The 72,089-nt window shown below is 46.7% G+C and overlaps 1 protein-coding gene across 1 annotated transcript; it reads right to left on the bottom strand.

The window, feature by feature from the left end:
- Positions 1-41,558: 41,558 nt before the first annotated feature.
- Positions 41,559-46,439, bottom strand: LOC123063395 (probable glycerol-3-phosphate dehydrogenase [NAD(+)] 1, cytosolic). The gene is made up of 6 exons (XM_044487158.1): positions 46,153-46,439; positions 45,203-46,020; positions 43,919-44,140; positions 43,096-43,343; positions 42,704-42,843; positions 41,559-42,010 (listed from the first exon to the last, which is right to left on the bottom strand). The coding sequence occupies exons 2-6, from the start codon at positions 45,837-45,839 to the stop codon at positions 41,887-41,889; spliced, it is 1,371 nt and encodes a 456-aa protein (XP_044343093.1). The 5' UTR covers positions 45,840-46,020; positions 46,153-46,439; the 3' UTR covers positions 41,559-41,886.
- Between the last annotated feature and the right edge of the window lie 25,650 nt (positions 46,440-72,089).

Below are 72,089 nucleotides of genomic sequence, written 5' to 3'. Positions count from 1 at the left end.
ATATATATTATCTTTATAACTATTGGTTCATTTATTGTTTATGAAAATTATGCCGACCAACGTGACATAGATTTTATTTATGTAGGATGTATGTGAATCAGAAATGCCAACCGACCCTATTGTCGAGAGGTTAAATTTAGTTGAAGAAGAAAACAATTTGTTGAAGGAAAAAAATTGAGGAGGAGAAGATGATATTGGAGTTGCATGTTGCGGATGTCATCGATGATCACAAGATCAAGATGGATGCAATGCGCTTGAAGATTAGAAAGATTAGAAAATATGCCATTCATACCGAGGCTTGGTATCATTATGCCGTTGGATCAATTGTTACCTTGGTTGCGATTATGATTGCATTTGTTTTCGCATTGAAATGTTTTACATAGTTTCAATGTATGGTTTAATTAATTAGATGCTCTGGAGAGCTATATGTTGTTAGATGAGAACTATGTATGCACTTTGGTTTTAATGTGATGATGAACTTCTATTAATTTGGACACTTAATTATATATAATGCACGCAAATGAACCGGCAATGGATGTACGGTGACAGACACACCCGCGAGTACATTAAGGGTGTGCATGAGTTTCTCGATGCGGCTGAGGCAAACAAGCAGAATGGTTTTATGTGTTGTCCATGCACTGAATGTGGGAATATGAGGTCTTACTCTAACCGGAAAATCCTTCACTCCCACCTGCTTTACAAGGGTTTCATGCCACACTATAATGTTTGGACGAGGCACGGAGAAATAGGGGTTATGATGGAAGACGGCAAAGAAGAAGAGTACGATGACAACTATGTGCCCCCTGAATACGGTGATGCTGCAACGGGGGGAGCTGGTGAAGATCAAGAGGAACCAGACGATGTGCCCAATGATGCTGCAACGGGTGAAGCTGCTGAAGATCAAGAGGAACCAGACGATGTGCCCGATGATGATGATCTCCGCCGGGTCATTGTCGATGCAAGGACGCAATGCGAAAGTCAAAAGGAGAAGCTGAAGTTCGATCACATGTTAGAGGATCACAAAAAAGGGTTATACCCCAATTGCGAAGATGGCAACACAAAGCTCGGTACCATACTGGAATTGCTGCAGTGGAAGGCAGAGAATGTTGTGGCTGACAAAAGATTTGAGAAGCTACTGAAAATATTGAAGAAGAAGCTTCCAAAGGATAACGAATTGCCCGACAGTACATACGCAACAAAGAAGGTCGTATGCCCTCTAGGATTGGAGGTGGAGAAGATACATGCATGCCCTAATGACTGCATCCTCTACCGCGGTGCATACAAGGATCTGAACGCATGCCCGGTATGCGGTGCATTGCGGTATAAGATCAGACGAGATGACCCTGGTGATGTTGACGGCGAGCCCCCCAGGAAGAGGGTTCCTGCGAAGGTGATGTGGTATGCTCCTATAATACCACGGTTGAAACGTCTGTTCAGAAACGAAGAGCATGCCAAGTTGATGCGATGGCACAGTGAGAACCGAAAGAAAGATGGGAAGTTGATAGCACCCGCTGACGGGTCGCAGTGGAGAAAAATCGAGAGAAAGTACTGGGATGAGTTTGCAAAGGACCCAAGGAATATATGGTTTGCTTTAAGCGCGGATGGCATTAATCCTTTCGGGGAGCAGAGCACCAATCACAACACCTAGCCCGTGACTCTATGTATGTATAACCTTCCTCCTTGGATGTGCATGAAGCGGAAGTTCATTATGATGCCAGTTCTATCCAAGGCCCTAAGCAACCCGGCAACGAAATTGATGTGTACCTAAGGCCATTAGTTGAAGAATTTTTACAGTTGTGGAATGGAAACGGTGTACGTACGTGGGATGAGCACAGACAGGAGGAATTTAACCTTAAGGCGTTGCTGTTCGTGACCATCAACGATTGGCCGTCTCTCAGTAACCTTTCAAGACAGACAAACAAAGGATACCACGCATGCACGCACTGTTTAGATGACACTGAAAGTATATACCTGGACAAATGCAGGAAGAATGTGTACCTGGGCCATCATCGATTTCTTCCGACCAACCATCAATGTCGAAAGAAAGGCAAGCATTTCAAAGGCGAGGCAGATCACCGGAAGAAGCCCGCCATGCGCACCGGTGATCACGTGCTTGCTATGGTCAATGATTTACACTACGTAATATTTGGAAAGGGTCCCGGTGGACTAGCTGTTCCGAATGACGCTGAGGGACACGCACCCATGTGGAAGAAGAAATCTATATTTTGGGACCTACCCTACTGGAAAGACCTAGAGGTCCGCTCCTCCATCGACGTGATGCACGTGACGAAGAACCTTTGCATGAACCTGCTAGGTTTCTTGGGCGTGTATGGGAAGACAAAATATACACCTGAGGCACGGGAGGACCTGCTACGTTTGCAGGAAAAAGATGGCATGCCTCCGAAGCAGTATAAAGGTCCTGCCAGCTACGCTCTTACGAAAGAAGAGAAAGAAATCTTCTTTGAATGCCTGCTCAGTATGAAGGTCACGACTGGCTTCTCGTCGAATATAAAGGGAATAATAAATATGCCATAGAAAAAGTTTCAGAACCTAAAGTCTCATGACTGCCACGTGATTATGACGCAACTGCTTCCGGTTGCATTGAGGGGGCTTCTACCGGAAAACGTCCAATTTGCCATTGTGAATCTATGTGCATTCCTCAATGCAATCTCTCAGAAGGTGATCGATCCAGAAATCGTACCAAGGCTAAGGAGTGATGTGGCGCAATGTCTTGTCAGTTTCGAGCTGGTGTTCCCACCATCCTTCTTCAATATCATGACGCACGTCCTAGTTCATCTAGTTGACGAGATTGTCATCCTGGGGCCCGTATTTCTACACAATATGTTCCCCTTTGAGAGGTTCATGGGAGTTCTAAAGAAATATGTCCGTAACCGTGCTAGGCCAGAAGGAAGCATCTCCATAGGCCATCAAACAGAGGATGTTATTGGGTTTTGTGTTGACTTCATTCCTGGTGTCGGTGTCAAAACCGGCGGATCTCGGGTAGGGGGTCCCGAACTGTGCGTCTAGGCCGGATGGTAACAGGAGGCAGGGAACATGATGTTTTACCCAGGTTCGGGCCCTCTTGATGGAGGTAAAACCCTACGTCCTGCTTGATTAATATTGATGATATGGGTAGTACAAGAGTAGATCTACCACGAGATCAAGGAGGCTAAACCCTAGAAGCTAGCCTATGGTATGATTGTTGTATATAGAGTTGATTGCCTACGGACTACAACCCTCCGGTTTATATAGACACCGGATAGGGTTAGGGTTACATAGAGTCGGTTACAATGGTAGGAGATCTTGAATATCCGCATCCCCAAGCTTGCCTTCCACGCCAAGGAAAGTCCCATCCGGACACGGGACGAAGTCTTCAATCTTGTATCTTCATAGTCCAGGAGTCCGGCTGAAGGTATAGTCCGGCTACCCGAACACCCCCTAATCCAGGACTTCCTCAGTAGCCCCTGAACCAGGCTTCAATGACGACGAGTCCGGCACGCAAATTGTCTTCGGCATTGCAAGGTGGGTTCCTCCTCCAAGTCCTTCATAGAAGATTGTAAACACCAAGAGTAGTGTCCGGTTCTGCAAAATAAGCTTCCACATATTGCCGTAGAGAGAATAATATTAACACAAATCAAATCTGCTGACGTATTCCGCAGTGCGTCATCACACTACAGCCAAGTCCTTTACTCGAATCGATTTAACCTTTCCACCTCAGCGTGTTTTGCGAGGAAGTTTCCTTGGCACGTCTTGTCAAAGCAGAGATCGTGTGCCTCCCTTTTACGGGATTCTCATCAATACGGATGTGGGTAACCCAATCGTGCCCGTTAGCATGTTTTCTTAATTAAAGGCGAGTCCCAAACGGTTACGGGGAGGGCTCCTGGTATTCAACCTCTTATAAAGAGACCAGGGCCTTACTCCTTTTCTCCAATCTCAAAACGAGTTCGCCCGTCGCCTCGAGTTCCAACACCCTAGGCTCCAGATTCCAGGCGCTTCAGACCTTCGACAATGTCCGGTTCTGACCTTCAAGGCCAATGGATGCCCTCCTCCGTCACGGAGGAGGACGTGCTAAATTTGAGAGAGGCTAAGTTCTTGACCGCCGAAATTTCGCACAGGTTGCCTGCTCAAAGGCAGGCTATCCCCAGTCCCCAGCCCGGTGAGAGCGTAGTGTTCGTGTCTCACTTCCTTCGGGGGTTAGGCTTCCCGATGGATCCCTTTGTGAGGGGACTGCTATTTTATTACGGGCTGGAATTTCATGACTTAGCTCCGGAGTCCATCCTCCATATCTCCTCCTTTATCGTTGTATGTGAAGCATTCCTTCATGTTACCCCTCACTTCGGATTATGGCTCAAGACTTTCAAAGTGGAGCCGAAGATGATCAACGGACGGCATGCAGAGTGCGGAGGCGCTGTTATAAGCAAAAATGCTGATGCTCCATGGCCCGAGGGCTCTTTTCATGAGGAGCTAGGCTTGTGGCAACGAGAGTGGTTTTATATCACCACTCCCCGGAGCACCAAGTGGGCGGAGCTTCCTGCCTTTCGCTCGGGTCCCCCACCACGGGTAGCGTCATGGGTTAACAGAGGGTTAGATTGGGTTTTGCCCAAAGACGTGCCCTTGCTATAGGGCCGCATTAAGGATCTCTTGGAAGGAGACCTAAGCCTGGTCAAGGTGGCGCAGGTCATGCTGATTCGCTGAATATTGCCCGACAAATGTCGCTCCCTTCGCCTGTGGGAGTTTAATCTAGAGGGACCGCAAGCTCTCCAGAATTTCATGGGCGCAACGCCCGCGGAGATGTATAAATTGTTCTTCGGATCACAAGAGATGTGTTCGGATTTAACCGAGGACGCAGGCCTAAGCTGCAATCGCCCGGATACTCAAGTAAGCAACCTTGTGCCCGGACCTTCTATCCGTACAGTTGTCATAAACTTGCCCCTAAAAGAGCCGTCCTTTTAAACAAGAGTGGATAGCGAAGGCAAAGCTGATCAGGTGTTCGGCTCCCCTTCCCGAAACCAGGCCGGATCCCGTGCTGGTCAGGATGCTAGAGATAATGCCTTTGGAGGGAAGCAAGGGGGAGGACAAGGAAACTATGGCCTCCTCGAAGGAGGCTGCTCCGAAGGGAGGAACCGACAATTCCTCTCCTAAGGGGAAGAAGAGAGCCGCCTCTGATGACCCGGCAACCATGGCCTCGAAGCGGGGGGGAAAATCCTTGTCAGAGGGTCCGACACCGGGGAGTTCCTCGGCCGGATTACGCCCTCAAGGGGATCAGCCCTCCAGCGAGCCGTAAGTAGAGAAAGATTTTCCTTTTGAGGGATGAGGGAAATCCTTGATTTATATCTGAGAAGATTAACCGAATTTTTACCTTGTAGCTCGGACCTCAGCCCTTCTCAGCAGAGCTCGTCTTCGGGGGATCTCCTTCCGAAGATGATGGAGAGCGGGACGCCTCCCCCTGCCGTGCCGCCTAGCGAGGCGGGCGACCCTGAGGTGTCGTCGTGGAGGGTTTCTCCGAATCCGGCAGGGGCGGAAGATAGCTATGTGGCCCCCCGAGGTTCTCCGCGTCCGGCCTTCGAAAGAGGTCGTGGGACAAGTCCGGCACCGTCCGGTGCTCGGCCGGAGGAGCTAAAGATTCTGCTGGGACGAGCTTCTATCTCAGAGGAGCACCGTGCATTAATGGGCACGGTGATTGAAAGGATCTCATCCACAGAGAGCGGATTGCATAAGGCCGTCAAAAGTTTACTGACGGGTTTTGAGGTACATTAGATAATATACACTTTTGTCAGTTGTGCATGAATAAGATGCACCCTGTGTAGATAGTAGCCCCTGAGACGCTGCGCGTCGTCAAGAAATGACGGCACGCGGAGGATCATAATCCCAGGCCTAAGATGTCGCCTTTGAATGTAGGCGGCAGGGTGTTCGGAATCGAGCTGAGCTGATGATTTTGCCGAACTAAAGCGGCAACTGGACGTGGCAGATGCCGACATCGCGCTTGTCAGCAAGCGGCTTGATGAGGCTCAAGATATGTAATTCCTCGGGCGGCATCAGGTAAGAAGAGTTTTATGCCAGTGTCTTACGATGTGTGTGCTTGACGCAGATGGTGCGGCCGCCGTGGAGAGTCATAGGGCAGAACTTGCCCGAGCTAAAGAACAAGCCAGAGAAAGTGATGCGGCTGCCAAGAAAGCCCTTGAAGAGCTGAGAGTCGAACAGGCTGCTCATTGCCGAAGCAAGGAAGAGATGGCCGAGATGGCCGAAAAGTTAAAGAGTGCTGCAGACCGTTGCAGACTTCTTGAGAAAGAAGGCCAGGCCAAAAAGACGGACTTAGAGAAGGCCGTTGTTAATGCCAAGGACGGCGCTCTGCGATGAGAGCTGCGAAGGAGGAGCTGCGTCAGGCCGAACAGATTGCGGCTGGAAAGCCCTTTATGCTGCGAAAGAAATTTTGCGATCCGAAGTTTGCTCCGTTGGACCGGATGTGGAGTGTGGAGGATACCTATCTGGATTTGGCAGCGAGTGTTGCTGATGCGACCGAACACTTTCGAGATCAGAAAGATCACGAAGTGGAAAAGCTTTTCTGGTCACAGTTTCACAATCCAGAGCGTCCACTGGCAGTGGACGATCGTTTGGCTCAATGGGCCAAACTGAATAGGTTATCCGAACTCGCCATGAAGTACGTCATGGGTCATCTGTGGCCGGGGAGATTAGAGCCGAAGAGTTATTTCAGCTTGGTGCAGCAATTCCTTGACGTGGTGTCGCGTATTAATGCAATGAAGAGGTTAGCATGCATAGAGGGCGCAAGGATGGCTCTTGCCCGTGTCAAGACATACTGGGCAGAGATGGAGACCATCGTTGTTGCGTCTCGAGATTCGGACAAAAGCCGAGTACCCTCCGAGCACTATTTTTAGGAAGTCCTTGAAGGCGCTCGTGTAATAGAAACGCAGTGCTCGAAAGATGCTATGTTATGATAGCATATGTAATTATAAAGTAATATTTTGATAAACTATAGTGGCCTTTTTATACTTGTGCCTTCAAGTATTGGGAACACCTCCTGTGCGGCCGTTTTAAGATATATATATATATATATATATATATATATATATATATATATATATATATATATATATATATATACAAATCTGAAAGATGGAAGTCGTTGGCTTCAGCCCCCACGCACATAGTGCGGGGGTGCTCGCAGAAGACGCATTTTCACATTTAACCCAACGTTTTGGTCCTACAAAGGAGGTGATAGTGCAGCGGGCCAGGCAACCGGACTATAATGCTTTAACACTTTCACTTAGCCATAGGAGCTTGACAGTGAGACTATTTAGGTAGCCCCTTGGTGGCGACTGCGCTCGCCCGAGTTCGGGGCGCGTATGTGCCTGGCCGGGAAGCGGCCCTTTATTAAAGCGGAGGAATCTGATAGATTCCGCTAGGTCATCGAGTGGCTGACCAGTCTCACGCTACATCATGACAGTCAGTTTTCGGCTTTCTCTACTGAGGTGCTCGCCCGGCCGAACCGGGGCACAATCGCAGTAGTTCTCCTGGTGCTACCTTAGCCAATAGAGAGGAACGTAAGGTAGCCGAACTCAGGAGCCGGGCAACCCAACATTTGACCAAAGACATGATTCGGAGCTGATGCATATAACGCCAAAACTCGCGACGCCGAACACTCCCTAAGGTGTTCGGTCTTTATGAGTGCGGGCAAAACAACACTCTTTATTAAAAAAGCCCCTAGTGTCCAGGTACGTGCAAAAAATTCTGACGTGGCCACATGCCAAGACGCCAGCCTCCTCCTTGGTTATATTAGAAAAAACCAGGGGATGTGTAGCAACAAGAGACAGTAAAAAAGGTTTACGCAGGGTCTTAATCTAAAAAGAATCCTTTAGGACGGGTCCCTACTGCACGTCTGCGCCTGTGTCTCCGTTGTGCCGTATCCTGGACGGGCGCCGCACGACGTTCATCTGTAAAAGAGAGGAGCTGAGTTGAAAACGGGTCGTGCCAAACAAAAGTTTAAAATAAACAAAGTATAAAGTAAAATATATAAAATTGAGCTTTATTGTCTCTTATTGTATATGCATGGAGCCCCTAGTGGGGGGTATATGGCCACTAAGCCTGCATCAATGATGATTTTGTCCCGAACTCGTCTATCCGCGTTCGTGGTCTTTAATGACCTATTTCGAAGTTTTTTGGCCGGTGAGGCCATTTTACTGTGGGGCTGTCAAAGCGGCCGCACAGTCCTCCGCTTGGGGAGGCGCACTTTAGTGCTTCCCATTCAAAGAGATGATGCCTCGTGGACCGGGCATCTTAAGCGTGAGAGATGCATAATGCGGTATTGCGTTAAAGCGGGCGAAAGCTTCGCGTCCCAGTAGTGCTTGATAGCGACTTGAGAACGGGACGATATGGAAGGTCAACTTTTCGCGGCGGAAGTTATCGGCAGAGCCGAATATAAATTCGAGCCGGAGAAAACCCATACAATGGGTGTCCGGACCAGGTGTTACCCCTTGAAAGGAGGTTTTGCTGCGGCGGATTCTTGCTGGGTTTATCCCCATGTGATGGATTGTATCCTGATATATCAGGTTTAGTCCACTGCCGCCGTCCATAAGGACATTTGAAAACCGGAGTCCGCCAATTATTGGATCGAGTATCAAGGCAGTCCAGCCTGCATTCTTGATATTTCTAGAATAATCTAGCTGATCGAAGATGATTGGTTTTGACAACCAGTGGCGGGACCCTTTGGGGATAGGCCGTGTGGTGCGTACCTTTATGGGCGCCGCACGTTTTGTTATGTGAAGTAAGTTCACTGTTTTACTTCTTGTGGGAAGTTCTTTTGTTTCCTGGTGCTCTGCTTTTGGGGTTCGTCCTCGTCTTCGCTTGGTGTGTCGAGCCCCTTGTGTTCGGCATTGAGTCCGCCGGATTGTTTGAAAACCCAACAATCTCTGTGGGTATGGTTAGCAGGCTTCTCGGGAGTACTGTGTATCTGACATATCCTGTCCAGGATTTTATTTAAGTTGGATGGATCGTCCCTGTTATCCTGGAGGGGTGGTTTTGTCTGATTTTGTCGTGAACCTTTGAATCCGGCATTGACTGCCGTACTCTTCGGACTTTTTTCCTTAGTCCGGCGACGGTCCTTGTTGCGTCGCGGTTTTCCGTTTCCATCCCTAGTTTCGGATGTACTTGGGTCGCTGGGCTTGCACCTTGCCAACCAGTTGTCCTCTCCTGCACAAAAGCGGGTCATGAGGCTTGTTAGTGCGGCCATTGTTCTTGGCTTTTCTTGGCCGAGGTGTCTGCGAGCCATTCATCTCGGACGTTATGCCTGAAAGCTGCTAGGGCTTCGGTGTCCGGACAGTCGACTATCTGATTCTTTTTAGTGAGGAATCTATTCCAGAACTGCCGAGCTGATTCTCCGGGCTGTTGAGTTATGTGACTAAGATCGTCTGCATCCGGAGGGCGGACATAGGTCCCATGAAAATTTGCTCGGAAAGCATCCTCGAGCTCTTCCCAACTTCCAATTGTGTTTTCAGGGAGGCTTTTAAGCCAATGCCGGGCTGACCCTTTAAGCTTAAGGGGTAAATATTTTATGGCGTGGAGATCATCTCCTCTAGCCATGTGTATGTGGAGGATATAATCCTCGATCCAGACTCCAGGGTCTGTTGTTCCATCATATGCCTCTATGTTGACGGGTTTGAATCCCTCTGGAAATTCATAGTCTAGGACCTCATCGGTGAAACATAGGGGGTGTGCGGCGCCCCTGTATTTGGGTGTGCCGGATTCTGATGATGGCTTTATTGCATTGCTTACGAGAGCTTGCTTTCTTGGCCCATAAATGGACCTAACTAGGCCATGATGTGAATCCTTAGGTGGGTCGCATGCCGATTTAAGTGCGGCGCCGCTTGCCGCTTTATGGGGTCGTCTATCCGACCGTGTGGCTTCCTCATTTTTTGAATGCGAGGGCTCTAGGGCCTCTTCGTCGAATTCAGGCAGTAGCTTTCTTTTCGGATAGCTTTTAGTGCGGCGATTGTCGCCGTATTTATCTGCGGTATTGATTACTTTTCTCCATCTAATCCGAGTCCATCTTCCGCTGTTTTTAGCTTCCGCTTTTGCTTTTTTAGGCTGCGTGCAGTTGCCACGAGCCTCTCGTGGAGATTCTTCTGCTCCATAGGTTTATCCGGTCTAAGGTCGTCCGGAATGCTGTTTTCGCCGGAGGCGGGATGTTCGGTATCTCTATCCGTGTTGCCCTGTTCGGACGGTTTCTCTAAGGCCTGCTCGTCGTCTACCGCCTCGTCCTGCTCTATGGCTGAGTTTTTATTGAGGCGGGGCTTGGGTCGGCGTTTACGCCGAAGCTTTGATTGCTATTCAGGGGGTCGATCTCCCGTCCCATCCCCTTTTTCCTCGTTGTCGCTTCCTTTAGGGGTATCCACCATGTACACATCGTGAGATGAGGTGGCTGTCCAATGCCCTATGGGCGTTGGTTCGTCGGTATCTCCTGCATCGTCATCCATGCTGTTGATGTCTCCGGAGTCGAAGTTGAGCATGTCGTTTAAATTGTCGACAGTGGCTACCCAGTGGGTGGTGGGTGGGCTTTGAATTTCTTCATCGTCCGTATCCCATCCTCGCTGACCACAGTTCGGCCAGGGCTCTCCTGATAAGGAGAGAGACTTGAGAGAGTTCAGGATATCGCCAAAAGGCGAGTGCTGAAAGATGTCTGCGGCGGTGAACTCCATTATCAGCGCCCAATCGGATTCGATCGGCGGGGGCGCGGGGGGTCCGGAGCTCGGAAAGGAGTCCGGATCCTCAGAGTCACGGATCATGCAGAGTGCGGGGCTGGCGTTCGGCTCGATCGCCTTTGAGATCGAAGCCCCTGATGTGACGTCCAACCGCTCATCCTCGATTGGCGCAATAGGCTCCGAGTTAGGGGTCGGAACCGATGCGTGTGCGGCCTCCAGGACACTGTCCGGAGGCAGAGCTAGATCATGCCCCTCGAGATAGTGCGGCGCGCTTGGCCGTGGCTCGAGCCCATCGAAGATCAAGTCTCCGCGGATGTCAGCCGTGTAGTTTAAGCTTCCAAACCTGATTTGATGGCCAGGGGCGTAGCTTTCGATCTGCTCCAGGTGGCCTAGTGAATTGGCCCGCAGAGCGAAGCCGCCGAAGACGAAGATCTATCCGGGGAGAAAAGTCTCACCCTGGACGGCATCGTTGTTGATGATCAAAGGAGCCATCGGGCCTAAAGGCCACGACACAGAGGAACTCTCAATGAAAGCACCAATGTCGGTGTCAAAACTGGCGGATCTCGGGTAGGGGTCCCGAACTGTGCGTCTAGGCCAAATGGTAATAGGAGGCAGGGAACACGATGTTTTACCCAGGTTCGGGCCCTCTTGATGGAGGTAAAACCCTACGTCCTGCTTGATTAATATTGATGATATGGGTAGTACAAGAGTAGATCTACCATGAGATCAAGGAGGCTAAACCCTAGAAGCTAGCCTATGGTATGATTGTTGTATATAGAGTTGATTGCCTACGGACTACAACCCTCCGGTTTATATAGACACCGGATAGGGTTAGGGTTACATAGAGTCGGTTACAATGGTAGGAGATCTTGAATATCTGCATCGCCAAGCTTGCCTTCCATGCCAAGGAAAGTCCCATCCGGACACGGGACGAAGTCTTCAATCTTGTATCTTCATAGTCCAGGAGTCCGGCTGAAGGTATAGTCCGGCTACCCGAACACCCCCTAATCCAGGACTCCCTCACCTGGCCTTAAGAAGATAGGTCTCCCTAAATCGCGGTATGAGGGGAGACTGACTGGAAAAGGCACTCTTGGAAGAGACTCAGTAATATGCAGGGACGGATATTCTTGGTCTCAAGCAAACTACACAGTTCTAGAGAACTCTACCTTGGTGACCCCGTATGTCGATGAACACAAGAACAGTTTGCGCTCCAAACACCCGGAGCAGTGCGACGACTGGATTACATGTGAACACATCAGGACTTTCATCAGTTGGTTGGAAACACGTCTCAGAGGTGACAACACTGTTTGTGATGAGTTGTACTTGTAGTCCAGGGGACCATCTTTGACTGTATTGACTTACAAAGGATACGAGATAAATGGGAATACATTTTACACGATCGCCCAAGATCAAAAGAGCACCAACCAAAACAGCGGTGTCCGCTTTGATGCAACAACCGAGAGCGGAAAGGACACATATTATGGTTACATAGTGGACATATGGGAACTTGACTACGGACCTGATTTTAAGGTCCCTTTGTTTAAGTGAAAATGGGTCAATCTGTTAGGCAGCGGGGTACAGATAGACCCACAGTACGGAATGACAACAGTGGATCTAAAAAATCTTGGGTACACTGACGAACCGTTCGTCCTAGCCAATGATGTGGCACATGTTATCTATGTGAAGGACATGTCTACCAAACCGAGAAAAAGAAAAGATAAGGAAGCGAATACATCATACGATGAGCCAAAGCGCCACATAGTTCTTTCAGGAAAAAGGGACATCCTGGGAGTGGACGGCAAAGTGAAAATAGATGCCGAAGGGGGCTCACACCGGTTTATAAGCCCTTCCCTCTCTGCCTTGTTGAGCTCCTCTCAAAGTGAAAATAGATGCCCTAATAGAGAAAAGTTTAACCTAAATTCATAGTGAATTTCTCTGAAATTCATAGAAATACTAGGAATTTAGGTTAAATTTTCTCTATAAGCGCATCTATCCTCATTTTTTTAGTAAGTTAATCCCAAACTTGTGATTCAAACAATTTTCAAAGAATTCAAATTAAAAGCAAAAAGTTTATAATGGCACTAACAGAAAGTTTATAATTTTTTCTAAAACTAAAAGCAAAAAGAATAAAAAAATAAAGCAAAAAATAAAAGAAAATAAATAATGCAGAAAACAAAACAAAAAACTGGAAAAAATAGCAACAATAAGTATTTTGTTGTAAGTAGAAACAAAATAAAATAAATAAAGCAACAGAAAGTTTATAATTTTGCTGACCTAAAAGCAAAAGGAATTAAAAAATAAAGAAAAAAACAAAAGAAAATAAATAATCCAGAAAACAAAACAAAAAAACTGGGAAAAAATAAAAATAGCAACAATAAGTATTTTGTTGTAAGTAGAAACAAAATAAAATAAATAAAGTAACAAAGAAAACAAAAAAACAAAAAAAGTTTTTCAAATTTGAAAACTAATGGCACTGACAGAAAGTTTATAATTTTTCTAAGACTAAAAGCAAAAAGAATTAAAAAATAAAGAAAAAACAAAAGAAAATAAATAATGCAGAAAACAAAACAAAAAAACTAGAAAAAAAATTAAATATAGCAACAATAAGTATTTTGTTGTAAGTAGAAACAAAAAACAAAAAAAGTGCCACCTACTAGGCACCCACGGCCTGAGTACGACTAGAAACCCTGCCATGGGCCAGGATTCAGGCCCGCGGGAGGCCCAGTAGGCCCACAGGCACAGATTGCACGGTTAGGCCCGAAAGCCTGCTTTAGAGAGGAGCTCGAGAGGGAAGGCACACCGCACCTTATAAACAGGTGCGGCTCCCTCTCAACTAGCGAGGTGGGACTAAACATTTGGGCGCGGGGCAGCACAAGGCCTTTGGTCCCGGTTGGTGGCACCAACCGGGACTAAAGGGGGCATTGGTCACGGTTAGTGCCACGAACCGTGACCAATGCCCCTCTTTAGTCCCGGTTGGTGCCACCAACCGGAACCAAAGGCCGCCGCTTCCCGCCCTTTGGGCTGCTGAAAATTGGCCTTTGGTCCCGGTTGGTGGCACCAATCGGGACTAAATGTGGCATTAGTCCCGGTTGGTTTCACGAACTGGGACCAATGCTCTTGCTATATATACAGCACTTAGCAGTTTTTGACCAAATCACCCACTTCTCCCCCGACGCCCCTGCTCCTCCTCGTCGCCGCCCGACGCCCCTACTCCTCCTCGTCGCCATCGCCAACGACGCCGTCAGGCTTCTCGCCTTCGCCGTCGCTGCCGCCACCGACGCCGTCAGGCTGATCGCCTTCTCCGTCGCCGCCGCCCCCTATGAGCACAGCCCCTCCTGTCCCGCGCCCCCTGCGCCCCTGTCCTGCACGGCCGACGCGCCGCCGCCCTTGCCCTACACGGCTGCCGTGCGCCGCCCCTGCCCTGCGCTGGCGCCGCGCGCCGCCCAGCCGCCACTGCCCTGTCAGGCCAGCGCCGCCCCCCCCCCCCCCCCCCGCGCCCCTGCCCTGCCCTGCCCCGCCGGTGCCACCGCTGCCGCCATGCCCCTCTGCCCCGCCGGCGCCACCACTCCCGCACCCCTGCCTTTATTAGTTTAATTTTTTTTCATATATATAATGTATGTGTATGTATGTGGCTATATGTTTTTGTTCATATGTTGCAATATGTTTTTTTATTTTTATTAGTTTATTTTTTTGTTCATATGTGATGTATATGTGTATGTGGCTATAATGTATATGTGTATGTGATGTATGTGGCTAGAATTTGCTAAATATATATGTTAAAAATGTTTTTTTGTTCATAGAAAGTTTTTTGTTCATATATAGAAAGTTACAATTTTAGAAAAGTTTTATATATGCAAAAGTTACAATTTTAGAAAAAGAAGGATAGGAAAGAAGAAAATAAGAAGAGGAAAGAAAGAATAAGAGGAGAGGAAAAGAAGAGGAGAAATAAATAAGAAGAAGAAAAAAGAAGGAAAAGAAGAGGAGAAGAAGAAAGGAATAGTGGAGAAGAAGAGAAAATAGAATACTATTCCTTTCTTCTTCTCCTCTTTTTTTCTTCTTTTTTTCTTCGATCTTCTCTTCTAGCTATTCCTTTCTTCGAGGGTTCTATAGGGTCGAGGGATCGAGGGTCGAGGGTTCCAGGGTCGTCTAGGGCTCGAGGGTTCCAGGGTCGTTGAGGGTTCGAGGGGTCGAGGATCGCCGAGGGGTCGAGAGAGGTTTCCTAGTGTCAAAGTATTGTAGAAATCGATGGCTTCATCATTAGCCAGAAGTAACCAGGGCATGACGAAGTCCTCCAAAGTTATTTTGGAATGGTGTCCCGGATAGGATAATTTGCCTTTTTGTATGAATTTCAGCAAAGGCCTTCCAAATAACGATATTTGGAAGGTTCTTGCTGAACTTTGTACCAAAAAGCGAATTATCTTATCTGGGACTCCGTTCCAAAATAACTTTGGAGAGCTTCGTACCATCATGCACCTGTTACTTTCGCCTAATGATGAAGACATGGTTTTGTTGAATCCTTTGACACTAGGCAACCTCCCGACCCATCGGCGATCCTCTCGAACATGAGAGGAAGAAGAGGATAAAAAAGAAGAGGAAGAAGAAAAAAAGAGGAGAAGAAAGAATAGAGGAGTTCTTCTCCTCTATTCTTTCTTCTCCTCTTCTTTTCTTCTTCTTCCTCTTTTTTTATCGGGAACGAGGGTCGCCAAGGGTCGCCGAGCGGTAGAGGAGAAACCATAAATAGAAAGTATCATCGGTGTGAGATACATGTACCGTCGGTGTCGGACACTACATCCACGTCCCACAAGTGGCGCGGGCTTCGACGCCCACGTCACTTGCGGGACGTGGATGTAGTGTCCGACACCGACGGCCACATGTATCTCACACCCACGATACTTGCTATTTAGGGTTTCCTCTCTCGCTCGGTGACCCTCGACGACCCTCGTTCCCGATAAAAAAAAGAGGAAGAAGAAGAAAAAAAGAGGAGAAGAAAGAATAGAGGAGTTCTTACTCCTCTATTCTTTCTTCTCCTCTTTTTTTCTTCTTCCTCTTTTTTTTATCCTTGAAGCATTGTCGAGGCCACCCCAAACCCTAGAGAAGCAGCGTCGACGCCACCCCAAACCCTAGAGAAGCAGCGTCGAGGCCACTAATTAATATTAGTTCTACGTTTTTGCCACTAATATATCCATCTGTCATGTTTGAATAATAATTGCCATGTTGTCAATATTTGTAGAAACTATGGACACCGCCCGAGACGAAGTACAAGAAGAGTTGTTGGGGGACATAATCGCACAAGGAAGTGATGCCATCTGCTCGTTGTTTCTCAACGAGACCGATGGTCTAGAAGCAGCTGATTATGATGGCTCCGGTGACCTAATGCCGGTGCAAGAAGGAGACTGTGAGGACGGCTCCGGTGACCCAATGCCGGTGCAAGGAGACCGTGATGACGTCTCCAGTGACCGAACCGAGTCCGGCCAGGTATATATATTAGTTAAGCTTCTGCTGACTAGCTAATTGATGCATTCATTGTTTTGGTATGTACACATATTAATTAAGTCTTTGTTCTTTTTTCTAGCCCTTTGGATCGAGCGCAACTTCGGTAAAGAGACGAGGCCCAAAGAAAAAGTTGAGCTCGGATGAAAAGTTTGAGATCATAGCAATCGCGCCTGACGGCCAACCGGTTGAACCCCTCCGGACAAAGAGCGCATTTGTTGCTCAGTGCGGGGTTTTGGTTAGGGACAAGATCCCGATCAGCATCCAGCAATGGTTTAAGCCGGCTACAGAAGACCCTGAGGTGTCTTATGTCAATGATATGTAGAAAAATGATCTTTGGACTGAGCTAAAGTCAAATTTCACCATACCGCCAGAGGATAATCCAGAGAAGCCAGTTAAAGAGCAATTAATCAAGTCTTTTGCTCTTAAGAGGATGGCAGAACTATTCAGGAGGTGGAAGAAAGAGCTGAATAAGTTTGTCGAAAATAATGAGACACCAGAATTCAAGGGCAGATATGAGAAGATCAGAGATCACTGGCCCGCATTTGTGGCCCACAAGACATCGGAAAAGAGTAAGAAGATGTCGGCGACAAACAAGCAAAATGCTGCGAAGAAGAAGCATCACCATCGCACGGGGTCAGGTGGCTACCTCGTAGCCCGGCCTAAGTGGGCCAAGACTGAGAATGATCTGGTTGATAAAGGGATCGAACCAGAGACAATTAACTGGCCAGACCGTTGCCGGACTTGGTTCTTCGGGGCTGGCGGAACCTTGGACCCTGTAACAGGGAAGTGCATTTGGACGAACGATCAAATGGACATACCAGTCAGGAAGCTTCAGCACTATATCGAAGCAGCGCAGCAAGGGACGTTCTTTCCAGACAGAGAGAATGACGAGCTCACAATGGCCCTCGGGAATCCTGAGCACCCTCGACGGACACGAGGCACGCCAGGCTCCATTTCGTGGAAGGTTGGGTTTCCGGACGCAGGCGGTTACAAATCCCATGAGAGGAGGAAAAAAGTGCAGCAGACCCAAATGCAGGCGCTGCAAGCAAGGGTACAAGCGATAAAGGAACAAGAAGCAAATCGCAGCAAACATACTGCCGAAGCTTCCCCCGAAGCTACCCCGCCATCTCAGCGGAGAAGCAGCGTGGCTTCCATCGAGCTGCTTCAGCCGGAGCATGCCTTGACGGCTCCTGCCAGCTATCCCGTGGATGCTATCACGAAGTCTCAAAATTGCTACCTTATGACGCAATGGATGAATTTGAAGGTCAAGGCGACTGTTGGCTCTGTTTATCCTACTGAACCCGGCACAACTTTTCACTGCCGGCCGATTCCAGAAGGATATGCTAGGGTGATGGTGGATGAAATAACAGAGGGATTTGAGAACCTCCAGCTTGACCACCCTACCGGTGAAGGGGAGACTAGGCTGGGGTCTGCTCTGAAGACTCCATGCCTATGGCGGAAGGAGCTCATCAACCTTCCGAACTGGACGCCTCCTCCTCCTCCTCCTCCTCCGGCAAGTCAGGGCACTCCGCCTCCTCCACCGCCTCCTCCTCCGGCGAGTCAGGGCACTCCGCCTCCTCCACCGCCTCCTCCTCCGGCGAGTGACGATCAGGGCACTCGACCGGCTCCTTCTCCAGCGCGTGGCGGCACTCCGCCTCCTTCTCCGCCTGCGCCGACGCGCCTGAGCAGCCAGCCTCCTCCTTCTCCGCCTCGTCAGCAAGGGCGGAAGAGACCTGCTGCCGCTCCGGCTGCTCCGGCGCGTCATAGTCCTTCTCCTCCGCCTCGTAAGCAAGTAAAGAAGACAACCGCTCCGTCTGCTCGGCCGGCGTCTAGCAGTACAGCCAGAGGCAGGAGGACATACAGATTCGGTCCTTCTCTGAAGACTCCAGAGAAGTTACCATACGAGAGGACCCCGGAGGAGAACGCCGAGATCGCACGAACCGAAGTGGATGACTGGTTTCAAGGGTTGAAAGCAAAGAGACATCCACTTCCGGAGGAGAAGGTAGATCCGGTGAAAGCGAAGCGCACTCTGGCTGCCCTGACAAAACCACCCAAGTCTCCACCGAAAGGAAACTATGAGCGCATTATTGGAAAGGAATTTGCCAAAGCGGAGCGGTCGGGAAGTACTGTCAGTGATCAAAGGCTGAAAGAACGACGAGCTGGGAAACAAATTGCCCAGCTCGGCGAACAAGCGAAGCAATAGTGCCCCCGCTCAAGGTGCCTAGCCACAACATCGCTAATGATCCGAGGATGGTGCCCGGTTATAGCAATCTTGCAGATTACCTGCCCGACGATGTACATTATGAATCCATGGAGGTGCAGATACAAAGATACGAGTACGGGAAGCCTCTCGTCAAAGATGAAAGATCTCTATCAATGATGATGTGAAGATTGCATGATTGGTACTTGAAAATCTGCAGAGACTCTGGGGGGAGGAGTACTTTTTATGTGAAAGTTAAAAAGGAGCATGACCTCGTTGGAATTGAACTGTTGCCTGTTCCATTTGAGGAGTTCTATCAGTTTTTCAATCAATTGGCCCTCGATAAAACAACGGTCGCCTGCTACTGTCTGTAAGTAGTACTACTTCTGTCATTAAGTCTCTCTATATAGCTCAGCTCTTTCATTGCATGTATTTATAATCATCCTCACTATATTATGCAGATTGAAGATCGCCGAATTGAAGAAAAGACAAGTCGGTGATATTGGGTTCATTAACACATATCTCATAGATGCAACTCAGGTTAAATTTCATGCCGCAGCTACCGAGGCCAACTTGCTACGATCGTTGGTAATAAATGAAAACAAAGATATAATACTCTTTCCTTACAACTTCAAGTGAGTGTTACTGTCTTGTGCGTATTCGGTTTCCCTTATATATTAGTCAAGGTTATAGTAATGTAATTGATGAGTTATGCATGCGTGTGCAGTTTCCACTATATTCTCCTAGAGATTAAGCTTGAGCAGGGACTAGTAACCGTCTTAGACTCAAGACGAAAAGATCCCCAGGACTATGCAGACATGACTCAAATACTCGAGAAGTAAGTTAAATCGATCATTATCCACCATATCAGCAACTTTGTTCATTTCCTGATATATCAAGTAATTGTTTTCTTTGTCCGGCAGGGTTTGGAGAAAATTCACCAGAAAAGCTCCGGGACTGCCGAAGGAGCTGCAATTTAGACACCCGAAAGTAAGTACTATAGTAGCATGTTCCGCGCATCTACTAGTCATTCAAGCGCTAGTTTCATCAATACCATTTGGCATTCTTGCTTATCAGTTTGATTGACCTCTATTTCTTGTAAAGTGGTTGTGGCAGGAACAAGGAATGATTTCTGTGGATACTACGTTTGCGAGTCCATCCGCCACACGACCTGTGAGCGGGGCTACACTGACGAACAATATGAAGTACGTAAATAACAACATTCACAATTTTATTTTATTACCATCATTTGTGTTGAGTTTCATTCATTCATATATATATGTATTGACCCCCTTCTTTAAATTAGATGTTTCGGAAGCGGGATGAACTCCTAGCACCAGCTCGCATGCGAGCAATTCAAGAGGAATTGGCGGCATTCTTTCTTGACCACGTGATCGCTGAAGACGGAGAATACTATGTGGACCCTGAGTCCGTATGATTATATTTGTAAGAGATAATTATTGTATATATGTAGCCGGTAGTGTCGGATAGATATACGAGAACTTGTTGTTCGACCAATCTCTCGGAGAAGGAGAGGTGGTCGATATCACTTCTCTCTGTATGCATATATGTTCATGACGATCTTCTGTTTCCTTCGTTTGCTTACTAGCTAGCTAGCGTGTCTAGTCCTCTCTATACGTATGTATAGTACGTAGCATCGACCAAGCACGGACATAAGAGAGGACACTTCTCTCTATTAATTATAGCTAGCTAACACAATATATGAAACACCTAAATTAACCCCCCAAAACCCCCAAACCCCCCCCCCCCCTTTCAAAAAAAAAACCCCAACCACAGAAATGCTGACGCGTGGATGCCTATTGGTCCCGGTTGGTGCCACCAACCGGGACCGAAGGGTCTCCTGCCTGGGCTTCGCGCACAGGCCACGTGGAGGCCCATCTGTCCCGGTTCTGGTTTGAACGGGACTAAAGGGACAGGGCATTAGTACCGACCCTTTAGTCACGGTTCCAGAACCGGGACAAAAGGCCCTTACGAACCGGGACAACAGGCCCTTTTTCTACCAGTGTGTGAACTTGTTTCATGGCGGAATGATGAGTCCTATTTTTGTCCCTGCATGTCTTCTTCACACAATGCTATGGTGTAAAAAATGTATGCACACTAATTAGTCATTTTGTCTATGAAAATGTAAATTGCCATGCACTACATGCCGTCTAGCTAACATGAGGTAATTAACAAAAATGACTGACAAAATTATTTACAGACCGGTGTTTACAACACATCTCACAACAGAGTGATATAAGGAAATGTAAAGAAACACCCTTTTTCAATAAAATTGTATAAATTATTTTGTTTAGAATTATTATCGAGTTTAAAAAATAAGTAAATTGAATTAGCAAGTTGAAAGGAAATTCTACAGTAGTGTAATTTCAAGTCCAAATTAGATGGCTCTATCAAATATATATACACTTTTATATATCAATTATCAGTTTTGCTAAGTCTTAGTCGACTGAGACTTTGTTATGTCTCAATCGATGCTATATTTCTTAGATTTTGCATGCAGATTTGTATAATTTTTTTCTTATATACAATATCATTTGACTGAGACTTTTGGTTAATATCACTTGACCAAATTGTTCTGTTTTTAAGACGCCCGCTCAATAAGTCCAGTCTATCAAATTTTCTCTTCTGAATTGCAGGGAAAATGCCCAGCCCACAGCTAGTCTGACGCCCACTAAGCTGCCGTGCTGGCGTCCTCCACGGAAGAGAATTACGTGCACGTCAATAGGTCGTCAGGTCTCAAGTTGCATTCCCCTATTTCTCTGACGAAACTGAAGAAAAACAACAACTCCTGCACGTGCCATCCATGTCCGGTGTACTCGCCGGCGCCGGCGCTGTTGGCATGCATGTGTCCAGTCATCTTCCTGTCCCCGAGTTCTTCAGTTTACACATTCAATGAAAGTTTAAACGAACAAGGCCTTAGGGGGTGCAGGAACGCACCAGGGTTGCCGTGGCTAGCCGGGACAATGGCTCCCTCGGCGTCCTCGCCGTTGCATGTCTCCATGCCATAGATGTCTCCTGCACCTACCATCCACAGCCCCTGCCTCCATGTGCGTCCGCGATAGTTGCAATGGTCTCCTGCCGCCACTCACCTTCGCCACCCGTCGGTCCGCTCGGTCCAGCCCGGTCTGGAGCACAGCCAGTCCAGAAAACAGGATCGCCAGGCTGGTCAGTCCCGTCCGGCCCGGCGCAGTCAGTCCAAACGACGGCTTGGTCATCGACCGGAGCAGCTCAGACCATGTCCACCTTGAGTTGGATGGCGTAACCAGGCAGGAGCGCACCAGTGATCTGAATCCTAATCCAGCGAGGATGACGACCACTATGTCCAATTTGAGTACATGTCCTAGGTGATCAACCACCATCGGCGCCGTTCATCACAGAAGGCCTCTCACTCGAACTCGGCCAATCTTCCTGCAGAAAAATCAAGAGAAAGAAAACAAGAAGGAGAGGACATATAGCATCTGAGGCTTATACGGAGCGTATCCGGAGGAAGTTGGGATTTGCAGGGGCACCAAAAATGGGAATTTCTAGACGATGCACGTAGATAAGGAGACCGGGTCTGGTGCAAGGCATCGTGCTCCTAGTTTTTTAGAGAGATGTCTCCTATAGAGAAGAAGAAGCTGATCGACTGAAGAAGGAGACCGGGTCTCTCTTTTTTTTGGCGGTAGGAGACCGGATCTGGTACGGAGTTGGTGCGTAACGCATCAAGCTATTTTTTTAGAGGAAGGAAGGAAGACCCAGACAGATCAGATGAATCGAGCACTTTTTTTATAAGAAGAAAACATAGATCTACTTTTAAATCTCAACCCTCAATCTTTATGATTAACATAAAATCAACGGATAGAAAAGAGTGACTTATGGAGAACTATGAAAGGCTCCTCCGTTTACTATTAGATAAAGAATTGCTAGATGCGCTCGTCGTTGATTTCCCCCCTCCTAAGTGTGTGATGCGGCTGGGTTGTCGTTTTCTCAGTTTGTGACGTGGTTAGGGTTGGGGATCTGTGGATCTAGCATCTTCCGCTTGCGAGATAGATGACGGCGAGGCCGATGTATGAGAGGGTGATGAGGCTGATACCCCGTTGCATAGTTTCCCCCAACTAAGGTTGAGTTGCCAGGATTTACAGGCCTTTTTTGCCTGTAGGTTGTATGGTAGTTGCCAGTTTTTCAAGCCGAAACTGCTTTTTCATCCATTATCTAGGGCATCTAGATATGTTGTTGCATCCTTAGTAATGTATTTTGTTTGGTGTGCATTGGAAGGCGTTTTTTCCTGGGCTGTGCCTGGATTTTGTGTCTGAGTTTTGGCAGTATATTCAAAAAGTCATCTGGATTTGTTGTTTTAATGACAACACATGTCTCAGTTTTTGCCAATGACGATCCTGGTATGTTAACAGCAATAACACACCCCTTATATGATTGCTGTTTTTTGTTTTGTTTTTGCACACAAATTGAAGGTGATTTGCCTGGTTTTTTTGGTTTACTTGCCAGGTTTTCTATGTGATTTGTCAGTATTTGTGTGACGATATTCAGAAAGTCATCTGTATGCAATCTTTTTCTTTTAGTGTAGTAGGAACTAATGCATGGACCAAGCAAAAAGGGCATTGAAGGAGATCATCATGCAGTTAATCGTGATGCTAATCCATCGTTTGCGATTGAAGATCATCAAGAGGTGTGTAAACAATTTCTCAATTGAAACAAAATTCAATAAACAATTTCTCAATTTAGATTTTCGCTTTTTTAAGATCGATTTTTAACTTGTTTGTGTCTTCTTTTTGCAGGACCAGAGAAGCACACCCTTTATTGCGTGTCAGCGTCGGAGAAGAAAGGAGATAGCTGCCCGTGGCAAATGTCCGCTGGACATCAACAGCAATCCCAGTGTTTATGCAGATGGCGACGAAAATGTCGAGAAAGATACTGATGTGGAACAACCTCCAAAAGCAAAACGTCAAAAGACCGGATCTAACCAGGTAACACACAGTTGCACAACTTTTGATCAACACTTGCCCAAGTTGAGCTGTCAAGTTGCCTAACTATCCATGATATACACATGTATAATCTGTTGTTTTGTTTCTCCTAGGATAAGAGAAATAGGGCATCGCCTACCTTCAAGCTGAATAAACTTCTTGTAGATCTCCAAAAGGGGGTTATCATTGATAGAGAGTTTGGAGGTTTATTGGACATTGCAGTGAGCAGCATGCCCGGAGACCTCAGTCAATGGATAATGAAGCACTATGATCCGAAGAAGTCACAGATTGTTGTACCAGAAAGGGGGAAGATCCCAGTAGATGCAGCTAGTGTCCATACGATATGGGGGCTGCCTAACAAGGGGAGGAAGGTGTGCTATGAGATTCGGCCTGAAATCACAAAGGAGTTCTACAGGATCTACAATATCCAAGGCAAGAATGCGCCAACTCTCACTGCATGGTGTAAAATGATCGAAGGAATGAATGGAGCCCATGATGATGACTTCCCACGTGCTTGGTTAGCCGTTGCATTTTCTTCTTCCTTGCACCATCAACCAGTCTTAGCATTTCACCAAAGAGCTTCCCGGCTCTGATGGATGTCAATGGTATCCAAGACACAAACATTTGTCAGTTCGTGGTCGACCAACTGAAGGCTACGTTCACATCGTCCCGCGGCAAGAAATATGCTGTTTGCTACTGCGTGTTTCACCTTATAGTAAGTTGAACCAGAAGCTAGCATTTTGTAATCATTTTTTCACATGTTTTACTATATGAACGGCAACGGAATTTCTTCTTCTTCTTTTTTGCATGCAGCTCTTGTATCTGGACTCATTGGATGTTGACGAACCTATCCCTAGCTTAGTTCCAAGAGTATCAGTTTGGAATTCAGATCTTATTGCCAAAGTTTTGAAGAAGGACATGAAAAACAGAATCTGTCAAAAATAGAACAGTCTGTAGTAATGTGGATCAAACGTATACTTCTGGAACTCATAAAATTCTCAAATAAATTGCTGGACCTGAGGAATTTATCTATTAATCATCTGCAAAAAGAATTAACTAAATAGCACTCTCCGAATAAAAATGGCAGCAGTTCTCATGAGCGCTAAAGTTTCTGTTTTTTTCAGCATGATCATCAAGACTTCCTCCAAGTCTTCCCAAAGGTTATACTTGGCACAAACACTAATTAAAAGCATAAACCCACATCTAAACAGAGGCTGGATGAATTATTTATTACTAAACAGGAACAAAAAGTAAGGAACAAAAATAAAATTGGGTTGCCTCCCAACAAGCGCTATCGTTTAACGCCCCTAGCTAGGCATGATGATTTCAATGATGGTCACATAAAGGATGAGAATTGAAACATAAAGAGAGCATCATGAAGAATATGACTAGCACATTTAAGTCTAACATGCTTCCTATGCATAGGGATTTTGTGAGCAAACAACTTGTGGGAACAAGAATCAACTTGCATAGGAAGGTAAAACAAGCATAACTTCAAAATTTTAAGCACATAGAGAGGAAACTTGATACTGTTGCAATTCCTACAAGCATATATTCCTCCCTCATAATAATTTTTAGTAGAATCATGAATGAATTCAACAATATAACCAGCACCTAAAGCATTCTTTTCATGATCCACAAGCATAGAAAATTTACTACTCTCCACACAAGCAAGATTCTTCTCATGAATAATAGTGGGAGGAAACTCAACAAAATAACTATCATGTGATTGAAAATTAAGATCAAGATGACAAGTTTCATGGTTATCATTATTCTTTAAAGCATATGAGTCATCACAATAATCATCATAGATAGGAGGCATGCTTTCATCATAGTAAATTTGCTCATCAAAGCTTGGGGGCAAAAAACATCATCTTCATCAAACATAGCTTCCCCAAGCTTGTGGCTTTGCATATCATTAGCATCATGGATATTCAAGGAATTCATACTAACAACATTGCAATCATGCTCATCATTCAAATATTTAGTGCCAAACATTTTATAGATTTCTTCTTCTAGCACTTGAGCACAATTATGCTTTCCATCATACTCACGAAAGATATTAAAAAGGGGAAGCGTATGAGACAAACTTAATTCCATTTTTTTGTAATTTTCTTTTATAAACTAAACTAGTGATAAAACAAGAAACTAAAAGACTCGATTGCAAGATCTAAAGATATGCCTTCAAGCACTCACCTCCCCGGCAATGGCGCCAGAAAAGAGCTTGATGTCTACTACACAACCTTCTTCTTGTAGACGTTGTTGGGCCTCCAAGTGCAGAGGTTTGTAGGGCAGTAGCAAATTTTCCTCAAATGGATGACCTAAGGTTTATCAATCCGTAGGAGGTGTAGGATGAAGATGGTCTCTCTCAACCAACCCTGCAACCAAATAACAAAGAGTCTCTTGTGTCCCCAACACACCCAATACAATGGTGAATTTTATAGGTCCACTAGTTCGGCGAAGAGATGGTGATACAAGTGCAATATGGATAGTAGATAATAGTTTTTGTAATCTGAAAATATAAAAACAGCAAGGTAACGAATTATAAAAGAGAGCGTAAACGGTATTGCAATGATGGTAAACAGGGCCTAGGGTTCATACTTTCGGTAGTGTAAGTTCCCTCAACAATACTAACATAATTGGATCACATAACTATCCCTCAACATGCAACAAAGAGTCACTCTAAAGTCACTAATAGCGGAGAACGAACGAAGAGATTATGGTAGGGTACGAAACCACCTCAAAATTATTCTTTCCAATCAATCCGTTGGGCTATTCCTATAAGTGTCACAAACAGCCCTAGAGTTCGTATTAGAACAACACCTTAAGACACAAATCAATCAAAACCCTAATGTCACCTAGATACTCCAATGTCACCTCAAGTATCCATGGGCATGATTATACAATATGCATCACACAATCTCAGATTCATCTATTCAGCCAACACAAAGGACCTCAAAGAGTGCCCCAAAGTTCTACCGGAGAATCACGACGAAAACATGTGCCGACCCCTATGCATAGGTTCTCAATGTCACGAAACCCGCAAGTTGGTCACCAAAACATACATCAAGTGGCACGTGGTATCCCATTGTCACCACAGATATCCACGGCAAGACATACATCAAGTGTTCTCAAGTCTTTAAAGACTCAATCCGATAAGATTACTTCAAGGGGAAAACTCAATTTATTACAAGAGAGAAGAGGGGGAGGAGAAACATAAGATCCAACTATAATAGCAAAGCTCACGATACATCAAGATCGTGCCAAATCAAGAACACGAGAGAGAGAGAGATCAAACACATAGCTACTGGTACATACCCTCAGCCCCGAGGGAGAACTACTCCCTCCTCATCATGAAGAGCACTGGGATGATGAAGATCTCCACTGGAGAGGGATTGCCCCCTCCGGCAGGGTGCCGAAATGGGTCTAGATTGGTTTTCGGTGTCTACAGAGGCTTCTGGCGGCGGAACTCCCGATCTATTGTGCGTTCTGGAAGTTTTAGGTCACGTAGGTATATATGGGTGCAGGAGGTACGTCAGGGGGGCCACGAGGGCCCCACGAGATAGGGGTGCGCCCTAGGGGGGCGCCCCCCACCCTCGTTAGCACCACGTTCCTTCCTTAACGTGGGGTCCAAGTCCATCAGGTGTGTTTCCTTCCAAAAATAACTTCTCCAGTTAATTTCGTTTCGTTTCGACTCCGTCTGATATTCCTTTTCTTCAAAACACTAAAATATGCATAAAACAGCAAATCTGGGCTGGGCCTCCGGTTAATAGGTTAGTCCCAAAAATAATATAAAAGTGGATAATAAAGCCCATTATTGCCTAAAACAGTAGATAATATAGCATGGAGCAATCAAAAATTATAGATACGTTGGAGACGTATCAAGCACAAGAAAGACGAGCCGCGAGCTTGGAATGCGGAACTGCTCCGCCCCTTTTATACTTAAGCATTCAGTCTATTGGGATGTAATAAAAAGAACGTTTGTAGTTTGTTTATCAAAGACAAGAGTTTTTACAGTCTTCTAAAATGATTGACGATTGCTTACGTTTGTTTCTGAAATCCCCCAGTGGGTGGCTTAGCTGCGAATCCGTTTCACCTAAATTTAAAAAAAATCCTACCGAGTGATGAGCAAGCCTATCACTTGGTGGCTTAGCTGCGAATCCATTTCGCCTAAGTTAAAAAAAATCCTATCGAGTGATGAGCAAGCCTATCACTCGGTGGCTTAGCTGCGAATCCGTTTTGCCTAAGTTGAAAAAAATCCTACCGAGTGATGAGCAAGCCTCTCACTCGAGGGCTTAGCTGCAGTCCAGTACTCACCTAAGTTGAAAGAAATCCTACCGAGTGATGAGCAAGCCTCTCACTCGGGGGCTTAGCTGCAGTCCAGTACTCGCCTAAGTTGAAAAAAATCCTACCGAGTGATGAGCAAGCCTCTCACTCAGGGGCTTAGCTGCAGTCCAGTACTTGCCTAAGTTGAAAAAATCCTATCGAGTGATGAGCAAGCCTCTCACTCGGGGGCTTAGCTGCAGTCCAGTACTCGCCTAAGTTGAAAAAATCCTACCGAGTGATGAGCAAGCCTCTCACTCAGGGGCTTAGCTGCAGTCCAGTACTAGCCTAAGTTGAAAAAATCCTACCGAGTGATGAGCAAGCCTCTCACTCAGGGGCTTAGCTGCAGTCCAGTGCTCGCCTAAGTTTCAAAAATCCTACGGAGTGATGAGCAAGCCTCTCACTCAGGGGCTTAGTTGCAGTCAGTACTCGCCTAAGTTTCAAAAATCCTACCGAGTGATGAGCAAACCTCACACTCGGGGACTTAGCTGCAGCCCAGTGCTCGCCTAAGTTTCAAAAATCCTACCGAGTGATGAGCAAACCTCACACTCGGAGGCTTAGCTGCATTCCAGTGCTTGCCTAAGTTTCAAAAATCCTACCTAGTGACGAGCAAACCTCACACTCGGGGGCTTAGCTACAGTCCAGTGCTCGCCTAAGTTTCAAAAATCCTACCGAGTGACGAGCAAACCTCACACTCGGAGGCTTAGCTGCAGTCCAGTGCTCGCCTAAGTTTCAAAAATCCTACCGAGTGATGAGCAAACCTCACACTCGGGGGCTTAGCTGCAGTCCAGTGCTCGCCTAAGTTTCAAAAATCCTACCGAGTGATGAGAAAACCTCACACTCGGGGGCTTAGCTGCAGCCCAGTGCTCGCCTAAGTTTCAAAACTCCTATCGAGTGATGAGCACCTCACACTCGGGGGCTTAGCTGCAGTCGAGTACTCACCTAAGTTGAAAAACCATCCCTCTCCGCAAGGATGATGAGGTGCAGGTCGATTGCAAACCTCTCCTCAGAGCTGCGCCACAAGTACAATGTGCGCTCCATCCCTATCCGCAAGGATGACGAGGCGCAGGTCGATTGCAAACCTCTCCTCAGAGCTGCGCCACAAGTACAATGAGCGCTCCATCCCTATTCGCAAGGACGACGAGGTGTAGATCGACTGGGATAACTCCCTCAGAGTTGCATCTCAAAGAATATTCCGAGTGAAGAATAAGTTCCGCTCGAAGGCGAATGCAAGCACATGCAGAAGATAAACCAAGATCGGATAAAATCTCAAAAGTTTCAGGACGAAGATAAAAGTACTCGGGTGTCAGGCCCGAAGGAGTTTAACGGTTACAAAAACCACTCAGCATTCCGAGGCAAATTTAAAGCAAGTTCAAGTATCAAGTTTGTTCACTCAGCAGGAGGAGGACTCGCAGGCTCGACGAACTCATCCAAATCAATCCCGTCAGCGATCCGAGTGGCAGCAGCAATGAAAGTCTCCATGAAGGACTGGAAGTCGTGCCTTTTTATGTTGGCGACCTTGATCACCGCCAGCTTCTCTTCTCGAGCCTCTTTGCAGTGGACCCTGACCAGTGACAAAGCCCCGTCAGCACCGCATCGGGCAGAGGACTTCTTCCATTCCTGCACTCGACCAGGGACTTCATTGAGCCGAGTCATCAAAGTCTTGAGATCATTCTAAAGAGTTGCCCTTGGCCAGAGCGATGAGTCAATGCGTGAAACTTCCACCTTCAGATGGGCAAGATAACTTGTAACACTGGCGACGCGAGATTCTAGTCGAAGCACATTCATGGCAGCCTCGTCGCCGACTGGAGAAAGGATAGGGTCCATGCCCGTCTCGATCTGTCCAGTCTCCTCCTCAAAGTTTTGGCAGAATTCTGCAGAATCAAGGAGTTAATGAGTCTACTGGTCAGAACTAACTTGCAAACAGTAAAACAGTCGGGTAAAAAGGGGGTACCTTCGAGCATGAGAAAGAGTTTCTTGGCGAGAGCTTTCAGATAAGCTTCCAAATCATTCCTCCTACGAGTTATGCTTTCCAGCTGGTCGTTCAGAGCCACTTTATCTTTTTTCAGATGAGTCGCCTCTCGATTGGATTCAGTGAGAGACGACTTCAACTTGTTGATTTTCTCCTCTAGCGCTCCGACCGAAGCCAGGTTCTGGTCAGCAAGGGCAGTCTTCTCCTGAGCCTCCTTCTGCGCAGCTGCAAGGTCCAAGTCCTTCTTCTCCAGGGCCAACCTCATTTTCTCTGCAAAATACACATTTAGATCAAACAGAAGAATGAAGAGATAACTTGAAGGATGATCAAGATACGTTGGAGACGTATCAGGCATCCCCAAGCTTAATTCCTGCTCGTCCTCGAGAAGGTAAATGATAAAAAGAGAATTTTTGGTGCGGAGTGCTACTTGGCATAATTTCAATGTAAATCTTCTTAATTGTGATATGAATATTCAGATTCGAAAGATTCAAGACAAAAGTTTATATTGACATAAAAATAATAATACTTCAAGCATACTAACAAAGCAATTGTGTCTTCTCAAAATATCATGGCCAAAGAAAGTTATCCCTACAAAATCATATAGTCTGGCTATGCTCTATCTTCACCACACAAAGTATTTAAATCATGCACAACCCCGATGACAAGCCAAGCAATTGTTTCATACTCTAACTTTTTCAAAACTTTTTCAATCTTCACGTAATACATGAGCGTGAGCCATGGACATAGCACTATAGGTGGAGTAGAATGGTGGTTGTGGAGAAGACAAAAAGGAGAAGATAGTCTCACATCAACTAGGCGTATCAACGGGCTATGGAGATGCCCATCAATAGATATCAATGTGAGTGAGTAGGGATTGCCATGCAACGAATGCACTAGAGCTATAAGTATATGAAAGCTCAAAAAGAAACTAAGTAGGTGTGCATCCAACTTGCTTGCTAATGAAGACCTAGGGCAATTTGAGGAAGCCCATCATTGGAATATACAAGCCAAGTTCTATAATGAAAATTCCCACTAGTATATGAAAGTTTCATAACATGATAGACTCTCTACTATGAAGATCATGGTGCTACTTTGAAGCACAAGTGTGGTAAAAGGATAGTAACATTGTCCCTTCTCTCATTTTTTTTATTTGGGCCTTTTCTCTCTTTTTTATGGCCTCTTTTCTTTCTCTTTTTATTTGGGCTTCTTTGGCCTCTCTTTTTTATTTTTCGTCTGGAGTCTCATCCCGACTTATGGGGGAATCATAGTCTCCATCATCCTTTCCTCACTGGGACAATGATCTAATAATGATGATCATCAAACTTTTATTTTTCTTACAACTCAACAATTACAACTCGATACTTAAAACAAAATATGACTCTATATGAATGCCTCCGGCGGCATACCGGGATATGCAATATGACAATGATGAATGTGTCATGAACGGAACGGTGGAAAGTTGCATGGCAATATATCTCGGAATGTCTATGGAAATGCCATAATAGGTAGGTATGGTGGCTGTTTTGAGGAAGGTATGGTGGGTGTATGATACCGGCGAAAGGTGTGCGGTATTAGAGAGGCTAGCAAAGGTGGAAGGGTGAGAGTGTGTATAATCCATGGACTCAACATTAGTCATAAAGAACGCATATACTTATTGCAAAAATCTAGAAGTTATCAAAGCAAAGTATTACGCGCATGCTCCTAGGGGGATAGATTGGTAGGAAAAGACCATCGCTCGTCCCCGACCGCCACTCATAAGGAAGACAATCAATAAATAAATCATGCTCCGACTTCATCACATAACGGTTCACCATACGTGCATGCTACGGGAATCACAAACTTTAACACAAGTATTCTTTAAATTCACAACTACTCAACTAGCATGACTTTAATATTATCACCTCCATATCTCAAAACAATTATCATGCTTCAATCTTTTCTTAGTATTCAACACACTCAAAAGAAAGTTTCACAAATCTTGAATACCAAGCATATTATTATTAAGAAAATTACCATGCTATTAAGAGACTCTCAAAATAATTTAAGTGAAGCATGAGAGATCAATAGTTTCTTTAAAACAAATCCACCACCGTGCTCTAAAAGATCTAAGTGAAGCACATAGAGCAAAATTACATAGCTCAAAATATATAAGTGAAGCACATAGAGCAAAACTACTTAGCTCAAAAAGATATAAGTGAAGCACATAGAGCAAAACTACTTAGCTCAATAGATATAAGTGAAGCACATAGAATATTCTATCAAATTTTAATTCATGTATGGCTCCCTCAAAAGGTGTGTACAGAAAGGATGATTGTGGCGTACTAAAACACAAAGACAAAAAATAATACAAGACGCTCCAAGCAAAACACATATCATGTTGGTGAATAAAAATATAGCTCCAAGTAAATTACCGATGGAAGTGGACGAAAGAGGGGATGCCTTCCGGGGCATCCCCAAGCTTTGACTTTTTGATGTCCTTGGATTATCTTGGGGGTGCCATGGGCATCCCCAAGCTTAGGCTCTTGCCACTCCTTGTTCCATAATCCATATCAAGAATTCACCCAAAACATGAAAACTTCACAACACAAAACTTGAAGTAGAAAACTCGTGAGCTCCGTTAGCGAAAGAAAACAAAAGACCACTTCAAGGTACTGTAATGAACTCATTCTTTATTTATATTGGTGTTAAACCTACTGTATTCCAACTTCTCTATGGATTATAAATTATTTTACTAACCATAGATTCATCAAAATAAGCAAACAACACATGAAACACAGAATCTATCAAAAACAGAACAGTCTGTAGTAATCTGTAGCTAGCGCAAGATCTGGAACCCCAAAAATTCTAAAATAAATTGCTTGACATGAGGAATTTATCTATTAATCATCTGCAAAAAGAATTAACTAAATAGCACTCTTCAAATAAAAATGACAGCAGTTCTCGTGAGCGCTAAAGTTTCTGTTTTTTACAGCAAGTTCAACAAGACTTTCCCCAAGTCTTCCCAACGGTTCTACTTGGCACAAACACTAATTAAACACAAAAAACACAACCAAAACAGAGGCTAGATAATTTATTTATTACTAAACAGGATCAAAAAGCAAGGAATAAAAATAAAATTGCGTTGCCTCCCAACAAGCGCTATCGTTTAACACCCCTAGCTAGGCATAAAAGCGAGGATAGATCTAGGTATTGCCATAGTAATAAGATAGATCGGTGAAACTCATTTCATATTATCTACGTTCGGCGGCAAGTTTTCTTTGAGGCAAGCAAAAGTAATCAAAAGGGCTAAATTTAATAGGACAGAAGTCCCCAAGATCAATTTTAGGAGGTATAGGTTCCTCTTTCGGCCCTTCGTATTGTACAACCAATTCATCATTATAAGCATTCTTTTGACAGAACCTTGTGAGCCTAAACTCAAGAGAGCATCCTAGCTCATTATTTCGAATAGCCAAATCATCATTAAGTTCAGAGATTCTATCAATTAAAATATTGATTGGCACCTTTTTCTGAGGTTTTCATTAAAAGAAACATAGTCAAGAGATTGAAAGCACATAATTTCTTCTTGATTGAAGAGGATAGATTCTATGGGAGGACGACCAGCGTCCACCCTATAGTGTGCAAAGATTTCTTTGGCTTCTTTTATTATAAATCTGAATTCATGAGCCAAAAAGATAGTAGCGGCACGCTTAATAGAGGAATGCTCGATATTAGAAAATTCTAGGAAAACTTTTTGTATAGATGGGTGCATATGCATAAATTGCCTTTCAAGTTCAACCATAAGCATGGCAATAGCGTCCGCAAGACTACTAGTTCTATGGAGAATAGAACCGCCCATAGAGGGACCGGCACAAGTAAAGAAATCTTGAATAACTCATTCTCCAATAATATTACCACTACCGATTCGAAATCTTTTTGTATGGTAGGTAGGAGGTTCTTCGGCAGGATCATCAGAATTTTCCATGATATTGTTATCGCCCATATTGGCGATAAGTTCCCCAATTTCAGACATAACGACAAGCAAGCAAACTAGCACACGAGCAAACAAGAGCAAATGGAAAATAGAAGGAGGATAGAGAGAGAGAGGGCGAATAAAATAGCAAGGGTGAAGTGGGGGAGAGGAAAACGAGAGGCAAATGGCAAATAATGTAATGCGAGAGATAGGGATTGTGATGGGTACTTGGTATGTTGACTTTTTGCGTAGACTCCCCGGCAACGGCGCCAGAAATCCTTCTTGCTACCTCTTGAGCTTGCGTTGGTTTTCCCCGAAGAGGAAGGGATGATGTAGCAAAGTAGCGTAAGTATTTCCCTCAGTTTTTGAGAACCAAGGTATCAATCCTGTAGGAGGCCACGCTCAAGTCCCTCGTACCTACACAAAACGATAGCTACTCGCAACCAACGCGATTAGGGGTTGTCAATCCCTTCACTGTCACTTACGAGAGTGAGATCTGATAGATATAATATTTTTGGTATTTTTGGTATAGAGATGCAAAGTAAAAAGTAAAGGCAAAGTAAAAAAGCAAAGCAAGATTAAAGTGATGGAGATTGATATGATGAGAATAGACCCGGGGCCATAGGTTTCACTAGTGGCTTCTCTCAAGAGCATAAGTATTCAACGGTGGGTGAACAAATTACTGTTGAGCAATTGACAGAATTGAGCATAGTTATGAGAATATCTAGGCATGATCATGTATATAGGCATCACGTCCGTGACAAGTAGACCGAAACGATTCTGCATCTACTACTATTACTCCACTCATCGACCGCTATCCAGCATGCATCTAGATTATTAAGTTAAAAACAGAGTAACGCCTTAAGCAAGATGACATGATGTAGAGAGATAAATTCATGCAATATGAAATAAACCCCATCTTGTTATCCTCGATGGCAACGATGCAATACGTGCCTTGCTGCCCCTTCTGTCACTGGGAAAGGACACCGCAAGATCGAACCCAAAGCTAAGCACTTCTCCCATGGCAAGAACTACCAATCTAGTTGGCCAAACCAAACGGATAATTCGAATAGACTTGCAAAGATAACCAATCATACATAAAAGAATTCAGAGAAGATTCAAATATTATTCATAGAATGAGTTGATCATAAACCCACAATTCATCGGTCTCAACAAACACACCGCAAAAATAAGATTACATCGAATAGATCTCTACAAGAGAGGGGGAGAACTTTGTATTGAGATCCAAAAAGAGAGAAGAAGCCATCTAGCTACTAACTATGGACCCGAAGGTCTGAGGTAAACTACTCACACTTCATCGGAGAGGCTATGATGATGTAGAAGCCCTCCGTGATGACGGCCCTCTCCGACGGAGCTCCGGAACAGGCCCCAAGATGGGATCTCGTGGATACAGAAAGTTGCGGCGGTGGAATTAGGTTTTTGGCTCCTGTTATGATCATTTGGGGGTATGTAGGTATATATAGGAGGAAGGAGTGCGTCGGTGGAGCTCCGAGGGGCCCACGAGGCAGGGGGCGTGCCCCCCACCCTCGTGACCGCCTCTCTGATGCCTTGGCGTAGGGTCCAAGTCTCCTCGATCACGTTCGGTGAGAAAATCACGTTCCCGAAGGTTTCATTCCGTTTGGACTCCGTTTGATATTCCGTTTCTTCGAAACACTAAAATAGGCAAAAAAACAGCAATTCTGGGCTGGGCCTCCGGTTAATAGGTTAGTCCCAAAAGTAATATAAAAGTGGAAAATAAAGCCCAATATAGTCCAAACAGTAGATAATATCGCATGGAGTAATCAAAAATTATAGATACGTTGGAGACGTATCAATCGACACTCAGAGCATTGCAGCAAAAGTTCACTCGGCAGAAACCAAGAATGGATCAAGGCGACTGATAAGTAGTTAAGATCATCATTGTTCGGTTGATCGCAAATAAGACGCTCCCGAAGCATGGAAATTGGATCGGAAGAATTCTCAACTCCTTCCTACTCAAGCCCCGAACCATTCGGGGGCTAATGATGAAGCTATGTACCTAGGGTAGGGTCACAGGTCTGACCTAGACGCCCTCCCCAAGGTCATCACCCTAAGGCCAGAAGCATTCGAAGGGTATCATCATCCACTCGACTAAAGACATTCCACTCGGAAGAATCAATGACACTCGACCGTCACAGAAGTCACTCGACGTACAGAAGATCTAAAGTCACTCTACAAAGCAACGGTCGGGCGTTTACTCATAGACTTAATTATCATTTATAGCACTTTAATACATATGTTACCTGTAACGCTCCTCCTTTATGTACATTGAACCCCTTGTAACACGGGCTGGCGGGGGTCCTGACGCACTCTATGTAAGCCACCCCCCCTTCACTGGCACAAGGGTTCGCATCTTTTGTAAACTCACACACACATACAATCCAGTCGACCGCCTCCGGGCACACCGAGATGTAGGGCTGTTACTTCCTCCGCAAAGGGCCTGAACTCGTAAACTCATGTGTACAACTACTCCATATCTAGGATCTTGCCTCCTCATACCTACCCCCCATTCTACTGTCAGTCTTAGATCCACGACAGTTTGTCTGTCTCACATACATGCTCACAAAATTGCCAAAGTTTATTAGTTTACCAGCACCAAGTTTTTACACACGACTTGCCTGCCTTTTGTATTGCAGTTGCCTAAACAATGCATATAAGATGCCAACACCATCATTATAATGACAGGCTAAAAGCATGTAGTGATTAAGAGCATCTCAAATGTAGTAGTTAAATTGCATTATGTATGTCAACACCATCATTTTCTCACGATGAATAACTTGGACTTCTAAGGTTCTAAGACTTGCTTGCCTGTCACTTGTGCATTTCCCCAAAATAGCATGAAAGTTGTTTTGTTTACATGCAAGTAGACGAAGCATCTAGTGATTAAGAGAACCTGAAGAACAACAGATTAGATGGCTTTTTTACAGAAGTGTTTATATGTTCTTGTACACAGGGGGACTTATATGTCATGGGAGACAATCTGGCTTCAGAATACTGATGAGAAACAGCAAAATCAAGTGGAAGAAGGTGAGAGATCTGACCTCTAAAATTATAGCCCTGCTCCTTTTCTCTTGTTTTTCCCCTTCTCAGATCAGAGAAGCTTTAAGAGGAGAAGGAACTAATCGAGACGCCATTGCAGGTCATCTAAAGGTTTTCTTGCCGCCATTACAAGGGATTTGAAGGTCTAATGGATCTTGTTGGAGCGTGGGCAAGTAATTTGTGCCTTACTTGGGGGAGAAGAAGATGGCTGGGTGGGTAGGTAATGGAGGTGGAAGCAGCCGTCGGGTGCACGGTATGGGGGAGGAAGAGCACGTGAGGAGGGGTTGGTTGGGTCGGGACGACGGAACAGGAGGCTGGGGGCGAGGGAATCGGCGGGCTGTGGGCCTTACCTTTTCTGTACTAGGGGGACAGGAACTTACCTTATTTGGTTTGGCCGTCAGGAAACGCTAGGGAGCAGCCGGCTGCTCCCTAGACGCGTCCTTCTTCGATATATAAACACCCACATTCGGTTTGTTGCAATCACAAAGGGTTACATGCCCCGATAAGTCCGAAGGTCTGTGGCAGATATTACCCTTATGCCACCAAATATATTTCATGTCATATCTATTTTGCTAATTATTCTTCATGTCATTGGAAACATTGATTCACATGTCGCAGCATATATGTTGCAACGATTCCTCACGGTGACTTTGTTGTGACGAGTGGAGATTTCTTACTTTTCCTTGCATGAAAAATAATGCTAGTGCGTTGAATTATTTGGAATGCTTCGAAGTTTTTGGTATTCACTTTTTTTCTGTTTGTGATTTTTATTTTGAACTTATGTGAGATTTTTTTTGGTATGTGCTATAACGGGAGACAAAAAAATGCAAATTAAACGCACCGTACCGTTCTAGCTAGACTCCTATTTCTCTTCTCTTCTCTTCTCTTCTCTCTCTCTCTCTCTCTCTCTCTCTCTCTCTCTATACCGGCCCGTTTAACTTTCCTTTGCCTCCACTTGGAGATGGGGGAACACCTAAAAAAAAACTTGGAGATGGGGGATATATCTTCGTGGCCACGAAATGTCGATCAGAGATCCGGCCAAGATTTGCTTGCATATTCAACTACTACTACTAAATCATCTCCATCTCTCTCTCTCTCTCTCTTTCTCTCTCTCTCTCTCTCTCTCTCTCTCTAGTGCCACGCTGTCAAATTAACAGAAAGTGATTCCGTTTAAACCGTATGGAGGGTATGGTAGAATCTATCTCCCTCTCTCTGCGGCGCTGTGCTGTCAAATTAACAGCAAGTGAATCCCGGGCCGTTTAAACCGCGCGGCAGTAACTTCAAAAAAAAAAACCGCGCGGCATGCAGTCTCTCTCTTTCTCTCTCTGCAGCAGGTGAATCCCGTTTAAACCGCGCGCGAGTCTCCTCTCTCTCTCCCTCTCCTTCCGCCTAACAAACTCAATCGATCCCTGCCGCCATCGATCGTCTCCCAAGCGGACTCCCGCCCCCTTCCCTCCCGCCGCGATCGTCCACCACTCGTAGCCGCGCGCGCCACGGAACCCTACCCCGTCTCGGCATTGCACTGCGCCTTGCCGCCGCAGATCCATCGGATCCATCTACCTCTTCCTCTCCGTATAAGGGAGCCCACTCCTCCTCCCCACCCACAAGCAAAGCCCCCCACAACACAAGCAAAGCCCTAACTCTCGAGCGTAGCGTAGCGACGCCAAACCCTAGCTTCCCTCGTTCTCTCTCCCTCACTGCTGATCGATCGATCGATCAACCGATCTGGTTTCCTTCCATGGCCGGCTCTGCTGATGATGATCGCCTAGGCCAGTCGGGGCGCCGGCGCCGCGAGATCGAGGAGGGCGAGGTCGTCGACTCCGGCTACTACACCGGCTCCGACACCGACACCGACGACGAGGACGCGCGCTACTACCTCCACCCACTGCCCCTCCACGACCACCGCGACCGCCAGCGGATGGTCACCGTCGCGCGGCCCGGCCCTGTCCCTGTCGTGGAGGACGTGCACGTGGTCGGCGGCAGCGGCAGCGCCGGGTCAAGATCAACAACAAGAAGATCAAGATCAAAATCGACGACTACCCGCGCTTCGTCCCCCACATCTTCGCTCGGCTCCGACGGGACCATCAGCGACGCCGCCGCCGGCGATGCTGCTGGTGCCACTGCGTTATTCCCCGCCTGTCCCGTCTGCCACAGGCAGTTCCACAACTCCAAGGCCGTGCATGGCCACATGACGGTCCACGCGCAGGCGGTCAGCGCCGTGGACGACCCCGTTTCCGTGTCCATGGCCTATGTCGTCGCGGAGCCCAAGACCCCAGAGTCCCAGACGACCCGATGACGGTCGAGCTGGCGAGCAGCAGCAGCGCCACCGTGGAACCCAGTCAGAGTGCTGCTGGTCTTTCCATGGCCATCGTGGTGGCAGAGGCAGCAGCACCCGCCGCTGCACCCAAGCAAGTCGACATCGCCCTGACGCCTCCTGCACAGAAGCAAGATCCAGTTCCACGGCCGGCCGTACCAGCACCAGAGCCAGCCGCCTTCTACCTCCACCCGCCCGCCCCCGCACAGCAGCATGTCGCCGCCGTCTCACCACAGGCCTTCCACTGGCCACCGCACATCATCCAGCGCAAGGACCCGGCCACCCGGCATGGATTCTCGTGCAAGGAGTGCAACCAGTGGTTCGAGACGCACCAGGGGCTGGGCGGACACGTCGCCGGCCACAAGAACCGAAGGATCGCGGCGGCCGCCGCGGCAGCCATAGCAGCGGGGGTCGACCCCATGGAGCACGCCGCGGGCGGGCCTAGGCCGGAGAGGCTCCACCCCTGCAAGGTCTGCGGCGAGGTTTACACCAGCGGCGTCCGGCTAAGTGGCCACATGAGAAAGCACTACAATGACAAGTCCATCGTGCCGAGGAAGCGGACGCGCCTCCTCCTTCCCCCGGACGCCATGGAGCTCGCGATCCCCAGGTCGGCGCCTGCCATGGAAGTGCCCGTTGTGGCGGCGCAGCTCCCGCAGGCGCCGGTAGTGCCGGCGGGCTGCCTGAGGCTCTTCGGCGTGACCATCATGCAGCAGGCGAAGGAGGAGGAGCTCCAGCCCCCCGTCGACGACAAGCAGTGATCGACGATGATACGACAGTACCACACGCAGTTTGATATCGAGTATATATATGAGAGTATTTTGATGTGCTTCTATCGAGTTACGGTACACTACTAGTCATGATAATTATAAATTTTACGAGATTGCTACCATTAGAAGATGATTAGGTCAGAAACATCTCAGGAGAAGTCCAAAGTTGTGTACTAGTTTGATCGATACGTTTTTTTTAACAGATCAATACGTGCTTGAATTTGGATTCTTTGTTCATCAAAGTTTTAAGCATTAGAGCATCTCCAACAGGCGCCGAACGCGGCGCGCGCAAAAAACAGCTTTAGCGCGCGCCCATCGCCTGGTTTGGCGCGGCGTGCAACGACCGCTCCAGCAGCCGCGCTAAAATGCAGCGCGCGCGCGCTCATTCTACAAACTAGAAATGTAGGGATTGGAAGCATAAAAAAAACTAGATAGATTGCATAGATTTTAAACGATACAAAGGTATTTTACATCGAAAACATAGATTGCATAATAATAAAAACGACAAAAGATAAAAAACGAGATAGATTGCATAAAAAAAACTACTCTAAATCGCTATCATCATCACCATTATCATCCTCGGCGGTGTCGTCCGAGGTATCTAGCCAGATGTCCAGCCACCGATCATCGTCCGGCGTGAAGAACGACTGCCCACCTGCTGCAACGAGATCGGGCGGCCTCGCGCGCCGTCTTGTAGGTGCCGAGGCCGAGCCGGAGATCGCCGGAACGTATCTCCGAGTAGTAGCCGCCGTTGGGGCGCAGGCGGACGCTCCTCGGCGGCGCGGCGGCATGGCGGCGCGTCGGTGGCGGGGCGCTGGAGCTGTGGAGGCGCGTCGGTGGCAGAGAGGAAGAGGAAGAGGAGAAGAGGAGGTGTGGAGAAGGCGCGTGACGCGCGCCGCACTTTATAGACGCGCCGGAAGCGGTGCGCAAAAAATGGAGCGCGAGCTGGTGCCTTTTCGCGCGCGCGCGCAAACGGTTCCCGCGCGCTCGAGTTTCCCGCCGCCGCCGGAGTGCGGCAAAACGCCCCGCGCGCGCTAAAAGCTGGGTTTACCGCGCGCGCGTCGTTTGGCGCGGCCATTGGAGTTGCTCTTAAGAAAGCAAGGCCTAAACGTTTTAGGGCGCCACACCGCACACCACATACACCCACGCTCATCTTGATCGATCAGTTTTTTTTTTGAACAAAAAAGGCACAAAGTGCGGTTGCAGAAAATTTAATTCGGAAAAGATCCTAACAAAAGCTCACGCAGAAAGTGGAAGTGCATGCATGCACAAAGGTACAATTTTTTTATTCAAGAAAAAAATAAACTTCACTCTATATTGGATTAATTAATCTGTTGATAAGTTATATGTCGAAAATGTCCAGTCGTCTGAGCAGCTATAAGTAAACTGTTAGACAAATATGCACTCATGTGATGTACAAACACACACACAATTGTACCCCACAAACAGAGTGAGGAGCATGCGTGCCGCGTGCGCCCCTTGACACGTGCAGCAGCATGCATGTTACTGCAACAGAAGTTTTAGCTACTCTCCCCGATCCAAACTAATGGTCGCAGCTTTAGTATAACTTCATATTGGAGGCAGTAAATCAGTCTTGTTAGAATTCCTGCTTGGAGTCAACCATACCACTTGTGCAACATCTCTTGTTAGAATTCCTGCTTGGAGTGAATGAATGCTCAAATATTTTGCATCTTTTCTCACTACAGAAGTTCATACCCAGACGACGGTCCAGGAAAAAAAACTAATACTTAGAGGAACACGGGTCGCCGAATCTCACAACTATTTGCATCTCATTTCGTCGAAAACAAATAATTTAGCAGCAAGGGTTAAAAACACACAAATAACCTGTGTCTCGTTCACGCCACATGTTTATTGCCCAAGTAGCAACATATTATTGACTCGATCATTACTCTCTTGTACAACTTGACAGTCCAACAACCCCACAAACTATGGCCGCTGGGGCCTGGGATCCAAACACACAAGCCAGCAGAAACCCGGAGACGCCTTTGCTCAATCGATAATGGTGTGAAGCATGACAGGGTTGGAGCTAATCCAAGCCTTTTGTTTACATTCTAATCATGTACACGGGGCTACCGAGATCACGGCTTCCCAAGGAGAGACGGGCGGTAGAATGTGTGGCTCTGCGCCATCTCGATCCTCTCACGGGGGTCGTTCATGGTTTCGTCCCTCAGGGCTTGGAGGATGTCTCCCACTGGGAGCTCCCTGCAGATTCCAAACAGAAGAGTAGCGTAAGACAGAATCCTGATTCCGATCAGTTGGCAGAAAGGCTCCTTGGCAAAAGCTGATGGTTGATCATGTATTGATACTGTTCATTGTGATGGTTTCACAAATTTGCTCATGGAAAATCAGAGTAAAATGTAATACTCCCTCCGATCCATATTAATTGACGCTAACTTAATACTCCCTCTATAAACAAATATAAGAGCGTTTAGATCACTACTTTAGTGATCTAAACGCTCTTATATTTCTTTACGGAGGGAGTACAACTGTAGTACAAAGTTGTACTAAGTCAGCATCAATTAATTTGGATCGGAGGGAGTAGCAAAACAGAGTATATTTGGCTGTAAGCAAAGGGAAAAAGCATGGCCTCGAATGGGCAAACAACTTTTGATTTGATTTACAGTGTACTTCCTGCAAGTATGCATCGTTGACTCTATCTTGATAAACTGCTGGACCTACACTGAGTTCATGTATCAATGTGTTATTGTCTTGTTAGCAGTTAACCGTATTTCTAGTTATGCTGGCAAGTGACAACTAGAAGCGGCAATGGATTGGACAAGCAAGAAGGGGCATAATTTGCAGTTGAACTATGTTTCAAGCTGTCAAAGCACTCTGTACATAGTCAAAGTAAGCAGAGCAAGCCATATGGAGAATGGTAATAGAGATATCACAGACCTTTTTATCAGAATTCTATAAAGCCTCTTCAGAATTGGGCACAGTTCAGCAGGAGCAACTTGCTTGTTTTCCTCTGGGTGTAGCACACTTAAGCTGGGTTGACTGAGCAGCTCATAAAATGCACCAACAGCAGAAATACCCTGTCCAATGAAATACACAGAGCTTATACTCAGTTAGTGCATGCCATGCAAAACGCTAAAGCGAACCAACAACTCCCAAGCAAAATGGGAACCATTATAGATGACAGGGATTATCAAAATAACTACATAGCAAGAATATCCAGAGGGTTTAATATCTTTTCTAGGTTTTACTTTTCGATATTATTATTCAGACAAGCTCAGCAATCAGAGAAACTTCTGGAAGAAAAGAAAAGAACACTGCTATGACATAACCTGAATCATCCCCTTTCCCTTGATACTGTCACCCATATCGAGCCTGAGTTCTCCCTTCGCTAGCATTTGCCCGTACCATGCATTGCGACCTTTCAGGAGAGTGACGTAAGTATCAGCCAACAGAGGGCCAGCAAGTTTCTCTGGCTGTTCTGTGAGTAGATGGGTAATGAATATCATCTCCGACGTGCAGTGAGCAAAATAAACTGATTTGCTTGTTGCACTCTCGTTTGTTAAAGCTGCCACCATTCCTGAAACAGAGAACAGAAGGTTCTGCTTGAACTGGAAACATAGCACATGGTAGCAAATACCTTGCCATGAAAGAAAGCAAAAACTTCCTTTAAGGCAAGAAAAGGCAAATAACTAAACATCAGTGGGTATCCTAGAATAATAGTGAGACAAGTGTTTAAATTGCCATGGAGCTTCTCAGCTTAGATGTTCTTTCTGTACAATATCAGGACATATACTTTTTGACAATAATGAAACGAGGTTGCTTCCTGTGATTTCAAAAGCTAGCCTGTTCAGATTCAGACACTACTGACACAACAGATCACGTTGATCATTAAACAGACCAAGCAAACTCACACATATCTATGCCTTCTTTAATAATTGAGTAACATATAAGGTAGGAACCGTAAAAGCCAAAATTAACAAATACTCCCTCCGTCCTAAAATAAGTGTCTCAACTTTGTACTAGCTCTAGTATAAATTTGTACTAAGTTCAAGACACTTATTTTGGAACGGAGGGAGTATAATGACAATATATTAATTTCCTTATTTGGGTGAGCAAAATTTTAATATTTGAAGAAGAAAAAAAGACGCTTACCAGCACCAATAGCATATACGTTCTTCAGTCCGCCCATAACCTCATGAGTGACAATGTCACTGTTATCCCAAACAATGAAATGTGGTTGCCTCAAAAACTTAGCGAGAGGTTTCCTCCACTTGGTGGATCCGCAGATTCGAGCATTTGCATATTCTTTGTTATAAATTTCTGAGGCGATGTTTGGGCCTCCAAGATAGAGTATATTCTCAGTTGGAACGCCAGCTGCAATTCATTTTAAAATGTCAGATTTCGAGTAATTTAGATATATAAGGCAAGTAATGAACTCAGGCAATAAAATTTAATTATGTGAGACAGATGGGTACTTGTCAACATTAAAACATCTGTCGGCCAGGTCACAAGATGTGGATCACGTCATTACCATGGCGTATAGTGCTTTGGCGTTAGCTCTTCAAATCGAACAGGGTACATGATGTGATCGAGTATAAGAAATGGTAGGTGATGTATACCCAAGAGGTCACTATGCTAACTGCCATAATTAAGTATATGAGTCCAACAGTGCATGTCAAGATCAAAACGTCTTTCGACGAAATCAGAACATATAGCATACGCTATGAAATCACTCTTTGTAGCATACTCATGCTTAACATGAAAACTCACTCCAAATCCTAGATGTACAGTTTACGCTACTTTTGTATAAAATCAAGTTGGACATCAAATCCATCTCAGGTGAGTAACAAAAAGATAAGATCTGACATAATAAATCAGCAGAAAAATGCAACAGGAAAAGTCAACATCTGTTTTCATGCAAGCAAACTTCAAATGCAATAGGTTGATTTGATTGAGTAAACTGAAGGTTGGTGCATATCTACAAAGTGTCAAAGTCACTATGCTAAGTGCAATAATTATGCAGGTCATGGCAACAGAAAAGTACTAAATGTGTATTTGTTTTTTCCAACTGTAAATTGACAAATAATCAGACCAAAAGACTACAGCAGAATCTCATGTGCGGAAATTATTGCCATGAACTGCAGACAAAAATGTCAAACATTGCACAATACATTATCAAGCCGTAAGCTTGATTTTCCTTTGATCAGAAGTATTCCTTCATAAAGCTTTCACTCAAAAGTTGTTCTCCAGAAAGTTCTCTATTTTTCCCTCTCATCAAACAGTGAGTTGCAATCACCGCAGAAGAAAATAACTAATGCAAACACATTACTCTCTAACCAAATCAATTTCTCTCCCTCATGGATACCAAATGATTGCACGCTTCGATATAGATGAGAATATATGTGACGACAAAGACAGAGCAAGATAAATGCTTACCTGCGGAGCTGATCATTTGTGTAGGCGTGATGATACGCGGAATTGGGTCCAAGGAGGCTTCTATCCCCTTTGCAAGGGAAATGATGACCGGAACGCTGATCCGCTCCTTCCAATACTTGCTGAGCTCCTCAAACACCTCCCTCGTCTCAGTGGATGGCAGGCCATTCACCACAATGTCAGCATCCCAGACAGCTTCCTGCAGGTTGGTGACCACCTTCAACGGGCAGAGGGGCGTGTCGACCATGTTCAAGCAGAACCCATCCCTTAGAATCTCGTCGGCGTACAGGGTCCGGTCACCCAGCCGCGCCTCGACGTACTTGAGGTAGGCGCAGCGGCGGATGAGGCGCCTCAGCACGTCCTCCCGTGAGTTGATCACGTCGAACAGATGCTCGGCGGTGGACCGGTCCACCGCCCGCCCCGGCCGACGCCACACCCGTATCTGCACCTTCTCCCTGAAGTGGCCGTAGGCGTCCTGCAGGAGGGCTGCAAAGACGCTTCCCCAGGCACCGGCGCCGATGCTGACGATCTTGAGCAGGTCGCCGTCGGACTTGCCGAGCAGCCGGCGCAGCTCGTCCAGCCGATCCTCGGTGCCGTTCGCGCCGTTCGCCGATCCATTGACGTGCACGCTCCCAACCATCTCTGATCTCTGCCTTGCAACCCGATCCAGAGAACCAAAAAGGCCTGAAAGGTGTGTGCTCTGGTCGGCAATGGATCGAACACCTTAAGCGCAGGCCCGAGGTCGCGAGATCGCTCACCAACCTCGAACCTAACACTGCAATCCCCCGAAAAAGGTACAGGAGCTGGTCATCCACCGCCACCTACACTCATAGAAAGTGGAACGGTAATCAAACAGAAGCGGGACACTGCACCCCGGCGCAAGAATAAGTAAGCGGATGCGGATCGAGGCGAGCAGAGCAGGCCGGACGGGAGGCGTTTATGGCTGCACCCACCTCCAGCTCGAGGAACCCCGGGGCGGAGCTGGCCGGGCGGGAGGCAGCCGGCGCCGCGGTGAGGTGGCGGGACGGACGGATGGATAAGTGATGAGGTGGAGGTGGGGTGGGGTGGATGGAGGGAAGCTTGGGTTGGCTGGCGTTTTAGTAGACGGGGGAGGTGGGTGGCGGCATTGATGGGGGAGATGGGTGCCGCAGCCAACCATGCAGTGGCCGCCATTAATGAGTGGGGGAGGCGGGGCGCAACGGTGTCGCCGCTGCTTCCCGAGCTGCCCGTGCTCCTCTGTCCCGGGGGAGACGACGACTGAGTGTTCGTACAGAAAAAAAAAAGATCAACTCCGGTAAACGGCACGTACAACTAAACTAATCATGGGCCGGGCCGCCCGGCCAGACGACCCGGCCCAAGCCTGGCCCAATAATACCAGGCAAGGCTGGGTCAGGCTTGCCGTTTGGGCCGGGTTAAGGCGCTGTTTTGCAGGTCCAAAAGTGCATTCAGTCTGAGCTTCACTTTCTCAATATTTTGCGCCGGATCGTTGGGCTTTGGGGCAGTCAAAAAACATTGTTTCGGCCGGGCTTTTGGGCTTGTTTTTAGGCTGGGCTATGGCTTGAGAAAAGGGTCATTACTAGACTTCGAACCAGGCCCGGGCTTGTAGTCTAGGTGTTCGGGCTTCTTCAAGCCTGGCGCGTAAAGGGAACTATGAAGCATTGCCGGGTCATCGAAACCTCACGGGTGCTGCAACGTAGCATCGTCGGTCGACGGAACCTCATGGGTGCTGCAATGGAGCATCGCCGGCCGACGGAACCTCACGAATGCTGCAACGGAGCATCGTATGGCACCGGAACCTCACGGGTGCTGCAACCGAGCATCGCCTGCCGACGGAACCTCACGGATGCTGCAATGGAGCATCGCCTGACGCCGGAACCTCATGGGTGCTGGAACGGAGCATCGACGGCTGACGGAACCTCACGGGTGCTGCAACGGAGCATCATCGGCCAACAGAACCTCACAGGTCCTGCAACAGAGCATCGTAGGACGTCGGAACCTCATGGTTGGTGCAACGGAGCATTGTCGGCTGACGGAACCTCACGGGTGTTGCAACAGAGCATCGCCGGCCAACGGAACCTCACGGGTCCTGCAACGGAGCATCGTAGGATGCCGGAACCTCACGGGTGCTGCAACGGAGCATCGTCGGCTGACGGGACCTCACGGGTGTTGCGACAGAGCATCGCCGGCCAACGGAACCTCACTTGTCCTGCAACAGAGCATCGTAGGACGCCGGAACCTCACGGGTGCTGCAACAGAGCCTCGCCTGCCGTAGAAACCTCACGGGTGCTGCAACCGAGCATCGCCGGCCGACGGAACCTCAGGATGCTGCACGGAGCACCGTCCGACGCCGGAACCTCACGGGTGCTGCAACCGAGCATCGCTGGACGCCGGAACCTCACGGGTGCTGCGATGGAGCATCATCGCCCGACGGAACCTCACGGATGCTGTAGCGGGGCATCGCCTAACGCCAGAACCTCATGGTTGCTGCAACGGAGCATCGCCGGCTGACGGAACCTCATGGGTGCTGCAACAGAGCATCGTGGGCCGACGGAACCTCACGGGTCCTGCAACAGAGCATCGTAGGACACCGGAACCTCACGGGTGCTGCAACGGAGCATCGCCGCTGAAGGAACCTCGCGGGTGTTGCAACAGAGCATCGCCGGCCAACGAAACCTCACGTGTCCTGCAACGGAGCATCGTAGGACGCCGGAACCTCAAGGGGGCTGCAACGGAGCCTCGCCTGCCGTCAAAACCTCACGAGTGCTGCAACCGAGCATCGCCGGCCGACGGGACCTCACGGATGTTGCACGGAGCGTCGTTCGATGCCGAAACCTCATGGGTGCTGCAACGGAGCATCGCCGGATGCCGAAACCTCACGGGTGCTGCGATGGAGCATCATTGGCCTACGAAACCTCACCGATGCTGAACGGGGCATCGCCTGACGCCGGAACCTCATGGTTGCTGCAACGGAGCATCACCGGCTGACGGAACCTCATGGGTGCTGCAACAGAGCATCGTCGGCCGACGGAACCTCACGGGTCCTGCAACAGAGCATCGTAGGATGCCGGAACCTCATGGGTGCTGCAACGAAGCCTCGCCTGTCGTCGAAACCTAACGGATGCTGCAACGGATCATCACCAATGTTGTTATGGAGCATTGTTGGGCCGTTGTTGCATCGTCGGTGCTATAATGGAGCATCGCTGATGCTTCAAAGGGGTGGTCGCAGGCTCACAGCGTCGTTGCCGCAACCCGGTACTGCAGTTGTGACCGGTGCATGGCGAACTCGTGAGTATTTTTCCGTGCGATGACCAGCGATGTTGCATGGTGCAGGCTAAAGCTGGTGTTGCATGTGTCCCAAATGCGGCTCGTCGCGTTGGAAATGTGGATTATGTGCAGGCTGAAGCTGGTGCTGCATGTGGCCCAAATGCGGCTCGTCGCGTTGGAAGTGTGGATTATGCGTTGCACTCATGTACATGCCTGATGGCTGACTAGAGTACCTGCGGGATAGATATGGCATAGTGGGATGAAAGCGACGGCATGATCAAGGAATCAAGCGGCCAAAATCGACGTTGATGAACGGCTGGCTAGGCGGCTGATCTTAGGAAAAGATCAGCCGACTGATGCCTAGCAGCCACCACTTCTATAGCCCATACAGCAACCGAAAGTGATGTTTCCCCTCCCTCATGTATCCCCCTCTCAAGAAAAGTGATTCTAACACAAGGATTTGAACACAATACTAATAGTAGAAAATAACAACAAAATTTGTTGTGATGTGTTGTAACTGAAACCAATTCGTGCCCAAATGAAAAAAACTAGCCGTGCCCAAACGTAGATTTGCTCCATGGCTTTAGTTTCTAGCTAGGGTCGGTAGTCTAGCTACTATGCCGAGTGTAACGAGAGGGAAACTTCTCAACACTTTTTCTTCTTGTGACCAGTTGCGAGAATTGCTTGGTCGTGCTGTTGGCTTGGTGTTTAGAACTGATCTCTGTCCAAATAATTTGTGGCAGTTTTATTCTTGGTGTTATATGTTCCTTCGTGCTGGTCCTAAGTTATATACTTTTGCTTTAGGCGATCTAGAACTGCAGCAACCGTGTGACCTTTGAGTTTAAACATTCAAGTTCACCTTTTGAAGTGGTGTTTTCCTCTTGTGTGTTCCTGAATTATTAGGCAGGTTTGCTGAAAAATGAAGATCAAGGTGCAATGAGGCTAGGTACGATGATGCTCATAAAAAGTGCGACCAACATGATGCGGATTTGTGCTGTCGTTCATGACGACTCAATGACAAGCTGAAAGAGAATGTTTTCATCTAAGTGTGTGATACGTCTATTTTGCATCATGCTTTTATATCAATATTTATTGCATTATGAGATGTTATTTCACATTATGTCACAATACTTATGGCTATTTTTTTTATTTTACAAGGTTTACATAAGGAGGGAGAATGCCGGCAGCTGGAATTCTAGGCTGGGAAAGGAGCAAATATTAGAGACCTATTATGCACAACTCCAAAAGTCCTGAAACTCCACGGAACACCTTATAATAAATAATGAAAAATCCTCGCCAAAGATGAAGACCAGGGGGGCCACACCCTGTCCACGAGGATGGGGGGTGCGCCCCCCCTAGGGTGCGCCCCTACCTCGTGGGCCCCCCTAGTGGCTCTCCGATGACCATCTTCTGCTATATGAAGTCTTTCGTCGAGAAAAAAAATAAGAAGCAACCTTTCGGGAGGAAACTCCGCCGCCACGAGGCGAAACCTTGGCGGATCCAATCTAAAGCTCCGGCAGAGCTGTTCTGCCGGGGAAACTTCCATCCCGGAGGGGGAAATCATCGCCATCGTCATCACCAATGCTCCTCTCATCGGGAGATGGCAATCTCCATCAACATCTTCACCAGCACCATCTCATCTCCAAACCCTAGTTCATCTCTTGTATCCAATTCTTGTCTCCAAGTCCGGGATTGGTGCTAGTAGGTTGCTAGTAGTGTTGATTACTCCTTGTAGTTGATGCTAGTTGGTTTATTCGGTGGAAGATCATATGTTCCTATCCTATATGCATATTAATACCCCTCTGATTATGAACATGTTTATGCTTTGTGAGTAGTTACGTTTGTTCCTGAGGACAAGGGAGAATTCTTGCTATTAGTAGTCATGTGAATTTGGTATTCGTTCGATATTTTGATGAGATGTATGTTGTCTAGCCTCTAGTGGTGTTATGTGAACGTCGACTACATAACACTTCACCGTTATTTGGGCCTAGAGGAAGGCATTGTGAAGTAATAAGTAGATGATGGGTTGCTAGAGTGATAGAAGCGTAAACCCTAGTTTATGCGTTGCTTCGTAAGGGGCTGATTTGGATCCATATGTTTCATGCTATGGTTAGGTTTACCTTAATACTTTTGTTGTAGTTGCGGATGCTTGCAATAGAGGTTAATCATAAGTGGGATGTTTGTTCAAGTAAGAACAGCACCCAAGCACCGGTCCATCTACATATCAAATTATCAAAGTACCGAACGCGAATCATATGAATGTGATGAAAACTAGCTTGACGATATTCCCATGTGTCCTCGGGAGCGCTTTTCCTTATATAAGAGTTTGTCCAGGCTTGTCCTTTGCTATAAAAAGGATTGGGCCACCTTGCTGCACTTTATTTACTTTTGTTACTTGTTTCTCGTTACAAATTATCTTATCACAAAACTATCTGTTACCACTTATTCCAGTATTTGCAGAGAATACCTTGCTGAAAACTGCTTATCATTTCCTTCTGCTCCTCGTTGGGTTCGACACTCTTACTTATCGAAAGGACTACGATAGATCCGCTATACTTGTGGGTCATCAGTGTCGGCCTGGAGTTTCTTCCCACCAATCCCATCTTTAGGTTTCCTACCTTGTTTGCTCCTGTGTGGGTGTTAAACTATTTGGCTCATGCCCGAGCATTAAACTCTTTCAGTTGGGCTAGTTTTTGAGTGTCGCCTGGTTTTCGTCTCATAGTGGGTGTTTCGACAGCGAGCACCTGCGGTGGGTTTCCTGACGATGTTAAACTCACTTTCCCCTTTTCCGTCCCCTGGAACTCTTTCTGGTTCATATGCTTGTATTTCCGTCATTCAGTTAATGGAAATGAGTTATGCCAGTTAAAAAAAGCTACCATGCCCGAGATTGTGTGTACTAAAAAGACCGGACCAGCTAGATGAATACAAATATATGACTAGTTGAAATAAAGGAAGCTCCAGCATCTCTCGCCATTCAAGATTAGGCAGTTCGGCCTCGTCCTTTGTTGAAATGAAAAGCAATTCCACCACTACTCCTGATGTCTCATATTTCCATGTGTTTTTGTATATTTCATTCATATTCTTCTCTCGCTTTCTTGATATTCTTACTGACTACGAAACATGTGATGTCATAAGGTAGTGCTATCAATATATTATAACAAAGTGAAACCATATTATTTGCTCTATTTTTCTGTAGGAGATATATTTATTCCATTGACGATGAAATGGTATATATAAGAAGATAACGTTCTTCATATAAGAAAGGGTTGGCGTGGTGTAAGTAAGTATGGAAAGCATTGTATTTACAAGTGGAGGTTGGTGATGTAGATTTTTTTATCTTTTTTTACAAGAACAGAGTTGCAAAACTGGGCCAGAACTTCTCTTGGTGTGGGTTCAATGGTGTCTTGTTATGGACTCCGATCCATTGAGACTGGCTAGGCTCTATTCAATGGTATAGTGGCACAAGTGGTGCTTATCTCTAGGAAAGAAGGTGATTCTACCACAAAATATATTATCTAAACCCAGAATTTCATCAAAAAGATAGTGATAAAATCTGAACCTGGGATTTAAAAAAGATAGTGATAAAAAGTGATTGAGATGGATCAAATTCAAACCGATCCTCGAAAAAAGTAAGATCATAGAAAGGCCACATGCCACTTTTTTTTATTGGCGCTAGTGTGGTAATCCTGTAATCTAGCTACATGTGGCAAGCTCGCAACTACCGAAAGAACCAGCCAAACAGATACAAATAAATGGCAAGTCATAATAAAGAAAGCTCCAGCATCATCCACAAGCAACACTCTAATGGGTAGTTCCTCTAATACTCATGATGCCTCCTATTCCCCTGTGTTCTAACATCTTCCATATTTCTCTCTTTGATCTGTTGATGTGAATACCACCTATTTGATGAAATAAGCTAGTACTACTAACATGTTAAAAGGAGTGGACGGTGGAGTTGTTCTGTAGAAAAGGAAGCAGTGGCAACTTGTTGAAAAAGAATGCATGAGATGATGGATCTGTTTGTATTGAAGATGAAGTGGTATATATAAGAAGACACAACTATTCTTATAAGAAGTAAAGACTGGTGTGGCATAGAAAACGAAAGCATTGTATACACAGGTGGAGGCTGGTGGTGGAATACTCTTTTTTTACTTTATAGTGCTCTTATACACGTGCAAACATATCAAATAAATTAGCCACATACCAGATATTGAAAAATGATGCAAGGTTCACAAACAAATAGCTACCCAATATCACCCTTGTTCAGGATTATCTATTTTTCTGGTTGGCACTAAGGGGTATTAATTGTATCAGTCTACAGTGTTAGTGGCTTAATGTCACTCATTGCAATAAATAAAAATAATTACAATTAAAAATATGACAAAAATAAAAGTGCATGCATCGTTCATTACAAGAATTCATTTCAAAGTTACATTTTTGGGAAATTTTCAATTGACGCACATACCACACGAGTGATTCTAGCACTTTCTCTATCAACCGTGACAAAATGTGTGAACAAACTCTAATTGTCAGAGGGGAGAGGACATTCATTCTTTCGCTCACCTCTGCCGGCCCCTCGTCTCTGCCAACCTCTCGAGCATCGAGAGGCACTGAAACCATACATTAACACTATATTTGACAATTTCAAAGAATCCTTGATGTAAAATTTTGTTTTGTCACATATCTTTTGTTGTCCGCTCATGTTTTGGCTTGTTTGATCAAATTGACTCATTTATAAAAAAATGTGAGCACCCAGATAATGCGGAACACTAATCAAGCACAACCAGCCTAATATAAAGGTTTGATTGTGCCGTGGCAAAGGAACACAAAATTATAATGGCTTTCGATGAAGCCAATTTTTTCTCAATTAAAACAGTACTCAGTTATTTTTACAGGAAACGGTAAAATTGAGTTAGCTAGGAGCCACCACCTCAACTTGAGATTGCCAGCTCCCGGATCCACCGACGTACAATAATCCCTCGGATCTAGCCAGGTCGTCCGGGTACGAGCCATCCGGGAAGATCGAACGCCCGCGGCAAGCCACCTGGCAACGGACGGTTAGGAGGCTCTATTCACCCATAGAGAACCCAGGGAGGTGTTGATGCGAAGCATCCTACGGACATCACCATGTCAAGAGTTCGTTTGGCAAGTGACACGTGCCACATCTACTTCACTTACATGAAGGTGAATCATCTCCTTTATACGTGTTCACTTGTGCCGTTCTAGAATGGTATACTACTTGACCCCTCTCTCATGTGCATACATAGGTGTTTGCGAAACTACACATTCATCGAGGAGGAGTCCAAGCTCAAGAGAATATCCACACCATCCAAGAGGGAAGCCTGGAAGCGCAGAAGGAACCACCAAGAAGAAGGCAACAGCTCCCAGGTGACCCCATGCGCACGGGCCTCCCAGCTGGCTGCACGGTCCTAAAGACCCCGTGCGCATGGGCGTGTACCATTCCCGGCCTCACAGACCCCGTGCGCACGGGCTACTGCGTCAGGTCGCGAGACCCCGTGCTCATGGGATCCACTTACCCCATGCACACGGGCCCCCCTATGTGTAGCTGCGGGCTTTGCTCATGTAATGTCCATTTCGTCCCTGCTTAACACTTGATCCCCTAGGACTATATATACTCCTTCATCTCCTCCATTTAGACTTAGCTAAGAATAGATCTAGACATTAGAGCTTAGCTCGTGTACCTCCCCTTGTGGGATTCCTCTTGAGAGAGAGAAGATCCCTACTGGATATGAAGACCCTATCTAGGGAAGGATCTATCTAGATCATCAAGACCTCATCTCCTTCATAGGATTTGGGATGAACTTTACCATGTATGTTGTTTTCCTTTGATTGTTCTTGTACCTTGTGAATCTCATGTGTTTGTTGGTCTAGTGGATGTGTGATTGGACTTGTTCTTGAGTGTTCCACTTGTGATTTCCCCTCTTGTTCTTCGTGTTCTTCGCGTTCTCCGTGGACCCCCCCCCCCTCCAGTTCGTGAAAGATCTCCACTTAGGGTCTCGACCCTACAACATGTGTGTACTCCATTATCATTTCTAGGAGTAACTTCTTAATCAGTTGATTCATCTTGATACTTTGCGAGGAGGATACAACGTACATGAAAAAGTTTACAACCCATGTGTTTGAGAACTCGAATGGTGTTGTTTGCAGCTCTACGGATGGTGTTACTTCCACCGCTAGGGGCTTCTTGGTTTGATGACAACACTCACAAACTTAGTGTGATGTGTGAGATGAATTTCAACTAGGAATTACATTTTGTACTGTCAAACTTAGTGGATGATATTTCTGCTCTCACCGCTTACCTTTATTGGGTTATAGTACAAGTGCATAGAGTGTTCTGTAAGTGACATACTTAACTTGAGGTAACAAGAAGCCTATCTATTTACTCATATGGGGTTCGCGCTAAATACTTATATTTCCAACTAAAATGTGCAAAAGTTATCCCTTACACTTGAAGGTAATTAGTGTTCATTGGCGCGGAGAGAACGAAACATTCAGACTTCAGAGATGGCCAGGGCAACAACCTGACGGATGTGGTGGCCTAGGAAAAGGGGATGAGTAGCAAGATGGCGCGATATTGATGGCTGGTCCTGGTTACAGAAGGTTGTGTCATACCGAAGGCAGCGAGTAGGTCGATGAGCAATGCAGCACGATGGCAATGGTGGTGGGCTTGGCCACTTAATGTGGCAGTTGCGTAGTGTTGGTGCGGTGAGTAGGAGCTTGAGTCCTGTGACTGAACGTGTCATACATGCCTTAAGGCTCCTATTTTGCTGAAGAGAATTAAAAACTAGGACAATTGCCAAGTTGCGCCCACACCTCCGCGCCACCCGTTCCACGACAAGGACTAACCGTGCAATAGACTCGGTTCGTTCGTATTTTATATGGTTATCAACCTCCATTCCATGCAATAATTAATCATAAAATATAAGATTATGAACAGAAAAATAATATCAAATAGAATATCACATGTGTGTCACCATAATGTTTTATTACTGGGCATCATTTTTCATTGTTTTACATGATGGCAAAGTCCAACTAGATATAGTCATAGATCGCAGACAACACATTCACATGACACTTTGAAAAATCCTCGAACTTTACAAGAAGAATGATTGAAGAGCTTTCCCCACTTCTTCACGCATTTTGAATGGCAAGTAGTACCTAGACAAATCAACGGATGTGAGTAAGCACTCTCGGTATGGCAATTCCCTGTGGAGAAGAACATACATCAGTAAGAGAAATCCAAACTAAGAAACTTGTGCAGTTTCTATTCTGCTTGGAGGGATAGGAGACACATATGTAGGGACATGGAGATTGATTTCTTACAAGCATGAGTTGAATGTCCTAGCAGAACAAGCACCATAAAGCAAAGAAGAATAGTTTTCCCCTCCATAAGGTGAGGCTCAAACCTTTGGTTCTCGTTTCTGTTTGGGCGTGCAAATGTACATGATGTTTTGTTATAGATTTGTAGCTAAAGAACATTTAGTCTTGGTTCACTCAAATATACCAAAAATCAGGCCATATCATTGTCCTTAATTTCAGATGGTATCCATTTAATGTTTTCATATCTATCTATATCTATGACCACATAGTTGGGTGGGCAGTATATTTAAATTGTATCTACCTGTATCTACGACGATGGTGTCCACTTAGTTAATTATATCTATAATGATGCTATTATACTCCGTAATTATTGTCCTTTATTTATAAAAATATGGTTCTATCTTTAAGACGGTATCCATTTAATGCTATTATAACTACTCTAGGAGGATGGTATCCATTCAATGTTATTATGTCTATTTATATTCAGGATGGCAAAGAAGAATAGTTTAGTCTTCCATAAGATGGCGCGACATTGACGACTGGTCTTGGTTACAGAAGGTTGCGTCATACCGATGGCAATGAGTAGGTTGACAAGCAATACAACACGACAGCAATGGTGTCACGTTTTATATGGTTATGAACCCCCATTTCATCTAAACATTAATTATCAAATATAAGATTATGAAAAGAAAAATAAAATAAAATAGAATATAACATGCATGTCACCATAATGTTTTATTACTGGACATCATTTTTAATCTAATATGTGTTTAGTTCATCCAATGATATAACAACTCATCATTATCATAATGATATAACAACTCATCATCCGTAGTCATATAATCTAATCTAGTTGGCCAAACCAAATCAATAGATCGAAGAGAAATAGAAAGCTATCTTAATCATGCATAAAAGAGTTCAGAGAAGACTCAAATAATATTTATAGATAATCTGATCATAAATTCACAATTCATCGGATCTCAACAAACGCACCGCAAAAGAAATTACAGCAAATAGATCTCCAAGAACATCGGGCAGAACATTGTATTAAAGATCAAAGTGAGAGAAGAAACCATCTAGCTACTAGCTATGGACCCATAGGTTTGTGGTCAATTACTCATACGTCATCGAAGGGGCAGCAAGGTTGATGTATGTTATGAAAATTTATTTCATCGTCCATCTAATAATATTGATTTCATAGTGTGAATGTTGATATCTTATCCTACAAAGCTGGTTGAATTTTACAAACTTTGACTTTGACCAAATTTTATATGCAAACTAAAAAGAAATGGAGGAGTATAAGAAAATTATTGTGCACCCTAGAGGTTGGTGGTGTAGTACTCTTTACTTTTTTGGGGTTATTCTCCAAGTATTTTCATGAGGTACAACTTATGAACTGAATTAGCCATTTACGAGCTGATTGTAAAGAATGAGACAAAGTTTGACACAAAATAGCTACCCCAAACCATCAATGATGATAATTATTTGTTTTTCTTTGTTGGTGAAGCGTATCACGCCGAGGAGTGCGCCATCTTCAGTGAGACGACTTCACTAGGTCCTGGAGATTATCTAACCTGTTGAGCGGTGGTTGTGAGGTGCCGATTTGCCGGGTACCTTATGGGAGTCGAAATGCTAATGACGACGAAGCCTGTGGCATGTCTGGGCGATGATCTCATCGACTTTCTTGGCAGTCGTGAGGGCCGGCTCCCAGATCTCACCAATCTCCGTGCTCGTCTCCAACTGCTGCGTCTGGAGGTCGGTCACCCCCTTCTTCAGATCGGAGAACCCTGTGAGTAGTTGTTTCATCATCTCCGTGATAGCTTGCATCCCCTCCGCGACCTCCCCAATGGCTTGCTGCAACTTGGCCTCCGTCTGCGTTTTGTTCCTCGGCGCCAGCCGGTCCCAATGAATGAAACATCGCTCCAGATACCAATTGTTACGATCTCGACCAAATAGGGTAGGAGAACTAGGGATTCAAGAGGGAATTTAGGATTGGAGAAGAGAACAGACTTGGAAATGGGGAAAAGGTTCATACAAGTTCTCTGTCTGCACCTCTCTCGGTTACTAATACAGCCACCCTCCTAAACTGAGAGGAAAGGACTGGCTCGGGTTACAAGGCCCACGGCCCCAACGGGACAGAACCCAGCAGATGATAGATGTGGCCCATCCTATAGAAATGTATGCCTGAACAAAATTTCCTATAGAAATGTTAGCACCCACCCGCACCGGCTACAGAATTCCGGCCATTGCCTCAAAAAAAAACAGAATTCTGGCCACGGTCGCGCCACCGTTCGTCGCGGACTCATTGATCATCATCGCTCTTGCGCGCAGTTGCGGCGGCTGTTCCCGTGGTTGAAGCATCTCAACTGGTTGGACCCTGCACGCCCTGGCCGTTGCAGCATCCTGGACGATTGCTCCTAGTTTTGTGCTCCCCGCCGGTTGGAACATCCTGATCTTGGTTGTTGAGCATGCACTAGACCGTGCACAGTCGAGCAGCCTACAAGAAAATGGAGCCGGTCTTCATGGTAGGAAGTAGATCGCGGACATATGGTTGTGTCCTAGAGCGTCCACTGGTAGAGGTTTAACCTATTGTTGGGCTGCTCCAGACTTTGTCAGACGCCTCAGACACCCATATTATCTATCACAAGGTAAAGTCAGGAGGTTCATATGGGCTGGATTCCTGAGCATGCAAGAGCTGAACAGACTACTTGCGCCACCGGCCAAACATCAGCCATGAGTATCCTTGCTAAATGAAGAATCCAACCTACTTGGTCTGGCTCCGAGATATCTCGTTCAACAACCGCTCCTGATGTCTCACATTCCTATGTTTTCTCATATGTTTTCTTTTCTTCTCTAACACACTTTCTATAATGTTTATGTGGCTACCACCTATTTGATGCAACATGTTAAAATAGGGTAAGGCAGGCTATTCTATTGAAGATAAGGTGGTATATAAGAGAATAGAACCTTGCTCATTCAAGTCGAGGTAGGTGTGGTATACATGAGAAATCATTGTGCACGCTAGAGGTTGGTGGTGTAGTACTCTTTAGTTTTTAAGGTCAGTCTCCATGTTTTTTCATGAGGCAGTACAATTTATGAACTGAATTAGACAATGACTAGCTGATTGAAAAGAATATGACAAAGTTTGACGCAAAATAGCTACCCCAAACCATCAACGATGTTAATTATTTGTTTTCTCTAGGCAGTGCCTTGTTAATTGTTAAGCGCCTTTATTTAAAGGCTTTAATTTTATATGCGGACTCCCTGTTTGCCGCCTCGCCATTGCTCACTCACCATCTTGCCTTCACCATCCAATCCTCACTCAAATCATCTGATTTATTTACTTTCTATTCCGTGTTTCTCTTGTTCAGCTTCCTATTTTCTGTCTTTTTGTGTTTTCCGGTCTTTCTTGTTTTTTAGTTTGATATAATAGAAAGTAAATAGTGCGTGGAAGAGTAGTGCGTGGAAGGTCGCCGCTGCTCGGGTCTCAAGAAGGCCACCAGTCCTGCCCCTACCGTTAAAGCCAGGCCTGGTTGGTTGAAAATCATCGGCTGATTAGCCGCTTGTCGGTGACATGAAGGCTGACAGCTTTGCTTCCCGGGGCTCCGGAGATGGATGTTACGGAGGCGGAGTTAGAGAGCGCCGAGGCGGATGTGGGAAGGCGAAGCTTTAGTTCTCGGGCCTCATGGCCGAACATGGGGAACAGACGCCGGCGATCAGTTAGTTTAGGTTTAAAATAGAAGTATGTCCGAATTTATATCTCTAGAGTCGGAAAAGCTCCGCTTTTAGTTAAAATATATCCGAAATGTAATGAATATCATCGTGTTTATACGAAACCAAGCAAAACGCTGAGTTTACTTCTTGTGTCATTCTGTGCACTGGCTAGTGATCATCGACCGACATACACTGCAGTAGTTTGTGTCTTTCCGTAACTGAAAAGCAAACAAGCATCATCGGCTGTACCAATTCTAGTGGTGTGTGTCCTATGTGGGCTGCACTAGTACCCACTAATTCTAGTGGTGTGTGTCCTATGCTTTTAGTTTAAATTCGGCTGCACTACTTTGGTTCATGCACTAATTCCTTGTCAAATTGGCTTACGCGGGTGTACGCGGGCTGATGCAGGCTGCCGCACTGACTAGCGGTGTATTGCGGCCAGCCGCAAAGGCCCGCAATTGCCGCAATGTCCCGCTCTGCTGTTTGGCGGGCAGCCGCAAACTTTCATCCGCTTGCTTGGCCTCGGTGGAGACATGTGAAATACCAAATCCATCCGCTTGCTTGGCCTCAATCTGGGGCAAACATCGATCATGACTCACGATTCAAGATTAATTGCATGTTTCGAGTTTAGTCAAGGTGGTAGTAGATGGGTTTCTGTTCGCTTGATCTGTTATGTTTTTTGTCTCCTGCCAAATGTCCATATGCATATAGTTGGGAATAAATGGCTATGCCACGTTTTGAGCTTGGTATTTAATCAAAGTGGCCTTCGGTGATATACTCATGGTATTTATGGTATTTCTGTACGGCTCATTTTTAATGAAAAGCAGGTGGTTTCGATCCATGCATTTTAGTCATTTGCTCCGGCCTAAATGTGCACTTGCCATCCTGCCGACTGATACCACTGGCCAAATATTCTTTTGTAGGTGACAACATTTACCCTGGGGCAAAGTCAAATTGGTGCCGATCTTCGTGGCAGCAAGCCAGCAATCAGAGCACGAACATATGTTTGTGTCCTAGAGCGTCCTATGGTACAGCTTTAACCTATTGTTTAGCTGCTCCCGACTTTGGAAGATGCCTCCAACACCCATATGATCTATGGCTGGATTCCTGAGCATGCAAGAGCTGGACAGCCTACCTGCGCCACCGGCCAAAGATGAGCCATGCGTTCCTTTGATACAGCATCCAGCCTACATGGTCTGGTTCCGAGATAGCTCGTTCAACAACCGCTCCTGATGTCTAATATTCCCATGTTTTCTCATATGTTCTCCATTCTTCTCTGACACTCTTTATATGTGTTTATGTGGCTACCACCTATTTGATGCATCATGTTAAAAGAGAGTAACGCGAGCTATTCTATCGAAGATATGGTGGTATATATATAGGAGAAGAGAACCTTGTTCTCTGAAGTAAAGGTCGGTGTAGTACATATAAGAAAATTATTGTGCACGCTAGAGGTTGGTGGTGTAGTACTCTTTAGAGTAAACTCCAGTTTTAACCTCTATTTTAACATTTTTGACACTAATTACCTCATTTAACAGAATTTCATCCATTTTATTCAATTTAGCAAAAGTTTTGTCACAATTTACCCTTTTTTAAATTTTGCGTGCATTCTGATGAGCAGGTCCCAATTGTTAGGTCCACCTAGCATGCCACATCCACGGTTTTTTACCTATCTATTTTTCTTCATGTTGAACCGGTCCTCGCAGCTTCGCTCGACAGGGCTGGCCCGATATGACCGCGAAAGCAGGGTCGCTCGCATCCAACGCACAACGGCATTCCCTATTTGGCGCTGCTGGCGCCCATTAACGTGTGTATTCTTCAAACGGGCGCCTGTAGCGCCCCGTGCTGGGCCGGCCCATATAACGTTTTTCTCTGTTCTAAAACACCTAAAGAAAGAGAGCAAAGGAGTCGAACTCAGGATCCGTGTGCTCATTCGTCACAACGAGAACCACAACACCAGCATCCCTGACTTGTCCTAGTTGCGTTTTTCATTCTTTTATTATTACCTTTATCGGGTTTTTTTCCCAGTTCGCTGTTTAGTTTCCACACGTTCTTATTCTTATTCTTTTTTCTTTTTCTTTCTTTTTCTTTTTTTTCTTAAATGCGCGGATTCTTTTTCAAATTCGATGAACTTTTTTTCAAATTCGATGAGATTTTTCTAGTTTGATGAACTTTTTTCTAAATTTGATGAACATTTATTCAAAATCGGTGAACTTTTTTCAAATTTGATAAACTTTTTTCAAATTTGATGAACTGTTTTTTCAAATTCGATGAACTTCTGTTAATTTTGAGAAACTTTTTTCAAAATCAATGAACTTTTTTTAAATTTTGGTGAACTGTTTTCAAATTCCATGAACTTTTTCCGAATTTGTGAAATTATTTTAATTCTCATTTTTTGGAAATTTTGTGATTTTTTTTCAACACCAATGAACTCTTTTTCGTGAACCTTTTTCAAAATCAGTGAACTTTTTTCCAACATCAATGAACTCTTTTTCAAAAAGAGTTCACTAATTCGGAAAAAGTTCATCGACTTTGAAAAATGTTCATCGATTTTTTTTAAAAATGACTCTTTTTAAAAATCAGTTAACTTTTATGAGTGCATGAACTTTTTATAATTCGTGATTTTCTTAAATCTCTGAAGTTTCATATTTTGTTCACACTTTGTTATAAAAAAATCACGTTTTCCTAATATGTATGTGCAGTAAATAGCGCTCTATGTTTTTGTTGTTAAACCACTCATGCTGTCCCATTTCACAAGTGGCTAAGTGCTGTAGTGGTTATTCGACCTGCATATCAGCTAGGCGGCGCAACAAATTCATTTTTCACTGCACTTCGCAGTTGTGGGCCGGCCCATCAGGTCCGGCTGCGAGCGCCAGTACCCCTGAACGGCGCAAGGAATGGAGCTTAAGGCGCAAAAAAAAAGTACCCCTGAACGGCGCTTAAGGCGCCGTATAGGAACTCCCAAGCACAACGCCTAAGTCGGGCCGCACCACTCCGGCCTCCAATATTCATAGCACGCATCGCTCGCCTTCCTTCGAATCAAACACACGCCGCAAACAAAAGAAGTACAAGGATTTCGACAATATTAAAAATATTGTAAAAAATTTAAATCAATGTACGTCAGTTATAGATGGGTGATATGTAGACACGTACGTGATCTTCTAATAAGCATTTTTAATTTTGTCTGAATTAAACGCCTCACCCGCCAATGCATGAGTCAGGAAAATTTCATAATACACAAATTTGCTATATATGATGGAGATGGTCAAAATCCTGTGGAATGGGGTACGACGAGAGGGCTTGCTTGTTCACCGACCAAGCTGATTTGTTGGACCAGCGGTCCCCCTAGACCCGCAACTGAGCACTATCTGATGGGGTGATGTACATGGACGCGCCCACGCCGACGTCGGCGAGCTTGACAGAGCCGGATTACATGGGGTCGTTTCTTACCTTGATGTCGCGGCCAGTCGTCGGCGAGATTGACGGAGCCGGATTCCACGGGGTCATTTCTTGCCTTGATGTCGCGGCCGTACAACGCCGCTTGAGGAGGTATGAAATCACGCAGCTGCCACTGTAGCCATTGCCTCTGCCTGACAATCCCTAACCCTAGGTTCGAGCGAGCGTGACGGGTACGTGCAGGCAGAAGCCTAGATGGGCGATGCAACCGATTGGGCGTGAGTATGGAGCATGGTCGAGTCAGGCATTATGTGTTGGACGCGACGCGAGCGACCTCCCTCGGGCCGGGCCGGTCGGGAGAAGCTGTGAGGACTGGTTCAGGAGAGAGAAAAATAAGAAGGCAAAACCATCGATGTGGCATGCCAGCTGGACTTGACAATTGGAAACTGTCGGTCAGATCACTCATGAAATTTTAATCAGAGTAAATCGTGGCAGAAATTTTGCTAAATGGGGTAAAACGGATGAAATTTCGCTAAATGGGGTAAGTAGTGTCAAAAATGTCAAAATAGAGGGTAAAAACCGGAATTCACTCTACTCTTTACTTTTTCGGGTTATTCTTCAAGTTTCATCATGAGGTACAACTTATGAACTGAATTAGCCATTGAAGAGCTGATTGAAAAGAATGAGACACAGTTTGACACAAAATAGCTACCCCAAAGGCCCAAACCATCAACAACCATAATTATTTGTTTTTCTTTGTTGGTGAAGTGTATCGCGCCGAGGTGTGCGTCATCGTCGGGTGAGACGGCAGCACTAGGTCCTTGAGATCATCCAACCTGTTGAGCAGTGGTGGTGCGGTGCCGATTTGCCGGGTACCTTGTGGGAGTCGAAATGTTGATGATGAGGAAGCCAGTGGCATGTCTGGGTGATGATCTCATCGACCTTCTTGGCAGTAGGGAGGGCCGGCTCCCAGATCTCACCAATCTCCGTGCTCGTCTCCAACTGCTGCGTCTGGAGGTCGGCCACCCCCTGTTGGAATTAACCACGATGAGGAGACTATGTCTGGGTCGGACTAGTGGCTGCTGCGTACGTACGTGTTCCGGCATTGGGCAGCTAGTGGCTGCTGCGTACGTACGTGTTCCGGCGGAAAGCACTCGTCGTGATTTGAGTAGTTGCTTCATCATCTCCATGAGAGCTTGCGTCCCCTCCGCGACCTCCCCCATGGCTTGCTGCAGCTTGGCCTCCGCCTACGTTTTCTTCCTCGACGCCAGCCGGGCCCAGTCAATGAAACACGATCTCGACTAATAGGGTAGGAGAACTAGGGATTCAAGAGGGAATTTAGGATTGGAGAGGAGAACAGATACCCTGAGTGACTTGACTTGGAAATGGGGAGAAGGTTCATACAAGTTCTCTCTCACCTCTCTCGGTTACTAATACAGCCACACACGTAAACTCTGACGAAAGGACTGGTTCGAGTTACAAGGCCCAAGGCCCCAACGGGACATAGGCCAGCAGATGACAGATGCGGCCCATCCGATAGAAATGTCAGCACATATACTTGCCCGCTAGTCGTTTTTTTTTTTTGAAAAAGGGGGACTCCCCGGCCTCTGCATCAGGAGTGATGCATACAGCCATCTTATTAAAGAAGCAACAAAAAGTGCGTATAAAATTCCATAGTCTCTAACTGAAAACAATAAAAAGCAGCCCACACAGAGCGCAGAAGGCTAGAAACACTAACTAGCCAATAAAGGAGCCACAACCGGCTGGCTATATAGATAGGGAAACTAATTGCCTATTCTATTACATGACCGCCATCCAAACCGGTTGAAGATATCCCGAGCAACCATCTCCCACCGGGTAGACCCAGTAACCAAATGCTCCCTGGCCTCCATCGGAGTGAGTAATGACCATGAACAGATCAGCGCCGTAGCTCGGAAGATAACCTGCAAAAAAAGAATTCGTGATGATCTGTTAAAAACCAAATCATTTTTGCACAGCCAGATGGTCCATATTAAAGCGCAGACTCCAACCCGAATATGTCTTGCTATTGTAGAGTCAAACCCATATAGCCAATTCCCAAATAAAGCATTAACAGTATTCGGTGGAGTTATATTAAAAGCAATGTGGACCGTCTGCCAGAGAACCTTGGCCAGCGGGCAATCAAAAAAGAGATGTTTAATTGTCTCATCTCGATCACAGAAACTACACCTAGTAGGTCCTGTCCAATTACGCTTTATTAAGTTGTCCTTTGTTAGAATAACTTGTTTATGAACAAACCACATAAACACTTTTATTTTCAAAGGTACTTTGACATCCCAGACACTCTTGGAAGTTGGAATGGAGCTTGTATTAATAACATCAGTATACATAGACCTGACTGTAAATACCCCAGACGTAGTCAACTTCCAGCGTAATTTATCCGGTTGGTCAGAAAGTTGAACCTCCATTAGTCTCCTAACTAACTGGAGCCAAACCTCCCAACGATTGCCCGCTAATGACCGTCTAAACTGAATATTAAGGGGGATAGATTGAAATACCGTTGCCACGAGCACCTCACGTCGTTGAGCAATACGATATAAAGACGGATACTGAATGGCCAGGGGTGAGTCGCCCAGCCAAGCGTCCTCCCAGAAACGTGTAGTGGCCCCATTGCCAATGACAACTTTTGTCCTATTGAACATTAATTGCTTGACTTTCATGAGCCCTTTCCAGAAAGGCGAATCCATCGGCCTAACTGTTACCTGGGACAAAGTCCTAGTCTGGAGATACTTGCTGCGAATGATTTGCGCCCACATAGCTTCCGAACCGCTAGCGAGCTTCCACAACCACTTACTAAGAAGGCATCTGTTCTTAACCTCAAGATTCTCAATGCCAAGCCCGCCTTGGTCTTTGGGTCGACAGATGATATCCCACTTAGCAAGCCGGTATTTTCTTTTAAGCTCATCACCCTGCCAAAAGAAGCGTGATCGATAGAAGTCCAGTCTTTTCCTCACTCCCACTGGAACTTCAAAGAACGATAAGAGGAACATAGGCATACTCGTGAGTACCGAGTTTATCAAAACTAACCGGCCTCCATATGACATGAGCTTACCCTTCCAGCAGCTCAGTTTCTTTTCAAATCGATCCTCGATACACTTCCACTCTCTGTTTGTTAGCCTACGATGATGAATCGGAATGCCAAGGTAGGAAAAGGGCAGACTTCCCAACTCGCACCCAAACAGTTGCCTATAAGAGTCCTGTTCGTCTTTAGCCCTACCAAAGCAGAACAATTCGCTCTTATGAAAATTAATCTTTAACCCCGATAATTGTTCAAAGAGGCATAACAACAACTTCATATTTCTCGCCTTGGCCAAGTCATGCTCCATGAAGATGATTGTATCATCAGCGTATTGAAGAATGGATACACCTCCATCCACCAGATGAGGTACTAAACCACCCACTTGACCATGGTCTTTAGCCCTTCCGATCAATATTGCTAACATATCCACCACGATGTTAAACAAAACGGGGGACATTGGGTCGCCTTGCCTGAGGCCCTTATGAGTCTGGAAGTAATGACCGATATCGTCATTGACTTTAATACCCACACTCCCTTTTTGCGTAAAAGATTCAACCTGATGGCGCCAAGCCTCATCAAAACCTTTCATACGCAATGCCTGTTGAAGGAACGGCCACTTGACCTTGTCATACGCCTTCTCAAAATCCACCTTAAAAATTACCCCATCTAATTTTTTAGAGTGAATTTCATGGAGCGTTTCATGAAGGACAACTACTCCTTCGAGGATGTTTCTGTCCGGCATGAAAGCAGTTTGGGATTGCTGTACCACAGAAAGCGCAATCTGTGAGAGCCTGTTTGTCCCGACCTTGGTGAAGATTTTGAAACTAACATTGAGAAGGCAAATTGGCCTGAATTGCTCAATTCGCACAGCCTCCGTTTTCTTAGGAAGCAATGTGATAGTTCCAAAATTCAACTGAAATAATTGAAGCTGTCCAGAGAAAAGATCGTGAAACATAGGTAACAGATCCCCCTTAATAATCTGCCAACACCTTTTATAAAACTCCGCCGGAAACCCATCCGGACCGGGAGCCTTGTTGTTTTCCATTTGTGCAATCGCATCAAACACTTCCTTCTCCGTAAATGGGGCTAGCAAGATATCATTTTCGACAGCCGACAGTTGAGGAACATCCTCAGTCCGAGACTCATCCAAAGTTACACAATTAACCTCTGGTGGTCCAAATAACTGCCTATAATACTCGGTGATGTAAGTTTTTAGATTATCCTGCCCAACAATAGTACCCTCATCCTGCTCAAGTTGGAAGATTCGTTTCTTACGGTGCTTGCCATTAGCAATGAGGTGAAAGAATTGAGTATTAGCGTCCCCTTGAACCACTTTGTGGACCTTGGCTCGCAACGCCCACTTCAACTCTTCCTCACGGAGAAGTTCTTTCAGCCTCTTTTCAGCCTCATGTTTAACCTGGATCTCAGCAGGCAGCAGAATCATAGATTCGGCTTTAGTGTCGAGGGCCTGTATAAGAGAAAGGAGTCTATCCTTCTCAATCTTATACACCCCACTTAGGTGCTTAGCCCACCCCCGTAAAAAGCTTCTTAGATGTCTTATTTTATTCTGCCAACGCTCGACCGCCGTCATACCCCCGACCCCCTTAGCCCATTCCCTGGCAACGAGGTCTAAGAACCCTTCACGTTCGAACCAGGCCATCTCGAAAGAGAAGGTGTTTTTGTTTCCCACATAGTTGGACTCCCCGGAGTCGACAAACAGTGGTGTGTGATCTGAAATTCCCCGCGTTAAAGCTTGTACCGTCACCAGAGGGAACTTCTGTTCCCACTCCACGCTGGCGAGAACTCGGTCAAGCTTTTCATAAGTCGGGTTTGGCAACGCATTAGCCCAAGTAAACTTTCTACCAGAAAGTTCAATCTCCCTCAGGTCCAAACTCTCAATAATAGTATTGAACATAAAGGACCATCTCCCGTCAAAGTTATCATTATTCTTCTCCTCTTTCCTCCGAATGATATTGAAATCACCCCCGACCAACATTGGAAGCTGTTCGGACCCACAAATTCGAACAAGATCCGCCAGAAACTCCGGTTTAAATTCGGGCTGTGCAGCTCCATACACCGCCACCAAAGCCCAGTCGAACCCATCAACTTTTGACCTAACCCGAAACTTAACCGCAAAGTCTCCCATTACCACACTCCTGACCTCAAGGGAATCACATCTCACTCCCAACAAGATGCCTCCCGATCGTCCACGTGGCGGTAGGCAATGCCAGTCGAAATCAACACCACCCGCAAGAGAGGAAAGAAACTGCGGAGAAAAATTGTCTCTTCCAGTTTCGGAGAGAGCAATGAAATCTAATCTGTGCTCCAAAGATGCCTCAGCAAGAAACCTTCTTTTAGCCAAGTCCTTGAGACCTCTGCTATTCCAAAAGATTCCTTTCATAATTCATCATGGAATTTTTTTGCCGTACGAATCCTAGCGCTTCTACGTACCGCGGATGCTGGATACACCTTTCGCTTCCACTTACGTTTAGATTTGTCATTGTCCACCATCCGGTCCTCATAACCGGGCAGTGGTGGTTGAAGGACCTCAACCTCTACGTTGGTGTCCTCCTCGTCTGGCTCATTACAGGATGGTGCAAGGTCCGCACACAAGGTGTCTAGCACTCTCACTCCCAACGCATCAATCTCAGCGTCAGTCATAGGACGCACAGCCGCTAGGTTTCGAATGGTTTCTAATGCGCGATCCGCCTCCAGATCCAAAAGATCATTAACCGAGTTGGAAATTTCAGCATTATTATTCCCTAGCGAAATCCCTACTTGAGTCGCATTATGAATAATCTCATCCGTAGAAAAATGCATAATGGAATTGGATAAATTGACTGACATACCGGAAGTGGCCTCGATACCACGAAGCTTGGCCGCCCTCGTAGCGCACCTCTGCTGCATGTCGTCAACCTCCGGATGATCCAGGAGACGGGAACTCATCCGCCGCCCCTCGGAGACCGGATCAGGGATTCCGCCAAACGCAACAACCTCCTCCCGAGAGGCACCAGTCGCGAGAGGAAGTGCCGGACGGCTCCCACCTCCGGCGGTCAGGGGGCCAGGGGTAGAAGGTGCCGGGACCACCTGTCCAAGCACTCCTTCCGCCCCGACCCTCAGTGCTGTTGGAGTCGTCATCCCGCCAGCCGAGGATGAGGGATGGCCCGGGATCACCCTCCCCGGACCCCCTCCAATCACGGCAGTCGAAACCGCCTCCGTCGAAGCCGAAGGGGAAGAGTGTGGGGCCTCCTGCCCCAGACATCCTCCCTCAGAGCCGGCCAGCGCCAGCGCAGCAGGCGTTGCCGGGGCCACCTGCCCCAGACAAACACCCACCCGCCCAGCAGAAGAAGCAGCAGCCAGCCGCCCTACCGACGAGGACTCGTCCCTCTCAGGAACCCTGATCGCAGCCATCAAGTGATGAGGGATCGAGGTCTCCTGCCTGCGACCCCCCTCCAAGCTCGTAGTCATTACCTGCATCTCAGACGTGCCAACAGTATCCAAGGTAGGCGAGATCGCTATCTCCGGACCTTCCTCCACTCCAGAAACCTCCACTCTCGGACCCTCAAGGTCCAACGCAGGTAAGGAATGCTCGAAAACCTCAGAAGACTCCACCCGCTCACTCCATAGTCTCGGGGGTGCCGAAGCTGGCTCAAAGGTACCAAACCTCAGAGTGGTCGTCGGCACCGAAGAAGGAGGCGCCGTATCCCCGCCGGTGGTCTTGACCCGAGACCCCGGTCTCTCGGCCTCTGGACCAGGATCATCTACCGGAAGCTCCTTGCGCCCCCTGTCATCATCCCCCTCGTGCATATCAACGTCCACTGAAGCAGGTGTGTCGGCAAACAGACTGTCATCCTCAAACTCAATCTGAAGGTTATACACCTGACCGCGATAAGCCCACTTCACCACGTCCGGAACATACTCAATGTCCAGGATACTGACTAGGATGCGAGCCACTCCCTGAGCTCTGGTGAAAGCCATATCCACTCGCTCGGGCTTTCCCACCAAAACAGCCATACTAGCAACAACCCTGGCATCCTGCAAGGGCCTGTGTGGTACCCCCGAAAAACCGCAACCAGGCCTGGGTAAGTGGCGTACCCTGAGGCTCACTCAATTTCCACTCGTGGAACTCCAGAATGCCCTCAGTACCTGGCACCTTACACATCCCGAAACTCAATAACCTCTGTAGATCCTCCACCGATGGAAACTCCACCCTGAACGAGTTTGGCTCAAGACTGACTAACTCCCATAGGAAGTCCCCCGGTGCCAGCTCCCGGAGCCGCTGCACAATTTGGGCCTCAGAGACTTCACCTCTAGTCACTTTAACTATCCCAGACGTCACACTGCGCACCTCATCCGAGACCTCCTGCTCCATCGGAGACTCGAAAAACGTGAGCTCTGAACAGAACACACCATACATCATCAGATTTGGTAGCTGCTCCCTCAAAAGCGGACAAGCCCCTGACTCATGGTCCGGCTTACCACACGTATCGCATAAGACTGCCACACACTCAGCAATGAAGTGGCCTTTGTTGCCACAGCGATAGCATAACATTCTTTCTTTTTTTCGCGCATACTTTGCCGCCCTGTCCAGCTCAGCCTTTTCAGATCCCTCCACTGACATCACCTCAACCTCGCCATTATTAGTAGGAACCGCCTCCGCCAGAGCTGTAACAACCTCCATAGCCTGACAAGTCAACGCAGTATCATCGGTATTTACACCAATCGGTGTCTGATCGACGACAACATGCTGCTGCCTTGGGCGATAGCGACCACCTCGGCCGCCCCGTCCACCACGGTTACCACGAAAGCCACCACGGTTCCTATGAGCTGGTCCGGCCGGCCCTTCGACGAAACCTCCCGTAGGCCCCAGGAAAGGTCTCTCGGTCGAGCCGTCACATTGCCAAGCATACCCCCGCCCACCACCTGTGGACGAGGATCCCCGGTGCTGTCCGTCACCATACGCATTGAGACCATCATCACCCCATTGACCACGAGGCACCGACGAGTCACCCCCCCTCACCGGAGCCATCTGCAGCTGCGCCTGCTCCAAAGCCGGTGCCGTCGGATTGTGCGACTGCCGAGCCACGAACTGCGGCGGTCGGCCCCGGCCTGCATCGCCTGAGGACGCGGCTGTCCAGCCGACGCTGGAGCAGGTGGCCGATGACCATGACCCGCAGTCGCCGTGGGGAGAGGCGCCGGTGGCCTAAGTCCGCCCCGACCGGCGACAGGAGGCGGGGGTCTACCCGCCGGCAAAGTTCCGCGGCCGATCGCGCTTGGCCTGGGCAGGCCGCCGTGCAGCGTTTGTCGGGCGCCATTTGGCCCCTGGGCCACCTGGTTTGAGGCCGGAGGAGCGGCCGCGCGCAGACCCGAACGGCCCCGACCCGCGGCCATAGAGGCCGCCTCTCCGCCCCGGCCGCCTCCCGCAGGCTGAGGCAAGCCTCCGCGCCCCACGCTGCCCGGGACGCCGGCCTGAGCGCCGGCCTTGGCCGGAGGAGGGCCTCCGCCCGCCATGCAACGAAGCGCGGGAACCCGACGAGCGCGCCCCGCCCCACGATCAGAGAAGCAAGATCGCAGCCTGGGCAGCAGAACCCTAGGCCGCCTCGAACGAGATACCTCTGTCGTCCCGTCGATCGTGCATGGGGGTGTAGCGATCCGCCCTCTAAAACTATCCAAGTTAACCTGGGCCTCATACCCGGTTACCTCAGGCCCACCCAAAACAGAGCCCGGCTCACTCAGAACCGGCCCGTCAGGAAGGCCCTCGAGCGCACAGCCCAGGAGAGCGTTCAAACGCGTCGCCCGCTGTTGCGAGATCGAGATCGACCGACTCGCCGGCGATCTCGCCATGGCCGCCGCCGGCACACCGCCAGAACGGACAAGCCTCTTCTTCCGTTTAACTTGAATCCAAGAATCCGGATGAATCATATCGAAAAGAGTAAGGTTCGGTAGACTAACCTTTGGAAGGGGACCCTTCCATGGTCGGACCGCCGTCGCCGCCGTTCGACGGTGAACCACTCGCCGGACCATCTCCTTCTTCTCTCCCGCATGAAGCCCCACCCTTGCCGGATCTTCAACTGGCAGCACTCTATCCACCGTCGAGGCCACCTCGTCCTCATCATA

Source organism: Triticum aestivum, chromosome 3A (genome assembly GCF_018294505.1).
Source record: "Triticum aestivum cultivar Chinese Spring chromosome 3A, IWGSC CS RefSeq v2.1, whole genome shotgun sequence".
NCBI lineage: Eukaryota > Viridiplantae > Streptophyta > Magnoliopsida > Poales > Poaceae > Triticum > Triticum aestivum.
Note: the sequence above shows the minus strand (reverse complement) of the source record. Positions and strands in the feature narration are given on the sequence as shown.

Bases quoted from the DNA above. Each gene is read 5' to 3' on its own strand.
- LOC123063395 (XM_044487158.1), bottom strand. From the start codon at position 45,839: ATGGTTGGGAGCGTGCACGTCAATGGATCGGCGAACGGCGCGAACGGC. The intron at 43,344-43,918 runs GTAAGCGTCTTT...TCTCTGTTTCAG, and splicing joins CGTATATGCTATTGGTGCTG to GAATGGTGGCAGCTTTAACA. The intron at 42,011-42,703 runs GTCTGTGATATC...TGGAATCTGCAG, and splicing joins TATAGAATTCTGATAAAAAG to GGAGCTCCCAGTGGGAGACA.